This window comes from Bubalus bubalis, chromosome 4, assembly GCF_019923935.1.
Source record: "Bubalus bubalis isolate 160015118507 breed Murrah chromosome 4, NDDB_SH_1, whole genome shotgun sequence".
In the NCBI taxonomy this organism is placed as follows: Eukaryota; Metazoa; Chordata; class Mammalia; order Artiodactyla; family Bovidae; genus Bubalus; species Bubalus bubalis.
The window spans coordinates 44,374,850-44,444,350 of record NC_059160.1 but is presented as its reverse complement, the minus strand read 5'-3'; the positions used below and the strand labels follow the sequence as shown (position 1 = coordinate 44,444,350).

General features: G+C 47.3%; 3 protein-coding genes and 1 long non-coding RNA gene across 9 annotated transcripts; 2 read left to right on the top strand and 2 right to left on the bottom strand.

Annotated features, from left to right (window-relative positions):
- The first annotated feature begins 21,141 nt into the window (after positions 1-21,141).
- LOC102415448 lies at positions 21,142-22,901 on the top strand. The gene is made up of 3 exons (XR_006550430.2): positions 21,142-21,783; positions 21,892-21,997; positions 22,847-22,901. It is a non-coding gene; the product is annotated as an uncharacterized LOC102415448 (long non-coding RNA).
- TEX33 (testis expressed 33) lies at positions 21,788-40,507 on the bottom strand. 3 transcript variants are annotated; one of them, XM_006056980.4, is made up of 7 exons: positions 39,594-40,503; positions 39,434-39,520; positions 37,290-37,349; positions 33,772-34,223; positions 31,606-31,750; positions 22,133-22,243; positions 21,788-21,938 (listed from the first exon to the last, which is right to left on the bottom strand). In XM_006056980.4, exons 3-7 carry the CDS (start codon positions 37,309-37,311, stop codon positions 21,850-21,852), a joined length of 819 nt encoding a protein of 272 aa, XP_006057042.2. In that variant the 5' UTR covers positions 37,312-37,349; positions 39,434-39,520; positions 39,594-40,503; the 3' UTR covers positions 21,788-21,849. The 3 variants fall into 3 exon arrangements, with proteins under 3 accessions (XP_006057042.2, XP_025139296.2, XP_025139295.2); XM_025283511.3 differs by lacking the exon at positions 22,133-22,243 and having other exon boundaries at positions 39,594-40,507; XM_025283510.3 differs by lacking the exons at positions 39,434-39,520; positions 39,594-40,503 and adding an exon at positions 38,879-39,414.
- A 951-nt stretch (positions 40,508-41,458) lies between these two features.
- On the bottom strand, positions 41,459-48,775 carry TST (thiosulfate sulfurtransferase). Of its 2 annotated transcripts, none has more exons than XM_006056985.4 (3): positions 48,568-48,775; positions 47,288-47,903; positions 41,459-41,929 (listed from the first exon to the last, which is right to left on the bottom strand). In XM_006056985.4, exons 2-3 carry the CDS (start codon positions 47,880-47,882, stop codon positions 41,631-41,633), a joined length of 894 nt encoding a protein of 297 aa, XP_006057047.1. In that variant the 5' UTR covers positions 47,883-47,903; positions 48,568-48,775; the 3' UTR covers positions 41,459-41,630. The 2 variants fall into 2 exon arrangements, with proteins under 2 accessions (XP_006057047.1, XP_006057048.1); XM_006056986.3 differs by lacking the exon at positions 48,568-48,775 and adding an exon at positions 48,350-48,478.
- A 27-nt stretch (positions 48,776-48,802) lies between these two features.
- On the top strand, positions 48,803-58,429 carry MPST (mercaptopyruvate sulfurtransferase). 3 transcript variants are annotated; one of them, XM_006056983.4, is made up of 3 exons: positions 48,803-48,934; positions 54,282-54,903; positions 57,854-58,429. In XM_006056983.4, the coding sequence occupies exons 2-3, from the start codon at positions 54,309-54,311 to the stop codon at positions 58,150-58,152; spliced, it is 894 nt and encodes a 297-aa protein (XP_006057045.2). In that variant the 5' UTR covers positions 48,803-48,934; positions 54,282-54,308; the 3' UTR covers positions 58,153-58,429. The 3 variants fall into 3 exon arrangements, with proteins under 3 accessions (XP_006057045.2, XP_006057044.2, XP_006057046.2); XM_006056982.4 differs by having other exon boundaries at positions 48,896-49,030; XM_006056984.4 differs by lacking the exon at positions 48,803-48,934 and adding an exon at positions 49,270-49,425.
- Positions 58,430-69,501: the final 11,072 nt, after the last annotated feature.

The following is a 69,501-nucleotide window of genomic DNA, read 5'->3' as shown; positions in this document are numbered from 1 at the left end:
CTACTTCCTCTTAGCCTGCACAACCCCTGGACTCCATCAAGCCCCTAAATTCAGGGTACCCATTGCAAAGGTAGCATCTCCCACATCGTTCCTGGTCTGCAAAAAACAACCAGAGACTTTCAAGGAGGTTGCACTCTTCTCACCACTGAAGCAGGGATTAGCGCACTTCCAAAGGTCTCTATGAGCATGTGGTTTGCTTGATAGAAAGTGATGCAAACAGTGGGACTTCCCTGGTGGTCCAGTGGCTAAGACTCTGCGCTTCCAATGCAGGGGGCCCAAGTTGGATCCCTGGTTAGGGAACTAGATCCCACATGCCAAAACTAAGAGTTTGCATGCCACAACTAAAGATTCCTCATGCTGTAATGAAGATGGAAGATTCTCTGTGTACCACAACTAAGACCTGGGGCAGCCAAATAAATAAGTAAATTTTTTAAGGAAAGAGAGAAAGATAGAAAGTGATGCAAAAAGACTAAAGAGAAGGACTTATGGTGATGCTAACAGTCTTTCCTGTTAGCTCAGCTGGTAAAGAACCTGCCTGCAATGCAGGAGGATCCCAGTTCAATTCCTGGGTCAGGAAGATGCCCTGGAGAAGGGATAGGCTACCCACTCCAGTATTCTTGGGCTTCCCTGGTGGCTCAGCTGGTAAAGAATCCTCTTGCAATGCGGGAGACCTGGGTTTGATCCCTGGGTTGGGAAGATCCCCTGGAGGAGGGAATGGCTACCCACTCCAATATTCTGGCCTGGAGAATTCCATGGACTGTATAGTCCATGGGGTCCCAAAGGATCAGACACAGCTAAGCAACTTCCACTTTCACTCTTTCACACAACAGTCCTTCAGTGAAACATCTGGTTTCTCCTATCTTCCAATAGTAAATTACACTTTCCCTTAGTGTCTCCTGCAAAGATTGTGGGGAGATCACACCTGAAAGATCCAGCTAGCTTGATCAGTTGCCAAGTGCTTGCACATCATCACAAGTTATGTCCTGCTATGAGCTTTCCTAACAACCATGTATTCTGAGCAGACGCTCTGCATGTTCATTAGATATTTTTGTCTCATGCTGCTGAACATCTGCACTGCGGTGCAGCTCCGTGTCCCTGGATGACTGATGGGAAAGAGGCTTCCCCATCTCCAGTAGGCTTTGCCGCATCTCATCAGCCCAAAGTATTTCCCCCAGTTTTATTGAGGCATGGTTGGTGAATAAAAACTGTATGTGTTTACATGGTACTGTGTGATTTCTTCACACAACATGATGATTTAATATACTTTTGCAGTGTGAAATGAACATCACAATCAAGTTAATTAATACATCCATCAGCTCATGTGGTAACCATGTTTGAGACTTACTCTCTTAGCAAATTTCAAGCCAACAATAAATATGAGACAGTACAGTCACTATGTTGTAATTTACATCCCCAGAACCTATTCATCTTATAACTGAAATTTTGTACCTTTTGACCAGCATCTCCCCATTTGTCCCACCCCTAGTTCCTGGCAAACACTATTCTACTCTCTGTTTCTCTGAGTCCTGTTTTTTAGATTCCACATATAAGTGAGATGATACAACATCTGTCTTTCTGTGTCTGGCTTACTTTACTTAGCATAATGTCCTCCAGATTCAACCATGTTATCACAAATGGCAGGATTTCTTTCTTTTTTATAGCTGAATAATATTCCACTATGTATATATACTACATTTTCTTTATCCATTCATCCATGAGAAGATCCCCTGGAGGAGGGAATGGCTACCCCCTGCAGTATTCTGGCCTGGAGAATTCCATGGACTGTATAGTCCGTGGGGTCCCACTGATGAACACTTGGGTTGTTTCTGTATCTTGGCCATTGTGAATAGTGCTACTGTGAACACGAAAGGGCAACTCTCTCTTCAAGATGCTGCTTTCATTTCCTTTGAATACATACCCAGAAGTGGACTTGCTAGATCGTATGGTAGTTCTACTTTTAATTTTTGTGAGGAACCACCATACTATTTTCCATAAATGTAAATTTCCATAAATGTAAATTGATTGCACCAATTTACATTCTGACCAACAGTGTGGTCTTCCCTGGTGGTCCAGATGGTAAAGAATCGGCTTGCAATTCAGGAGACTGGGTTCAATCCCTGGGTCAGGAAGAGCCCCTGGAGGAGGGTGTGGCAACCCACTCCAGTATTCTTGCCTGGAGAATCTCTGGACAGAGAAGGCTAGTGGGCTACAGTCCAGAGGGTCACAGAGTCATGACTGAAGCGACCCAGCACACACACACCCACAGAAGAAAAGGTGCTGAAGTAAAGAAAAGTCTTGGAGGAGGGGCACACTGCCACCTTCTGTTCAGTTCAGTTCAGTCGCTCAGTCGTGTCCGACTTTCTGCAACAGGCTTTTAAAAAGTGCCAAGCTATGGATGAGTGGCTCAGATGCTAAAGAATGTGCCTGCAATGTGGGAGACTCAGGTTCGATCCCTGGGTTGGGAAGATCCCCTGCAGAAGGGAAAGGCTACCCACCCCAGTATTCTTGCCTGGAGAATTCTATGGACAGAGGAGCCTGGTGGGCTACAGCCCACGGGATCTCAGAGTCAGATATGACTGAGCAACTAACACTATCACTATCCTGTGTGATTATGACAAAATGTGTTGCATTTGTAATCTGAAAATTGTAAGAAACAAAAAAACTATTAAAAGTAAATGAGAAAAAATGCTGCTGCTGCTAAGTCACTTGAGTCGTGTCCGACTCTGTGTGACCCCATAGACGGCAGCCCACCAGGCTCCCCCGTCCCTGGGATTCTCCAGGAAAGAACACTGGATCTGGTTGCCATTTCCTTCTCCAATGCATGAAAGTGAAAAGTGAAAGTGAAGTCGCTCAGTCGTGTCCGACTGTTAGTGACCCCATGGACTGCAGCCTACCAGGCTCCTCCGTCCATGGGATTTTCCAGGCAAGAGTACCAGAGTGGGTTGCCATTGCCTTCTCCGGAGAAAAAATGAATTGGATAAAAATATAGGCACAGAAGAATGGAATGGGTAAACCTTGAACATTTGTTGCTTTGAGAAATCTCCAAGCTTTCCGGAAAACGGTAGATGCACCTACATTCTCTGCCGGCCCGGCCCTCCTTTCCTTTCCAGCCAGAGATGAGGCTTGACTCAGCTTGGTGCTGCCACCTAGAGGTCATCATCAGACATGACTCCAAATACAATCGGTAGAGACAGCCCCTTCTGCGGCAGTATGCAGTTTTCATTCTAACAAGGCTGACGGCGGAGCTTTGTGGGAACTTCCAGTGTGAAGACAAGAAGGCAGGAAAGAGTGAGACAGAATGAGACAGATAACACATGTGTGTGCATCTGTTCAAAAGTATTAAGCATTTCAAATCATGGCAATAGATCATTGAACTAAGTGGGGGCCCCTCTGACTGTAATGCCCTGTGTGACCACATAGGTTGTACAACGAAGAAGTTGTCCTGGTTTGCACACTTGAGTCTGGATGTGTGCATGTTTTCTATGCTTTTCTATAACTCTCATATGTGTATGTGTGTACAAACACATATATCTGTGTGCAGGCATCATGCTGATGTTCAGCCGTCTGTGAATACACATTTGTTCAGGTAACTGTGTATGCCCATGATGGTGTATTTGTGTGTGGGAGAGAAAGCAGGTTTCTGTATTCCAGGGCATGGGAGCCTCAGGTCTGTGACTTGGGCTGTTGGGGAATGGTAAATGGGCTGGTTGGCTTCCTGGGTAACACTTCCAACAGGTGCACCTGGACCTGCCCACCGAAAACTGCAGAACTCTCAGAGGATAACTTCATACAAACCCCCACATTAAAAGATTTGATCAGACTCTAGTCCAGCTTCTAGCAACCTAAGGCTGTGCCCTTTGGATGACACCAAGCCTCCCACTGAAAGGCCTGCCTGAGAAAACATAGCTGCTGGGAGAATTCACCATCTGTTGCAGCCAACACCCAACCATAGGTCTCTGCCCTCCCTTTCTTAGAGTGTTTGCCAGAAAGAGCTTACATGACAAGTCCCTCCTCTACGCTTTTGAAATGTTTGTGTTTCTCCTCCAACCCAGGAGTAGCTTCCTCAAGGACCCGGATGAAAGACATCCTTTTGAAACACAAAGACCAGGGAGGCCAATCCCATCTCCTAGACTCTGGGAGGGCAGAATCTCAGCCTCCACGACTGCCAGCCTCCAGCACCTGGCCTCATCACATTGATTTGACCCAAACCTCAGGCTCTGCTTACCTTTGACACCACACCACTGCCATCTTCACTGTCCAGGGCACCCAGCCACAGGACAGAGGATGCTCTCTGGCTTTGGGAACAGAGCTCACCAAAGGCTCCAGGGACCAGATACTTGGGGCCCCTGGAGAGCCCTACACCCTGCCCCCACCCTTCAGTGGGGTAACTCTGAGGCCCAGGGTCCAGACGCTTCCCAGACTTCCTTGGGGGAATCAAGTTCTTTCCAGTTGTCCATGTGGTAATTTACTTCATAATGTACATTTTATTTCTCTCTCATTTCCTGAGTAAACCATTCACAAGATCCCTGCCCCAGGGTCTGCTTCTGAGGACCCCAAACTCAGGCTGCCCTCCAAGGCTCGTACCCCCAGGGACTGCTCTAGAAGAGTCTTTGTTTTCTGAGCTTCTCTCTGCTCAGTCAGCTGACCAGGACCCAGGCAGCCTGGCAATGGGTCATGTGTTTATCTGTCTCCTGCAGGCCGAGCTGTGCTCAGACGCCAAGGAGGGGGCCCCTGGCTCTTATTTCTCACCCTGCATCTCCCCTCTCAGCTTTTCTGCTTCCCAAATGAGTTTTTACCTTTTTCTCTTTCTTTGCTTGTTTGCTTTTTAATGATTTCTGGGGAGCAAGACCATGTGGAAGATAAAATGACTGCATAGCATTTATCAAGCACCTACCCTGGGCCAGGCACTGCTACTGACCACTACTTTTAGGGAGCCGTTGACCACCCTCTGTCCATCAAGCTGCCTGAGGAGATTTGTTCTCTGACTTTCCTTACATATGAGGACCCCAGGATTCAGAGCAGCCTTAAGGAACCTGTCCAGGGGCTCATAGATGTTTGTTGGCTGAGTCAGGCATCCCAAGGGAGAATCCTGAGACCCAAGTCCCAGCTCTGCCTGCCAATGTGAGCTGGGTTAGCAAAGATAAGGAGGTCACCAAGAGCTCATCACTTCACTTGATTCCTTGTGCCTCATTTTCCCCATCTATTAATTAAGGGAATGCAAGGGTTTTCTAAAGTCCCTCCAGCCTTTGCTTTCATGCTTCTCTTTAGGGATGGAGTACGTGGTCTGCTTACCTCAGGCCACAGTCCAAGACTCCCTGCATGCCTGGTTGCCTATAAACAATTTACCCAGGTTAATTTTCCTTGTTGACATTATCTGGCTCTCACTCAGATCAAATACTCGAAAGTTTGCCTCCTCCTTCACTCAGCTTTTAAAAGATCACTGGCATTCCACTATCAGAAAGAATTAAAAAAAAAAAGAATTTAAGGATCAGCCAACATGAAAATCCCTGTGTGAACTTCCTCCTCTGGACTCAGATACAAACATTTGAGAAGCCTCGCCCCGTGCCCACACTAATTCCTGAGGAAACCACTGTTTACATTTCTTCAGAGCAATGTAACCTGTGGTTAAGGGCAAGGACTTCAGAGTTAGACCCTCAGAATTCAAATCCCAGCTCCACCACTTACCGACTGTGTGGACCTCTCTGTGCCACCATTTCCAGATCTGTAGAATGGGACCGTTAAAGGAAACGACTCTGAAGGAGCGTTGTGACTGAGTTGATGTATGTAAAGCTCTCAGTGCTATTTTCTAAATGGACTCTGCCTGGGTTTCTAGTCCCTTAAATCCAAGGACACAGAGGCTCTCCACAGTGACTCACCTTTCCTGTGGAGGACCCTTGCGAGGAGGCTGAGGAGTGGGTCTTACCCTGGGCAACAGGGTAAATAGGTAAATAGAATGAAAGGGAAAGCAAGAACCTAGGGAATATCTCTTAAGGATCATAGGTGAAGATCTGTGACTGAAAACTGTTGCTTACCTATCAGCAAACAAAGAATGTTGCATCTGTCGACCACTATAGCCACTCAAACGGTGAGCCCTGAAGGGACTCAGGATGAGAAAGCACAGGATACCAGCCTTAGATATCAAAGGTGCATATCAAAGGAGTGATTTCAGTGAGCCCAGACTCTGGTATCTTCCCATATAGAGAAAAGCTAAATTCCTTAACTTGAGATACCTGGTTTTCTTTAATTAATGGTAATTTTTGATGTTCCAGCTACCTTTAGTCTTTGTTAGAAAACCCCTGTATAGCCAGGACCACCCGCCCCCTTACATCTGGGGAGCAGTTCCTCTGTCTCCTGGGGTTGAAGTTCTCAGAAAATCCACCTAATATAGCACAACTCTCAACTTTTAGGTTGTTTCCCCTCTCCGCCCCGCCCCCCCCACCCCCGCTCCCCCCCCAACCCTGTGGCTACTCTTCATTGTGGTTTCTCATGGCAAAGGCTTCTCTTTTTGTGGAGCACGGGATTAGTTGCTCCAGAGCATGTGAGATCTTTCCAGATCAGGGATCGAACCAGACTGGGATATTCCTAGACCTTGCACTGCATGGCGGCTTTTCAACCACTGGGCCACCAGTGAAGCCCTTGTGATTCTTATTATAATTGCAAGGCCCACTTCAGCAATAACCATCAGGAAACACTGAGAAAATAAAGGCTTATTACTTACAGGACCTGGAAATTACACAGTACAGTGGGGCCGGAGAGCAAGGTCCTGGGGAGGAAGAGAGGGAGAGAGAACAAACTGGGTTTCTACTTTTACTGGGGTCAAAGGTGGGGGGGCTAAGGTTCTGAGTGTTCATTCTTGTCAAACTACAGATTGGCACTTGCCATCCACCTCTACTAGGATTATTAAATCAGTTGCTGCTGCAGCTGCTGACCTTCAATGCCCTCGGAAAGGAGTTCAGGGCAGAGGACAGAAATGAGGCACTCTGAGCTTTGGGAAAACTGGCAGAACAGGTCTTCAGACAGATGTCTTCAGGAGCCAATTTATGAGCCTGATTCTTGTACCTCCTCATGGAGACGTCTTGGTGACATGTATTCTCGTGATTAGCAGTACTGTACTCTACTGTGCTTAGTCCCTCAGTCGTGTCTGACTCTCTGTGACCCTATGGGCTGTAGCCCACCAGGCTCCTCTGTCCACAGGGATTCTCCAGGCAAGAATACCGGAGTGAGTTGCCATCTCCTATTCCAGGGGATCTTCCCAACCCAGGAATCGAACCGGGGTCTCTACATCGCAGGCACGTTCTTTACCAGCTGAGCTACTATGACTAGCAGCAACCTTCTGTAAAAAATGTGTGCTTAGTTGCCTGTATTCCTCCTTTACCAAAATCACATATATACTGACCTTCCCTTACCTCTTTGGAGCAGTTTCTCAGAGCTATCTGAGATGCTATCTCCTGGGCTATAGTCCTCATTTTGTCCCAAATAAAACTTAGCTCACAACTCTCATATTGTGCTTTTTTTTTTTTTTTTAAGTTGACACTGTTTATTGGTGAATTTAAAACATAAGCAGGGAAATTTAAAGTGTGAGAACAAGTGACCCAAATAGTCAGTGATTGAAATCAACCAAGATCTCTAAAACTGAGGAAACTCAGTGGAGGGGTAGGGGCGTGGGGTGGGGGGTGGCATGGCTCTTTTCTTAGTCCTGTGGCTGCTCAATGTGCTTCTTTGTGATCTCCATGTTTCAAGTGGATGCCTCTGTGATGAAAGCTTAAATCAGGCCCTTGCATTGCCAAGAAGAAAAAAGCAAATGTCAGGGCTTACCCTCTACACTCCTTAGCATTCTGCTCATCTCTGTTTTCCATTATTTTTTTAAATATTTATTTAATTTTATTTGGCTACGTCAGGTCTCGTTGCAGCATGCAGAATCTTTGCTGCATTATGCAGGATCTTTCACTGCAGTGCACAGATTCTCAGTTGCACAGGCATGGTTGCTCCATGGCATGTGGGGTCTTATTTCCCTGACGAGGATCAAACTACATCCCCAGCACTGCAAGGCAGAGTCTTAACCACCAGACATCAAGGAATTCCCTCTGTCCTCTGTTAATATCACCGTGTAGCCTGGGAGCCCTCTGAACATAAGGACAACTCATCTCTGTCTCTTCCATGATGCCAAATACCCAATACATACTAGGTTCTTGGTAAATGCAAGTCCACCGAAAGAGACTAGGAATGGGGGAGATCCAGGCCTGCCTTCTGGCCACTACCTGGAGCAAGTCACCCTCTAGCTTGTAATCCAGGGAAGCCAGCAGCACAAGAATGGGAGAAGAGGCTGGGTTATCCCTCACATGGCCTAATTCACACAGGATCACCATGAAACTCACCCCCTTGTCCTAAGGACAGGCTCGTGCCTTCTCTTATTACTTAAAAGCTTCCCAGATGAGATGCCTGCAGGCTTGGCCAGAGGGAGGAAGCCAGGCCCTTTGGCCTTGATACAGAGCATCCTCGTTGACACGTGAGTCCATCCACCACCACTCTCCCCCTGCCAAAAAAAAAAAAAAAAAAACCAAGGCTCTTCTCCCCCAGATGATTCCCCAAGCTTCTGAACCTGCAATTTTAATAAAATCAGTTTTATTGTCACAGCTCTTGGTGGCTTTCTGTGTGCTAGGCACAATGGAAAACAGTGAAGACTAGGCAATAATTTGCAGTGGCACAATGAATCTTTGCATATTCCAGGTCCTAAGAAATCTTGCACAAAAGGAAAATTAAATCAGCATCATCCATTTGACAATGGGACAATTATTTACATCATACCTATTAATATGTCCCAGTGTTTCTTGAAACACAGTTGGGAAACCTAGGCCTGAAAGAAAAGAATAAGCATTTATTACATGCCTGAAAGAGGGCTATATGCTATGCCTGATCCTGGACATGCATTTTCTCAGACAGTTCTGAGACTGGTGTTATTTCCCCTGAGATGAAGGAGAATGAGTCTCTGATAAGCAAGGTGATCTTCTCAGGGACTAGAGCCCAGCTAGAGAGTCACTTATGGCTGCAGAGTCTCTTGTTGCCTCTTGGATTTCCCCTGGACTTACTGCGTGCATGCATGCATGCATGCATGCTCTCCATTCAGTCGTGTCTGACTCTTTGTGACCCCACAGACTGTAGTCTGCCAGGCTCCTCTGTCCATGGGATTCTCCAGGCAAGAATACTGGAGTGGGTTGCCATTCCCTTCTTCTCCAGGGGATTTTCCTGACCCAGGGATCAAACCTAGGTCTCCTGCAGCTCCTGCATTGCACACAGATTCTTTACCACTGAGCCACGGGGGAAGCTGGGACTTATTACAGCTGCTGCTAGCTCCCATTTACCACAGAGACAATGATTCCCAGAGGGAGAAGGCAGAAAGCCTCTTCCAGCCACTCTGGACTGTCACTGACAGTTTGGATTTGCAAAGCTGACCATGTGTACCGTTCACTTTCAGATTAAACAGGAGTTCACTCAATTGGGCCTTAGCTTCCACAGCGATAAAATGGAGCTATGAATGAAGAGCGGGAAATACATGGTTAGAAAGGTGTAATTAAGTGGTCTCTGGGTCCCCTCCTTAGCACATACATGCTGGATTTCTAAGGTCTAAGTACTTTGCTGTAATTTAGAGACACTACCAACAGGGAGTGAGCTGGACTAGGATAACAGCCAGGTAGAGCAGGTCGCCTGAGTCCCAGGATAGAGCATTGGAAGTTGCTTTTATAGGTTTCTCCCTCAGGTGGTACTTGAATATCACAGAATATATGAAGACAGATCTGAATCACTTTGAGTAAATGAAGTCCTGCAAGAATGGAAGGATGAATAACTTTTCCATTCCATGCACTAATGCTACTTAAGACCTGGTCCCTGTACCTCCTAGAAACTTAAGAATCACCATGTCTACCATCTAATGGGCTTCCCTCGTAGCTCAGTCAGTAAAGAATCTGCCTGCAATGCAGGACACCCGGGTTCAATCCCTGAATCAGGGAGATCCCCTGGAGAAGGTAATGGCAATCCACTCCAGTATTCTTGTCTGGAGAATCCCATGGACAAAGGAGCCTGGCAGGCTACAGTCCATGGGGTCGCAAGGTTGGACACAACTTAGCGACTAAACCACCACCACCATCTAATGACCTCAGAAACACAATGAACAAGGAATGCTGTTGGAAACAGCACCAGTGAAATTAAGGTCTCATTTAAGTTTTAAAAGCTGTGCATGTTTTATTTTGCCCAGATTGCAGCTTCTCTCTCTCTCCAGAATATTCAATGTTTAATTAAAAAGGGCTTCTCTTAATGTCCGGAGATAAAATCCTTAACTGAAGCAAAGGCATAAAATGTCTTTGTTCATTTGTTCATTTTGTTCAAATTGAAATTGCTCATTTAACTTAAAATCACCTTCCCCACATTCTGTTACTCAGAGGCTCTTCCTGAGCATCTGAGCTCTCTCAGAGGGCATCTTGCCAGCTCTCGCCAGCAGTTACAGGAAACAAAGCAGTTACAGAAACAAAACAAATGTAATGTGAAGCTGAATTTCTGCAGTATCCTTTCAATCCACCTTCCATACTGTGAAGGTGGAAAATCGCTCAGCTCTGATGAGCAATGAAACTGTTGGGTGTGTGCTTTTTGAAGGTTACATAAATGGCACATTTCATACTGTAAGGCTCATTCTGCAGACTGTCATTTCCACCCACTATGATATATCGCGAGATCTTTCCATGCTGGTGTATGTAGATGTGGTTCGGCCCTTTTCACTGTCATAAATGACCCTCCTTGTCCATTCTCTGCCTAACAGATCTGTGCGTTGTCTTGCTGTTACAAACAATGCTGCAATGAATATCTTTGCATGAGGTTCCTTGTGTGCATGTTTCAGAGTCTCTCTAAGCTGTGCAGAAATTGAAGTGCTAGGTTGTAAAATTTAATTTCAACCTTGCTAAATTCTTCCTTGCTGTTCTGGATTCATGATTCATGGAGTGTATGTGACTTCTCATTTCTCTCCTCACCTATACTTGCATTTTAATGTTTGCCAACTCTATGAATTTATTGTTTTAATTTGCATAATGGTCTCTCTAATTATTGGAGGTATTGAGCATCTTTTCAACTTGGCTATGTGGTTGCTTCTGTCATTATCAGCCCTTTGTGTTCCAGCCAGACTCTAAGCTCCTGGAGGGAGCATTGGATCTCACATCCAAAACCCTCAGAAGGCACAGTCCCATCCAAGTATAGATTCTCTTTCTGTGAACTTTTCCCCCTTGACCTTTGTGCCCCACCTTGGAGTCTTACCCTCCAAGATTAAGAAATAAGCAGCTCCCCAAATAAGCATGCTAGGTTTGTGCTCACACAATACCTTCAGTCTGGAATGCTGTAACTCTTCCAGGCCATCTGAACCTACCTACTCATGTCCCAAGGTTCACCTCAAGATCTTCCTCTTCTATGAGGTCATCTATGAGCCCCCAGCCCTCTCTCCCACCCCAGGTTCATCTCTGTGCTTCCATTGGCCCCATATGACCTTCTCACGGCATGCGTAAAACTTATGAGCGTCTTTGATTGATTCATCTCTCCACCAAACTCTGGACTCCTTGAGGACAGGCGCCATGTTTTATTCATCTCTGAACTTCTGGTTTATTGTTCAGTACTGGACAGAGAGTAGATGCATAGTATGTGTTTGTCAGATGGGTGGATGAGCCTCAAGGCCAGCTCCTTCCACATCAATTCTCTGCAGACTGTGACGTCCTTAAGGATGGAACTGTATTAATTCATACCATTGTGCTCCAAGCCTCAGTTTCCTCATCTTCATAAAGAGGATGATAATAGCATTGAGGATGGCATAAGGATGAAATAAGGCTGTGTGTGTGTAAAGCATCTGGCACACAACCACAAGCATCTGGCATATTATAATTTCTACATCAGAACAGGATGGGGGTCTACTTTAGCTACAATTCTCTAGATGGCTCATTTTTTTTTCAGTTGCCATATGTAATGAGCAGATAGTTCAGTTCAGTTCAGTTCAGTCACTCAGTCCTGTCTGACTCTTTGCAACTCCATGGACTGCAACACGCCAGGCTTCTCTGTCCATCACCAATTCCCGGAGCTTGCTCAAACTTATGACCACCAAATCAGTGATGCCATCCAACCATCTCATCCTCTGTTGTCCCCTTCTCCTCCTGATTTCAATCCTTCCCAGCACCAGGGTCTTTCCCACTGAGTCAGTTCTTCACATCAGGTGGCCAAAGTCATAGCTCAATCAGTAAAGAATCTGCCTACAATTCAAGAGGCACAAGTTCAATTCCTGGGTTGGGAAGATCCCCTGGATAAGGAAATGGCAACCCACTCTAGTATTCTTTTTTTTTTTTAGGAGTTTAATTTAATTTAATTTAATTCTTTAAATTTTATTTTATTTTTAAACTTTACATAATTGTATTAGTTTTGCCAAATATCAAAATGAATCTGCCACAGGTATACATGTGCTCCCCATCCTGAACCCTCCTCCCTCCTCCCTCCCCATTCCATCCCCCAGGGCCGTCCCAGCGCACCAGCCCCAAGCATCCAGCATCGTGCATCGAACCTGGACTGGCAACTCGTTCCATACATGATATTTTACATGTTTCAATGCCATTCTCCCAAATCTTCCCACCCTCTCCCTCTCTCACAGAGTCCATAAGACTGTTCTGTACATCAGTGTCTCTTTTGCTGTCTCGTACACAGGGTTATTGTTACCATCTTTCTAAATTCCATATATATGCGTTAGTATACTGTATTGGTGTTTTTCTTTCTGGCTTACTTCACTCTGTATAATAGGCTCCAGTTTCATCCACCTCATTAGAACTGATTCAAATGTATTCTTTTTAATGGCTGAGTAGTACTCCATTGTGTATATGTACCATGGCTTTCTTATCCATTCATCTGCTGATGGACATCTAGGTTGCTTCCATGTCCTGGCTATTATAAACAGTGCTGCGATGAACATTGGGGTACATGTGTCTCTTTCCCTTCTGGTTTCCTCATTGTGTATGCCCAGCAGTGGGATTGCTGGATCATAAGGCAGTTCTATTTCCAGTTTTTTAAGGAATCTCCACACTGTTCTCCATAGTGGCTGTACTAGTTTGCATTCCCACCAACAGTGTAAGAGGGTTCCCTTTTCTCCACACCCTCTCCAGCATTTATTACTTGTAGACTTTTGGATCGCAGCCATTCTGACTGATGTGAAATGGTACCTCATAGTGGTTTTGATTTGCATTTCTCTGATAATGAGTGATGTTCAGCATCTTTTCATGTGTTTGTTATCCATCTGTATGTCTTCTTTGGAGAAATGTCTATTTAGTTCTTTGGCCCATTTTTTGATTGGGTCATTTATTTTTCTGGAGTTGAGCTGTAGGAGTTGCTTGTATATTCTCGAGATTAGTTGTTTGTCAGTTGCTTCATTTGCTATTATCTTCTCCCATTCTGAAGGCTGTCTTTTCACCTTGCTAATAGTTTCCTTTGATGTGCAGAAGCTTTTAAGGTTAATTAGGTCCCATTTGTTTATTTTTGCTTTTATTTCCAATATTCTGGGAGGTGGGTCATAGAGGATCCTGCTGTGATGTATGTCAGAGAGTGTTTTGCCTATGTTCTCCTCTAGGAGTTTTATAGTTTCTGGTCTTACGTTTAGATCTTTAATCCATTTTGAGTTTATTTTTGTGTATGGTGTTAGAAAGTGTTCTAGTTTCATTCTTTTACAAGTGGTTGACCAGATTTCCCAGCACCACTTGTTAAAGAGATTGTCTTTAATCCATTGTATATTCTTGCCTCCTTTGTCAAAGATAAGGTGTCCATATGTGCATGGATTTATCTCTGGGCTTTCTATTTTGTTCCATTGATCTATATTTCTGTCTTTGTGCCAGTACCATACTGTCTTGATAACTGTGGCTTTGTAGTAGAGCCTGAAGTCAGGTAGGTTGATTCCTCCATTTCCATTCTTCTTTCTCAAGATCGCTTTGGCTATTCGAGGTTTTTTGTATTTCCATACAAATTGTGAAATTATTTGTTCTAGCTCTGTGAAGAATGCTGTTGGTAGCTTGATAGGGATTGCATTGAATCTATAGATTGCTTTGGGTAGTATACTCATTTTCACTATATTGATTCTTCCAATCCATGAACATGGTATATTTCTCCATCTGTTAGTGTCCTCTTTGATTTCTTTCAACAGTGTTTTATAGTTTTCTATATATAGGTCTTTAGTTTCTTTAGGTAGATATATTCCTAAGTATTTTATTCTTTCCATTGCAATGGTGAATGGAATTGTTTCCTTAATTTCTCTTTCTGTTTTCTCATTATTAGTGTATAGGAATGCAAGGGATTTCTGTGTGTTGATTTTATATCCTGCAACTTTACTATAGTCATTGATTAGTTCTAGTAATTTTCTGGTGGAGTCTTTAGGGTTTTCTATGTAGAGGATCATGTCATCTGCAAACAGTGAGAGCTTTACTTCTTCTTTTCCAATTTGGATTCCTTTTATTTCTTTTTCTGCTCTGATTGCTGTGGCTAAAACTTCCAAAACTATGCTGAATAGTCATGGTGAAAGTGGGCACCCTTGTCTTGTTCCTGACTTTAGAGGAAATGCTTTCAATTTTTCACCATTGAGGATAATGTTTGCTGTGGGTTTGTCATATATAGCTTTGATTATGTTGAGGTATGTTCCTTCTATTCCTGCTTTCTGGAGAGTTTTTATCATAAATGGATGTTGAATTTTGTCAAAGGCTTTCTCTGCATCTCTTGAGATAATCATATGGTTTTTATTTTTCAATTTGTTAATGTGGTGTATCACATTGATTGATTTGCGGATATTGAAGAATCCTTGCATCCCTGGGATAAAGCCCACTTGGTCATGGTGTATGATCTTTTTAATGTGTTGTTGGATTCTGACTGCTAGAATTTTGTTAAGGATTTTTGCATCTATGTTCATCAGTGATATTGGCCTGTAGTTTTCTTTTTTTGTGGGATCTTTGTCAGGTTTTGGTATTAGGGTGATGGTGGCCTCATAGAATGAGTTTGGAAGTTTACCATCCTCTGAAATTTTCTGGAAGAGTTTGAGCAGGATAGGTGTTAGCGCTTCTCTAAATTTTTGGTAGAATTCAGCTGTGAAACCGTCTGGACCTGGGCTTTTGTTTGCTGGAAGATTTTTGATTACAGTTTCAATTTCCGTGCTTGTGATGGGTCTGTTAAGATTTTCTATTTCTTCCTGGTCGAGTTTTGAAAAGTTGTACTTTTCTAAGAATTTGCCCATTTCCTCCACGTTGTGCATTTTATTGGCATATAATTGTTGATAGTACTCTCTTATGATCCTTTGTATTTCTGTGTTGTCTGTTGTGATCTCTCCATTTTCATTTCTAATTTTATTGATTTGATTTTTCTCCCTTTGTTTCTTGATGAGTCTGGCTAATGGTTTGTCAATTTTATTTATCCTTTCAAAAAACCAGCTTTTGGTTTTGTTGATTTTTGCTATGATCTCTTTTGTTTCTTTTGCATTTATTTCTGCTCTAAGTTTTAAGATTTCTTTCCTTCTACTAACCCTGGGGTTCTTCATTTCTTCCTTTTCTAGTTGCTTTAGGTGTAGAGTTAGGTTATTTATTTGACTTTTTTCTTGTTTCTTGAGGTGTGCCTGTATTGCTATGAACTTTCCCCTTAGGACTGCTTTTACCGTGTCCCACAGGTTTTGGGTTGTTGTGTTTTCATTTTCATTCGTTTCTATGCAAATTTTGATTTCTTCTGTGATTTGTTGGTTATTCAGCAGCGTGTTGTTCAGCTTCCATATGTTGGAATTTTTAATAGTTTTTCTCTTGTAATTGAGATCTAATCTTACTGCATTGTGGTCAGAAAAGATGCTTGGAATGATTTCTATTTTTTTGAATTTACCAAGGCTAGCTTTATGGCCCAGGATGTGATCTATCTTGGAGAAGGTTCCATGTGCGCTTGAGAAGAAGGTGAAATTCATTGTTTTGGGATGAAATGTCCTATAGATATCAATTAGGTCTAACTGGTCTATTGTATCGTTTAAAGTTTGTGTTTCCTTGTTAATTTTCTGTTTAGTTGATCTATCCATAGGTGTGAGTGGGGTATTAAAGTCTCCCACTATTATTGTGTTATTGTTAATTTCTCCTTTCATACTTGTCAGCATTTGTCTTACATACTGCGGTGCTCCTGTGTTGGGTGCATATATATTTATAATTGTTATATCTTCTTCTTGGGTTGATCCTTTGATCATTATGTAGTGACCATCTTTGTCTCTTTTCACAGTCTTTGTTTTAAAGTCTATTTTATCTGATATGAGTATTGCTACTCCTGCTTTCTTTTGGTCCCTATTTGCATGGAAAATCTTTTTCCAGCCCTTCACTTTCAGCCTGTATGTGTCCCCTGTTTTGAGGTGGGTCTCTTGTAGACAACATATATAGGGGTCTTGTTTTTGTATCCATTCAGCCAGTCTTTGTCTTTTGGTTGGGGCATTCAACCCATTTACATTTAAGGTAATTACTGATAAGTATGACCCTGTTGCCATTTCCTTTATTGTTTTGGGTTTGAATTTATACACCGTTTTTGTGTTTCCTGTCTAGAGAATATCCTTTAGTATTTGTTGGAGAGCTGGTTTGGTGGTGCAGAATTCTCTCAGCTTTTGCTTGTCTGAAAAGCTTTTGATTTCTCCTTCATACTTGAATGAGATCCTTGCTGGGTACAATAATCTGGGCTGTAGGTTATTTTCTTTCATCATTTTAAGTATGTCTTGCCATTCCCTCCTGGCTTGAAGAGTTTCTATTGAAAGATCAGCTGTTATCCTTATGGGTATTCCCTTGTGTGTTATTTGTTGTTTTTCCCTTGCTGCTTTTAATATTTGTTATTTGTGTTTGATCTTTGTTAATTTGATTAATATGTGTCTTGGGGTGTTTCGCCTTGGGTTTATCCTGTTTGGGACTCTCTGGGTTTCTTGGATTTGGGTGATTATTTCCTTCCCCATTTTAGGGAAGTTTTCAACTATTATCTCCTCAAGTATTTTCTCATGGTCTTTCTTTTTGTCTTCTTCTTCTGGGACCCCTATGATTCAAATGTTGTAGCATTTAATATTGTCCTGGAGATCTCTGAGATTGTCCTCATTTCTTTTAATTCATTTTTCTTTTATCTTCTCTGATTCATTTATTTCTACCATTCTATCTTCTAATTCACTAATCCTATCTTCTGCCTCTGTTATTCTACTATTTGTTGCCTCCAGAGTGTTTTTAATTTCACTTATTGCATTATTCATTATATATTGACTCTTTTTTATTTCTTCTAAGTCCTTGTTAAACCTTTCTTGCATCTTCTCAATCCTTGCCTCCAGGCTATTTATCTGTGATTCCATTTTAATTTCAAGATTTTGGATCAATTTCACTATCATTATTTGGAATTCTTTATCAGGTAGATTCCCTATCTCTTCCTCTTTTGTTTGGTTTGGTGGGCATTTATCCTGTTCCTTTATCTGCTGGGTATTCCTCTGTCTCTTCATCTTGTTTAAATTGCTGAGTTTGGGGTGTCCTTTCTGTATTCTGGCAGTTTGTGGAGTTCTCTTTATTGTGGTGTTTCCTCACTGTGTGTGGGTTTGTACAGGTGGCTTGTCAAGGTTTCCTGGTTAGGGAAGCTTGTGTCGATGTTCTGGTGGATGGAGCTGTATTTCTTCTCTCTGGAGTGTAATGAAATGTCCAGTAATGAGTTATGAGATGTCTGTGGTTTTGGGGTGACTTTGGGCAGCCTGTATCGTGAAGCTCAGGGCTGTGTTCCTTTGTTGCTGGAGAATTTGCTTGGTATGTCTTGCCCTGGAACTTGTTGGCCCTTGTCTGGTGCTTGGTTTCAGTGTCGGTATGGAGGCGTTTGATGAGCTCCTGTCAATTAATGTTCCTTGGAGTCAGGAGTTCCCTGGAGTCAGGGTTTGGACTTAAGCCTCCTACTTCCAGTTATCGGTCTTATTTTTACAGTAGTTTCAAAACTTCTCCTTCTATACAGCACCATTGATAAAACATCTACTTTAAAGATGAAAAGTTTCTCTACTGTGAGGGTCACTCAGAGAGGTTCACAGCGTTACATGGAGAAGAGAAGAGGGAGGAGGGAGAGGTGACCCAAATGAGATGAGGTGGAATCAATAGTGGAGAGAGTGGGCTAGCCAGTAGTCACTTCCTTATGTGCACTCCACAACTGGACCGCTCAGAGATGTTCACAGAGTTATACAGAGAAGAGAAGAAGGAGGCAGGAGACAGAGGTGGCCAGAAGGATAAAAGGGGGAAATGAAAAGGAGGGAGACAGATCCAGCCAGTAATCAGTTCCCTAAGTGTTCTCCACCGTCTGGAACACACAGAAATTCACAGAGTTGGGTAGAGTAGAGAGGGGTTAGGGAGGAGATACAGGCGACCTGGTGGAGAAAACGGAGAGTCCAAAGGGAGAGAGAGCAGTCAAGCCAGTAATCTCGTTCCCTAGTGAAAAACGGGTCCTGAAGATTGGGTTTTTAAAGGTACAAAATTGGTAAAAAATACATAAAAGCAAAAATTAAAAATCTAGAGTAGAGTTTGGAATTTCAAAAATGCGATGTTAATGAAAAGAAGAAGGAAAAGAAAGAGAGAAAAAACGAACAAAGAAAAACAAACAAGGTTGCGAAAATTATAAAAAAACTACAGGTACAAAATTGATAACTAATACCAAAAAGCAAAAATTAAAAATCTAATCACTCTAGTATTCTTGCCTGGAGAATCCCAAGGACGAAGGAGCCTAGCAGGCCACAGTCCATGGGCTCGTAAGAGTCGGACATGACTTAGCAACTAAACCACCACCAGACTTAATTGATAAAACAGTGGCAGGCTCTGAGAAGACAGAACAGATAGTAGCTACTCAATAGCTACTATTGAATCCAGATGTTTAAGCTGGATTTAGAAAAGGCAGAGGAACCAGAGATCAAATTGCCAACATCTGCTGGATCATCAAAAAAGCAAGAGAGTTCCAGAAAAACATCTACGTCTGCTTTATTGACTACACCAAAGCCTTTGACTATGTGGATCACAACAAACTGTGGAAAATTTTTCAAGAGATGGGAATCCCAGATCACCTGACCTGCCTCCTGAAAAATCTGTATGCAGGTCAAGAAGCAACAGTTAGAACTGGACATGGAACAACAGATTGGTTCCAAATCTGTTATTTGGAAAGGAGTATGTCAAGGCTGTATACTGTCACCTTGCTTATTTAACTTCTATGCAGAGTACATCATGCAAAATGCCAGGCTGGATGAAGCACAAGCTGGAATCAAGATTGCCAGGAGAAATATCAATAACCTCAGATATGCAGATGACACCACCGTTATGGCAGAAAACGAAGAAGAATTAAAAAGCCTCATGATAAAAGTGAAGAGGAGAGTGGAAAAATTGGCTTAAAACTCAACATTCAGAAAACTAAGATTATGGCATCTGGTCCCATAACTTCATGGCAAATAGATGGGGAAACAATGGAAACAGTGAGAGACTTTATATTTTGGGGCTCCAAAATCACTGCAGATGGTGACTGCAGCCTTGAAATTAAAAGACACTTGCTCCTTAGAAGTAAATTTATGACCAATCTAAACAGCATATTAAAAAGCAGAGACATTGCTTTGTGAACAAAGGTCCATCTGGCCAAAGCTATGATTTTTCCAGTAGTCACGTATGGATGTGAGAGTTGGACTATAAAGAAACCTGAACACAGAAGAATTGATGCTTTTGAACTGTGGTGTTGGAGAAGACTTTTGAGAGTCCCTTGGACTGCAAGGAGATCCAACCAGTCCATCCTGAAGGAAATCAGTCCTGAACATTCATTGGAAGGACTGATGCTGAAGCTGAAACTCCAATACTTTGGCCACCTGATGCGAAAAACTGACTCCTTGGAAAAAACCCTGATGCTGGGAAAGATTGAAGGTGGGAGGAGAAAGGGACGAGAGAGGATGAGATGGTTGGATGGCATCACCGATTCGATGGACATGAGTTTGAACAAGCTCCTGGAGTTGTTGAAGGACAGGGAAGCCTGGCGTGCTGTAGTCCATGGGGTCACAAAGAGTCGGACATGAATGAGTGACTGAACTGCTCTGAACTGAAAGATGAAATCTAGTTCTTCTCACAGAAGAACAGTGTCTTGCAGAAATTAGGTACCTAATATTAGAAAGCTGAGCTGAACTCAATGTTTTACACAGTAAGGTACCCAGTAAATATTAAATCAAGCCAACTTCACTTCCCTGTACTACATCCAATCCTACCTTAAAGATGTCACTCCTTTTTGTGGAAAAAAGGGGCCCGCCCCCTTTTTCTGCCAAAGATACACTTTTGATTTTTCCAGAGGATGATGGTCACTGTGGTAGACAGTTACTGTGGTGAGTCCCCAGTGAACTGTTTCTGCTGATAGGAATGCTCTTGTTTAGCCACCTCCCACTAGAAGTTTGACTTGACTGTATTTGTCTCTGACCACAGGGACATTAACAAGTCAGTGTTAAGACATGATAAGTTCTAACACATTGAGTCTTGTCTCCTTGAGAGACTCCTTCTTGGAACACAGTCACCATGCCAGGAAGAAGCCCAAACTGCTGCAAGGAGAGGCGGAGCTCCAACAAAGAAAAAGTGATGCCCAACCAGCCTCCAACTGAGGAACAGGGTATGTGAGAGAAGCAGCCATTTTCACAGCAGATGCCCCATGGAGCAGAAATGAGCCATACCGTCTAACCTTGCTCAAACTGCACAATCTAAGTAAATAAATGATTGTGGTCATTTTAAGCTCCTAGGTTTAGGGTTGGTTTAGTGCAAATCAGTGATCTGGGCGTTGGGGAGTGCTATGTCTTGGAGACCCACCAGGTTATAAGCTTCGGGATCAGATGGCAAGCATGACTGTCTAACCTGGAACCCCTTCTCTGGGGATTCTTTCTTGGTGCCTCAATTCCGAGGTCCCTCCTCTCTTGTTACCAGGGGCCCTTATTGGTTCAAGATAAGTTTGACTTAAACAGTGAGAAGATGCCCAGGTTCACATTATAATAAGTTCAGAGGGAGTGGGGGGTGGGTATTGGTTGGGGGCGGGGGGGACTTCTGGCCATGAGGATGGTGTTCCATGAGGTAATGGGGGACCAGATTGTCCTGCAGTGTCTGCAGTTCCTTTAGTCATAGGGTATCTGCCAAGAGCTGTCTGCTCTGCACGTTTCTCTCACCACAAGAGGAGCAAGGAAAGATCCCAAGCTTTCCAAGTAGAGAAAAGAATTTCCCAGAATGCTCCACACACCCACACCTTTTCTTGCATCTCATTGGCCCAAGTTGAATCACATGCCCCTTTCTGAACCAATCACTTTGTGTGTAGAAGGAAGGGTTAGAATTTCTGAAGACCAATCAAAATTACCCCTGGATTGGAGGAGGCGTGGCCAGTTCCTCTGAAGTCCATTGGATCTTAGGGAAGGAACCGATGTTTGGAAAGAATTGGGGTTGTGCTATGGAGTCCGTGCAGTAAGATCCAGCAGGGGTCCCCTATAGGAGCCCTTCGCCCCGGGCGAGGCACCCCGGGCTTGAGCAGAGTTCCACTCTGCTCTCACATTGTTTCCTGGAATTATGAGGGAAACGTGTGTGTGTGTGTGTGTGTGTGTGTCCAGGAGGAAAGGCTGGGGTTGGGTGAGGAGGGAACGGTAGTTTGGACTGCTGGGGCTTCTGTCCTTTCTCAGTAGGTTTCTCCTGCACTATACATTGCCCTCTCCCGCAACCTGAAGAGAGGAGCCAAGCAGAGACAAAGGTTCGGATGTGTGCCTTTCTTTATTAGCACTTTCTCTGAGCGGAGGGCACCTCTCCTGGGTTGCATCTACTTTGAGTTCTTGTTTTTGCTCTTTTCTTTCTCATCCAGTGCTTTCTGCAAGTTCATGTTCATCGCGTTTTTCTGGTGCCACCGTCCTGCAGAGCGGAGAGAAGGAGCCAGCACAAATCACCAAGAGGACCTCTGGAGTGTGCAGGTACCAGTGGCAACCCATATGTCTTCCGGGCCCACCCTAGGGCTCTAGCAGCTGTTGTGGTTTCTCTCAGGACCTTAGGCCAACACACCCTACCCAGGGAGATCCCTCCTCCCCCAATCCCAGCTTCCCACCTACCCAGATCATCCGTCTTCCTGCCATGCCAGTGCTCTAAGTCCCTCACCGATTTCTCAATCACCTCGGGGGTGTAGGAAGCCTTCATGAGGCTTTTCGTCTCCTGTGGGGCCCCTATGGAACCCCATGAAGAAAAGAAGCCCCAAGTCAACAGAGGTCAAGTACTCCAGGGTTCATATTTGGGTGTCAGTTTCCCCTGTGGATCATGGGTTGTGGAAGGGCAGAGGTTAGGAAGGGTTAGGCAGAGGAAGACTGGCCTGTACTCAAACCCGAGGTCCATCATTTATGGACAGTATGGCCTCAGATAAGATTTTAATCTCTCAGAGCTTTGACCTCTTGATCTGTTCAAAAGAACAAAACGTTCTCACAATATTGGGAAGATTACATTCCTTGGAGCAGCTGGCATGTGGCAGTTGGTACCTATATTTTCATTTAGGTCTGTGTGTTAAGTTAAAACACACACGAGGAAATAGTTACCATGATCAAAAGTCAGAAAAATCATCAGAGGACCAAATTCCAAAAGACACAAAGATTTGAATGATCAGTTACAGAATATAAAATTATTGTCATTCAGTGTGTAAAGTTGTGAAAAAGAGAATAAAAACATAAGCAAAGAATAAAAAACTACCCATAAAGAACAGACAGGTTAGTAAAAGAAGCAAATGGAATTTCAGAAATAAAATATAATAGTTGAAAGGTAATGGGTTCAATCCCTAGGTCAGGAAGATCCCCTGAAGGAGGGCATGGCAACCCACTCCAGTATTCTTGCCTGAAGAATCCAACTGGACAGAGAAGCCTGGTGGGCTACAGTTCCTAGGGTCGCAAAGAGTCGGACACAACTGAAGAGACTGAGCATGCACACACAATGGATGGAAAAGAAAATAAAAAGAAAGGTGATGATGGATGGTAAGAGGCCTGGGATTTGCTTCAGAATTATCTGGGGTGGGAATGAATGGGTGGGTGAGGAAAATGATGAAACAAGATTAGTTGTGTATTGATAATTAGTGAAGCTGGATGGTAAGTGCAATATCTGCTTATTAAACTCTTCTCTCTACTTTTCTTTAAGTTTGAAAATTGACATCATAACTTTTAAAAACAAATTCAATGGACAGGTAAAAGAGCTAATTAGATACAGATGAGAAAAAATGGTAACCTAGTAGATAATATCTAAAGAAATTAAGTAGAATGCAGCATAGAGGGGGGAAATAAAGATGTGGAAAATAAAAAACTGTTAAATAAAGAGTAAACGAGAAGGCCTAACATATGTCTAATTGTAGTTCTAAAGGAGAGAGTGGAGAAAACAGGGAGAGACAATATTTGGAAAGATAGTGGCTGGAATTTTTTCAGAATTTATGAAATACATGAATCCTTAGATTCAAGAATCACAATTCCCCAATCAGTTTAAGCAAAAAGAATTCCTTACCTAGGTATAATCAAGTAAAATTTAGAATACCAGAGACAAAGAAATCTTAGAAATAGCCACAGAGAAAAGACGGATTATGAGAATAATAATGAGTTTAAATAACCATCCAAGTGAGAAGGAAATAAATTAGCATCATCAAAGTGCTGACAAAAAGAAATCAACAATTTCGAACTGTTTACAATAACTCTTCCAAGAATAGGATGAAATAAAAATCTTTCTGAGCTTAAAATTTACCAACAACAGGGATTTCCTGGCCAGTCCAGAGGTTAAGACTCTGTGCTCCCAATTCAGGGGACACAGGTTTGATCCCTACTTAGGGAACTGAGATCCCATACGCCACACAGCTTAGCAAAAAAAAAAAAAAAATACCAACGACAGAATCTCACCCCAAAAATCTTCTAAACAACATAATTCAGAAAGAAAAAATAATCCCAGAAGGAAAAAATCTGAGGTAAAAGAAGGGATGGTAGGCAAAGATATTGGAAATCTTGAATAAATCTAAATACACATCAATTATAACAACAGTACCAATGTTGAATATGTGGAGCAAAATAATGACTGTGACAGGTAAGTATTTTTGAAGATTTAGCAGGTGCTAAGCACAGACAGTTTCATTCAAAGCTTTACAGAACTTCCTCACTGAATTTTCCCAACAACCCTAAGAAGTGTGGTTATTACCCCCATTTTGCTGTTGAAGTCACTGAAGCACAGAAAGGTTAAGTCACTTGTTTAAAGTCATGCAGCTGGGAAGTGAAAGATGGAGGACTCAAACGCGGACCCTGTGGCTCCAAAATCCACAGCTTAAACTACTTTGCTTATGTAGAGTAAAAAACCTATAAAATAATCACACATTAGCTGATATTGGAGGGGTGGCAAGAATAAAGGTGAAGCATTCTAACACCTTTATATTGTTCAGAAAAGCTGAAATACCTTGATTAACTTTAGAATTTACTAACTATGCATGTAAAAATGTCAAAGATAGGAAATTCACTGGAGGTCCAGTGGTTAGGACTGAGCTTCCACGGTAAGGGAACTAAGATCCTGCAAGCCACACAGTTCGGCCAGAAAGAAGAAAACTCAAGGATAAGCACTGAGAGAATAGGAAGAATAAGGACAAAAATTAGATTGGGCGAAAAAAAGAAAGCTCACTCAAATCCAAAACAAGGGAAAGAGAAAAAAAGCAGCATAGAAAAATTAGGTCAAACAGAAAGTACAAAATAAGACCATAAAAATAAATCCAAATCTATCAGTAATTAAAATAAATATAAATGGAGTAGACCAGCTGTTTAAAAAACAGATGATCAGGCTATAGGTGTTTTAAGATATATATTATTTAAAGCACATTTAAAGCAAAAGGACACGAAGAGAAGATAAACATGGAAATACAGAAAAGGATTAATAATCACAAAATCACAAAGCAATCTAGTCACATGACATTAATATTGGATAAAATAGACTGTAAAGCAAAAGCACTATAAGAGATAAAAGTAACTGCAGTTCATTCTGGTGACATAATAATTCTAAACTAGCTGCCCTGGAATAATCACGAAATTGGTAAAGCAAATCTGACAGAACTACAAAGAGCAATTGACAAGGCTGCTATCATAGGGCAAGACTTGAAGGTACATCTTTTAGTAATTAATAGATACAGAATCCTGAATTCAAACTATTTTCAAATATATATTGATTATCTATAAAAATTGACCATCTGCCGGATTATAAAGCTCCGCATTTGAAAGGACTGCAATCATTACAGGTCGTGTTCTCTAATGATGATGCTATTGAGAAAGAAATCCACTTTTTTAAAAAGTGATTCTTATGGTGTTTAGTATTTATCGATTTAAATGTTTACAGAACACAATGTTAAGTCAGAGACTTGGACTGAAGCCCTAAGGCTAGTAGAGATCAGATAACAGACTGAGCTGTGAAATAACTCCTGGGGTCACTTGGGGAGCTTGACACATTGCCTGAAAGTTTGGGGTGCCCCAAGGCTTGGAACAAGAGGCATTGGCCCCAGATAAGAATGCACCAGGCATAATAATTCAAGTGCAAGGATGTACATGCATGTGTTTCCGTGAACCAGATGTGAGCTAGTGGAGAGAGGACCAGCCTGGAGCCATTTTCAGTCCTGCCTCTGATCTGGTCCTCCTCACTGGTCCTCCTGCTTCTAGTCCTGCCCTTCTGGGTTCTGTCCTGTAATGCTACAGCCAGATGGATCCTTGGAAACAGAAGTCACTCCTTAGTACAAAATCCTACAGTGGTTCCCAGTAAAAGGGCCAGAAAGAGTCTATGTCCTTAGCATGGCCCCTGTGCCTGACTGCTCTTGCCCTGCAATCCACAGGCTGAGCCCCACTCCTTCTGGTCTGTACTCAAATGTCTCCTACCCAAGAGGTCTGACACTATAGAGAAAAGCAAAGGGATTGTTAACAAGAGTCAAACAGGGACTTCCTTGCCGGTCAAGTGATTAGGACTCAGCACTTTCACAGCCATAAGCCAAAAACATCAAAAAAATGGGTCAAACAAAAGTGAGATGAGGCAGCTGGGAGAAATACAGGAGAGGCTTCCAAGGTCCCTGTAAAGCCACCCACTGACCAGGAGGTGGCACACAACTAGTTATTATTATTCTTTATATTCTACACAAAGACTTTATACACTCTTCTACATGACAGCCTTTACAATTAAAAAAAAAAATAATGCATCTGTTGTTTAATTGCTATGTCCATCTCTTTTGTGATCCACGTGGACTATAGCCCGCCAGCCTCCTCTGTCCTTGGGATTTCCCAGGCAAGGAGTGGGTAGCCATGCCCTTCTCCAAGGGATCTTCCTAACCCAGGGATTGAACCCTCAACTCCTGTGTTGGCAGGTGGATTCTTTACCCCTGAGCCACCCAGGAAGCCTGATAATGCATCTATACTAATTTAAATGTAGGTATACAAGTTTGGTTTAATATTTAAAAATCAGTTAATATTATTTACCACATCAACAGATCAAAGGAAAAAATCATATGATCATCTAAGTAACAGCTGTATGACTTCCCTGGTGGTCCAGAGGTTAAGACTCTGTGCTCCCACTGTGGGGGTCATGGGTTCCAACCCTGGTCGGGGAACTAAGATGTTGTGAGATGCAGCCAAAAATAGAAAAACTTTATGGGGCTTCCCTGGTGGTTCAGTGGTTAGGACTCCACCCTGCCGAGGGTCTGGGTGGGGAACTCATCCATGCAAGCCAAGCAGTACAGTCAAAAAAACTAAACAAAAACAGCTGTAGAAATAGTTCATACAACTCAGCACTCATGCACGACTTTTTAAAAAATTAAAGTGCTAGCTAACTAGGAATAAATGGAACCCTCAATCTGATAAAAGGTACCTTCAAATTCCTTTTAAAATATTGGATTTAATAGTAAAATGTTAGACTCAAGAAGCAGAGAGGGATACCTGCTTATTTGCACCATTGTCCCAGATAAGCCAGCTGGGACAGATGGTACAAAGATGGAATAGAGCCTCATGGGTAATAATGTGAACTCTGGTCCCAGGCTGCCAGAGTTTAACCCCAACTCTGACTATTCCTAGATGTGTGGCCTTAAGCAAGTTATTTAAGCAAGTGGCCTTAAGCAAGTCATTTTTTCTATCTTAAAAAGGTGGCAGGGGCAGATTATAGCAATACTGCCTAAGGTTCTTATGAAAATTAAAATGTATACAAAGTACTTAGAGCAGTGCCTGGCTCATGTTACATGCTACACATAAATAGAGCCTTTGTTATTATTAAAAATAAGAAGCCCCAAAGAATCTACAAACAAATTATTGGAATTAATAGGTGAATTGAGTAAGCCCTCTGGGTATAAGATTAATGTACAAAAATTAAAATTGCCTCTGTGTATATAAGCAGCCAAAGTTAGAAAAAAAATCACATTTTTAAAAAGATACTATTTGCAATAAGCAGCAAAAAGTAGATAAAAAAAGATTTTTCAAAGCAAGTCTAACAAAAAGTTGTGTAATCTTTGTAGAAAAAAAAAAATTTAAGTGTTACTGACACATTTTGAAGGTAGATTTAAATTAATGGGGTTGTAGACCATACTCATGGATTGGAAAATTCATTGTCAGAAAACTGACAACTGCCCCTAAATTGAGCTGTAGATTCAGTGTATCAATACTTTCAATCAAAATGCCAACAGGATTTTTCATGGATATTGACAAGCTGATTTAGAATTCATATGAAGAGCAAAGAGCCTAGAATAAGCTATGACATTAGCTATTCCTGCTGGTGGTGGTGAAGGAGTAGGGAGTGAAGACAGCCCAATCAGATATCAGGCCACTTATAATACCCTGATAATTAAAAGTGTAATATTCGACCAGTGGACAGAATAGAGAGCCTGGAAACTGATCCATGCACATAAGGAAACTTGATGGAGACCAGTTGTACCACTGCAGGTCACTGGGGGCCAAAGATGAGATAATTCAGTAAAAGGTACTGAGAAAATTGGATTTTCACACCAAGGAGAAATTAACAATGAATCCTTGCTTCACACTGAAAACAGAAATCAACTCCACATGGATTAAAGACTTAGGTGTGAAAACCAAAACTAAATATTTTAGTAGACTATATAAAAGATTATCTTTATGACTCAGCATGGCATAGGATTTCTTCAAGCCACTCCTCCTGGACCCTTCTCTATCTCAGTAAATGACAATCTCATCCTTTAAGTTGTTCAGGTCAAAAACCATGACATCAACCTTTATTCCCTCTCATGCACCCCAAATCCATTGGTTGGTATATTGTGTTTGCCCTGCCTTACACAAATAGCCAGGCTCCTCCTGCATCAGATCACCGTCACCATTACCTCCCTGTGCCACCACATTGCACAATGTGTGTGCGTGATCAGTTGTGTCCGACTCTGTGATCCCATGGACTGAAGCCCATCAGGCTGCTCTGTCCATGGGATTTCCCAGGCAAGAATACTGGAGTGGGTTGCCATTTCCTCCTCCAGGGGATCTTCCCGCCCCAGATATCAAACCGGCATCTCCTAAATCTCCTGCGTTGGTAGGCAGGTTCTTTACCACTTGAGCCACCTGGGAAGCCCATTCTTGCACAATGGTACCTATCAGAGTCATAAAATGCAGCAGCCCTGCTCTCTAGACCAAGCCCCCATCATTTACCCCACCTGGATTTTTGCAGGCACCTCCTCACTGGTCTCCCTGTTTCTATCCCAGCTCCCTGTGTTCTCAACACAGCAACTGGAATGATCCTTTAATCTAAGTCAATGCCATTCTCTGCTTAAGACCCTCCCTTGGCTCCTCATCTCACTAAGAGAAAAGACCCTCCTGCTGCCTTCCCCACCTAGCCTGCTTCTTCCCTCCCACTCCTGTCCAGCCACAGGCGCCTCCTCAGCCTGGAGCAGCAAATGCCAAGACCAACCTGGGCGGATGGAGGGGGATGGATGGGTGAGGCATGCTGCCCGTCTGCTTTCTGCTGGGTGCAGAAAGCAACGCCTTAATTTGTAAGCCCTTGCCAATTTCTGGAGTTGACCCTTGAACAGTATGGGTTTGAAATGCACAGGTCCACCTATATGTGTATTTTTTTTCCCCATAAATATAGTACCTGCATTTTCCTTCTATAGATCTTTGAAAATTAACTAGGTGTAGGGGAAGTTTGTGTTTGGTTATGGGTCGCCATACATGGAAACAAAAGAACTAGGATTTGAGTCCTGATTCTGTTTCAACTATCTCAGCGTCCTCCCTTGGGTGAGTCATTTATCAATTCCTTTGTTTTGGGGGCAGAGATAGTAGTACTTGGATTGTTGATTGTGTGCTGGGGGTATGGGTAGAGCAGTGGTTGACACCCTGACTGATCTGTGTTCAAAGGACAATTGTAGGACTATGGCCAATTGTAAGATAGCTCATGATATCAACAATTTGGTAAAATTTAACCATCACCTCTTAGAAGCTGATGCAAGCTAGTTTGCACTGGCTCCATGGGTTTGTTTGCGCCCTTGGCGCAGTTGTGTTTCTCAGGCTGGCTGAAGTGTGCATGTGCATGTTAGTCGCTCAGTCATGTCTGACTCTTTGTGGCCCCATGGACTGAAGTTGGCCAGGCTCCTCTGTTCATGGAATTTTCCAGACAAGAATACTGTAGTAGGTTGTCATTCATTCCCTTCTCCAAGGGCTCTTCCCAGCCCAGGGTCTCCTGCATTGCAGGCAGATTCCTTTCCATGTGACCACCAGGGAAGCCCTGGGTAAAGTATACACAGATGCTTTTTATATCATTCTTTTAAATGTATGTAGAGAGACTTCCCTGGTTGCTCAGACTGTAAAGCGTCTGCCTGCAATGCGGGAGACCTGGGTTTGATCCCTGGGTCAGGAAGATCTCCTGGAGAAGGAAATAGCAACCCACTCCAGTATTCTTGCTTGGAAAATCCCATGGACAGAGGAGCCTGGTAGGCTACAGTCCATGGGGTTGCAAAGAGTCAGATACGACTGAGTGACTTCACTTCACTTCAGACATCACCATGTAAAGACATACATAAAATTATTGAGTGATAATTGGAATGGAAGGCCGACTCCCAAGACTCAGAAAGGGACAATCTGAGGCTGTATTCTCTCTTTTCTCCCCAAGCACTACCCCTTCTTCAGGCTCAAAGGAAAACTCAGAAAGTTTTACAGTGGTTGTCTGGTTCCTTGGGTGATGAGGATCTGAGCCAGGTAGGAGATTGCCAGGCCCTGAGGACACTGAGAAGGCATAGAGTAAGGAGGGAGGAAAGAAGGGGGCCAGAAAGACTTGATATTTTGCAATGAGGCCAAACTGGAATGTGGGGACAGAGAGACGCTGCTCCTTGCTCACCGAGGACCCCCATCCGAGCAATCAGTCAGTCCCCTGGGAACAGGGTCATATTTTGGGAGGTGACCAAGTACTGGGAAAAGACTCTGGGGCTTTGCAGGCGGAAGGAAAACCTGGATTTGAGTTTCAGATCCACCTTGTATGACCAAGAAGCCCTGGGGAAATTGTTTCCCATCAGCCTGTGAGATGGATCTAGGGGTACTCCTCTGACAAATAGGACCTCAGAGGCCCACAGGACTTGCTGCAGATGTCTTGGCCTCCGACCCACACTTTGCCCTGGAGGTGCCCCTGCTGGGCTCTGGGAAAGAAAAATACTGGCCTGTCAGATAGTAAGCTGGTTCCTCATAAAATCCTGTCATGTTATAAGCCCCATTGTACCAAGAAAGTACATAAAGAAGGACTGTAAAAAAGGCTGAGCGATGAAGAATTGATGCTTTCAAATTGTGGTGCTGGAGAAGACTCTTAAAGAGTCTCTTGAACTGCAAGATGATCAAATCAGTCAATCCTAAAGGAAATCAACCCTGGATAGTCATTGGCAAGATTATTGGTGAAGCTGAATCTCCAATACTTTGGCCACCTAACGGAAAGAACTGATTCATTGGAAAAGACTGTGATTCTGGGAAAGATTGAAGGCAAAAGGAGAAGGGGGAGGCAGAGGATGAGATGAGTAGATAGCATCACTGATGCAATGGATATGAATTTGAGCAAACTCTGAGAGACAGTCTAGGACAGAGGAGCTTGGCATGCTGCAGTCCATGGGGTCGCAAAGAGTTGAACATGACTTAGCAACTGAACAACAACAACCAAGAAAGTTGGCTGAGGCTCAGAGAGGTTAAGGATCCAGCCTGAGGCCATACCCATTGGCTAAGCTGAACTTTGAACCCAGGAAGTCTGATACTGTCCCTGTAATCAAAGTAGGCCAGACCAGAGATGCACTGGCCTCCTTTTGGCAGATTAGGACACCAGAGTTACAGGGGGGAGGTAGGGCTGACTGCCAACTGGGAGGGACCATCTGCTCCATGAGGACAGACTTCCCAGGGGACTGGACATTCCCAGCACTTGGCAGAAAGCCTGGCATACAGGGGGCCCTTGGTGGCTGTGAAATGAGAGTCCCTGGGGATGTATCCTGGGGTCTTAGATTCCTCTGGGGATCCAGGTCCTTCCTGGCCCAATAACTTGAAGGCTGTGGGTTTTCATAGCCCATACCCTTGTCTTTCGGCCTGACCTTGAAACAAGTTTGACCGCATGTTGTAGCCCAGATCATAGTAGTCTGAAAAGATGGAGGTAATTTCCGTGGGGCTCTGGATCCTACTGGGCCATGAGCTTGTCCTCTTCTGGCCCTCCAAGGCTTCCCCGATGGCCTTTCGAGCCTAAGTAGGAAGGGAAGGAGGGAAAGAGAAGACAAAAGGTAGGGAGGCAAAGTGAATCCCACATCTCCCCTCTAATTTCTCCTCCCTTGGAGCCTGCCCTCACCACTCCTCCCCACCCTAAACCTGCAGCCTTCAACCAGCCCCAGTCCTGGGAGCTGGCATAGCTGAACGCCCTCACCCTCCCATACCACCTCAGCTTTCACATGGGCCTCAGGCATCAAGGAAGAAAATGATCATGAAAACTTCTCCCTACACTGAACGTGTGAATGTGTCAGTTGTTCAGTCTTGTCCAACTCTTTGCGATCCCATGGACTATAGCCCACCAGGCTCCTCTATTCATGGGATTTTCCAGGCAACAATACTGGAGTGGGTTGCCATTCCCTTCTCCAAGGGATCTTTCTGACCCAGGAATCGAACCCAGGTCTCCTGCATTGCAGGAGGATTCTTTACCGTGTGAGCTACTAGGGAAGCCCTATGGAACAGCAGCAGGGGACATCTTTATAAGGTGGTATTATTTCCACAATTTATAAAGAAGGAAACTGGGCCTCAGGGCAGGGACTCAATCCAGCATACAGCTAGAGAAGGAAGCCTCCTACAATGGTAGGAGTGGTTGAGCCCAGGCCTAAGAGCCAGGAACCTGGTTTGGGTCCCAACTCTGCCATATACCAGCTGCTAATTTGGGCAAGTTTTTGCTCCCTTCTGGGCCTCAGTTCCCCTACTCTTAAAATGAGGGTGGGGGCAGAACTGGGTGGTCTTTGAAGTAACTTCCAGTTCTAATATTTGCTGGCCTGATGACACTTGTGATCTGGGTCACAGCTGGATTCAAAACAAAACAAAACACAGATCTCTTGGTTTAAGCCCAAGACAACGATGGCCAAAGAGAGAAATGGCACGTTCCCTAGGCTAAGAAGGGCAGAGAGAGATAGAGACCATACTGCCAACCTCAAGATGGGGGCAAGATCCTCCAAGTGGAGTGGGGGGCTTAGGATTTTGACCTCCCAGACTAACAGGAGCAAGGGTCCCCCACCTTAAGATGATAAAGTAGAAAGGGACCCACCCACAGCCTTTCTGACCCTGGCTCTTCTACTTGTTCTGTGTGACCCCAGGCAGATCACTTCACCTCTCTGAGCTCCAGATTTATCATCTGTTAAAAAAGATGGTGAAGAACAGGGGAGCCTGGTGTGCTGCAGTCCATGGGGTCGAAATGAGTTGGACATGACTTAGCCTCTGAACAATAGCAAAAAAAGAAATAATGACTAGTGCCTGGCCTGCTGTACAATGTATCCGTTATGAGGGTTGAGATGATGACTTTAAAAATATGTCTCAAAATGCCTCAAAATATCTGTTTGACTAGAAGTGGCAGGTAGGCAGGTAAGCTTTCTCTCAACTTTCAGTTGATCAGCACTGAGTTCCTGCAATGATGTATCAAGTGGAGGAAAAGGGCCAACATCGATTGATGATGTCTGCCGTGAATTCAGGCTCTGTTATTTGCCAGCCTGATCTAGTCAGCCTCACTTGACAGATGTAGAGACTGGGTTCAGAGAGGAGAAGTAGCTATACAAAGTCTCCCAGGATTCAGGGGCAGAACCAGGATTCAAACCTAAATCTTCTGATTCCCAGTCAATCCTGTCCCCTTGAGGAGACTTAAGTTAAAAGCATCTAATTCTAACATAAATCTTATAAGTGCAAAATCATTACAGACCAGGGCTCCAGAATCTGCCAGACAGTTTGGATCCCGTTTAACTTGGGTTAATTTACTTAAGCCTGCTAAAGCTTGGGCTTCTAATCTGTAAAATGAGGATTATTATAGTACCTCCCTCACTGGTAAAATTGAACGGTTAGATGTGAATACTAAACAGTACACAGTGCCTGGCCCATAGCAAGTGTGCAGTAAACACTACTCTGATGATATTATTACAGGGACTCTGTACTCAAGAGCAACTTCCTTTAGGGGTCCTCATTGCCCATCTCCATGCTTGACCCTCCTGCCAGCCTTAGCTTCCTGTGCCCCGTTCTGACACCTGCTCTTCGGACACCAGCTGGTCCACCACGTTGCTCCCAAACTTGTGACGAATATTGTTGGGAATGCTGCTGCTGCTCTGGCCCTGGGCCCCAGAGTTGGGGTCTTCCTTCGGCGCCTGGCACAGCTGAGCCCCTTCTCGTAAGGAAGCCCTGCTCTCCCTCGAGGAGGGTCTGAAGCTCCCCTTCTTCAGGGATTCCGGGTCTGAGTCCCTCCGGAGGGATCCCCGGCTGACAGCTGAAGGGGGTGGAGGCGGGATCTCCTCCAGGGAGGCCCGCCCCAGGGAGCTGCTTTGGGGGCTGTCTCCTCGGTACAGGGATGGCTTCAGGGAGACCGGGGCCTGGTACTTGAGCTTGGAGGTATCCAAAGGGCTATGGGCAGCTCTCCAGGGGTCCGTGTCCTGCTGGCCTTCCTTGTTGTTGTTCGGATGGGCCCTGGTCAGAGTGGTTGTACCTGAAAAGGGAAGAGACAGGAAAGAAAGGAGAGGAGACAGACAGATGCAGAAAGTGGAGGGTAGGAAAATGATGATGGCAATGGGGAGGGGGAATAGACAGACAACCCAGAGTAGAAAAAAAAGATGGTATGGGGTGTTGGGGGGGTGAGTAGGACGGAAAGAAGTCACGGGAGACAGAAGTATGGGTGAGAAATCAGGAGAGAGACCAAGAGAGAGGGTAGTAGCCTGAAAAGTGTCCCAAGGGACAAGGCAGCCCTCACTGTTTTTGACCACAGGGGCTGCAGCCCCAGCCTGACCAGCCTTGAGGCTAGCTGTGTGACCTTCAGAAAAGGAGGTGACCTCTCTGTGCTTTAGTGAACTGACTCCATTCGGTTAGTTCCCTTCTGTATCTTGAACCCCCTCCATCCACCACCCCCGACCCCCAACAATCCAGTGACCAACTGTGAAAGCTGGCAGAGGGCATCTTTCGGCTTGGCCAAATCACACAGCTAGAAAGTACTAGAGCTGGGTTGTCCGGCTTTTGTCCCCAGTTAGAGCTGCTTCCCAACCCCACTTCTCTCCCCTGTTCTCCAGCTCATGGAATAGTGTCATCCCAGCCACTTCTGGGCTCTCACACCCCATCTCTCCCCTTCCCTGTCGCCATCCCCACTCCTGCCCTGACTTCCAGTTCCCAGGAATTTCCTGCCCCAAGCCCGCAGGTCTGCTCATTCTCTTCCCTGATCCCTGGCTCTAGCCAAACTGCCACTCCTTCCCCACCACACCTCATGATGTCCGACCTCCCAGCCTTTGCTCAGACTGGTTCTGCTACCTGGAAGTCCAGCTCCTCCTTTCCCCTGAGTTAAAATCCTCCAGGTTCTTTCCAACTCAGCCCCACCAGGAAGTCCTCACTGACACCCACCCCAAGCTGGTGGAGCCAATGCCTCCTTTTCAACTCCACAACTCTGTTCCCAGCATGCTCCATGCATCTCTCTGGGTTTTCCCCTCTGACCATCCTCATAAGATTCAAACCCTGTTATTTTCTCTCCCTGATCGGGGAGGGGAGTCATGGTAGTGGGTCCACAGGTGAGTCGGTCCTGGGCCTCCCCTCAGCACCCACCAGAACCCTGTGCATCAGAGATTGCTGGTGGCTCCCATCGGTGAGGGAGTGAATGAGTAGATGGCTGCAGGGGAGTCAGACCCAGGTCACCCTGCAGCTCATCAATTCTGAAATGTCCTTTCTTCTCATGTTAGCATCCTTGACATCCGGCTGCATCTGATGATCAGTGCGCTCTGGTCTAACCAGCAATGTTTTCTTTCTTAATGACCAGTAACTAAGTAACATTTCACCTTACAACCCCCCCGAACAGTGACTTACAACACATTTTATATAGCATTTTACACGTGGTATATAATAAACACCTTCTTCCTGGGCAAAATACAGAAGGCAGGTCTGTCTCTTCCCCCTCCCCACATATAGCCACCCCCACAATCTTCAGTCTCAGGTGGTAGCTGTCCCTCCACAATGTTTTGGATGAATCCTCTAGTACTCCTGAAAGATACACAGCCCTGTGGGCTCAGGAGGAGCCCTGCCCTGAGCTGGGCTTCCATCTCCCCACAAGCACAAGGCAGGGCCATGGTTGATCAGGCCGGTGCTGAGTGCTCTTACTGCTGTCTGCCTGCATTCTCTTGAGAAGGTTCGCTGTCCCCATCCTGGAAGCCTTGTCCCCAGAGGCGCCCTTTTCTTGACTGCCTGTTTGTTGGCCAGAACCACAAGACAGGAGGGAGGGAAGGCAGTCTGGTCTTGGGGAACAGGTTTCTCTTCTTTTGTGAAGACAACAAAAGGGCAAGAACAGGATACTCTGACTTCAGCTCCATGGGGGTAATGATGGTAGGGAGGAGAATAGTGAGAAGGAAGCGGGCAGGTCTCCAGGATCCACACTCCTGTTTCTCCCAGGCTGTGCTACTGCCTGCCTCCTCTAAACACAGTTTATCTTAACTGCCTGCTCACCCTCCACGTGCCCTTTAGGGTTAGGAGAGCTGCAATGGCTGGGAACATATCTCCTGTCCCTGGCTCAGAAAGCCAACGTGTGTGTGTGTGTTCAGTCACTTCAGTCATGTCTGACCCTATGGACAGTAGCCCACCAGGCTCCTTTGTCCATGGGATTCTCCAGGCAAGAATGCTGGAGTGGATTGCCATGCCCTCCTCCAGGGGACCTTCCGGAGCCAGGGATTGAACTTGCATCTCTTGCGTCTCCTGCATTGCAGATGGATTCTTTATGCACAGAGTCACCTGGGAAGCCCAGTCAAATAAATTAATAAATAATTAAAAAAAAATTGCAAAGAATTCCCTGGCACTCCAGTGGTTAGGACTCCACACTCTCACTGCCAAGGGTGCAGGTTCAATCTCTGGTCAGGGAACTAAGACCCCCGCAAGTTGCGTGGTGGAGCCAGGAAAAAAAAAAAAAAAGGAACAATAATGCAGTGATTAAAGCAGGATCCTAGTTTCTCCTCAAGGGATATCTTTGAGTTTTTCTGCAGGAACTAAGGTCGCCACCCTGGTAGAGGATGAAAACTTCAGAATGGAGCATAAGATTCCTAGAGCACCACTCTGTTACCTCACTACTACCCAATCAGAAAGAAGTCACACACCTTACAGCCTTCACCCCAAAGCCTATAAAATCTTCTGCCTGAAAACCATTGAGGAGTTCAGGGGTTTTGAGCATGAGCCACCCATTTTCCTTGCTTGGCCCTGTAAGGAACTTTTTTCTGCTCCAAACTCTGATGTTTTAGTTTATATGGCCTCACTGTGCCATGGGCACATGAACTTGTGTTTGGTTACAAGAGGGGACACTAAGGTGGGGTCATAATCCCCAAGATCAGGCAGATGGGAGGGGATCATCAATCCTCTGTCCCCTTCCTCTTCCTTCTGTCTTCAGATAAAAGCCTCAAGGAAGTCGGGGCCACACAGCAGGTCTAGAGGCCAAAGCAAGACTAAGAGGGGGAGGGGTTGGTCCTTGTTGTCCTCAGGGGGTCCCTCCAGAGGCCCTGCATTGTGCATTCAGCATGTCCCTGCTTGCCCATCCTACCTGGTCGGTGGCCCAGCTCCATTGGCTCTTGCTGTGGAACAGGTAATTCCAAGCTTCGTCCTGCAGACAAAGAAACACACAGGGTCATCTCAAATGACAAGTCTCTGTAAACAAAGATGAATGGAGGGCTGAACAGGGAGGCCTGTGGCCATCTGCCCAACCCCTGACCGGAGGGCTCCCTGTGCTGCCTCCATGGCTCTCTGGCACCAAGGAGCCCCCTGCTCCATCTACCCATCACCCCTGGCACTGGACCTGCTTCCTGGACCCTGGCAGGCTGGATCACCCCATCTCCAGTACCTCTTTCTCAAGGAACCTGGGGTTCCTCTTCCTCCTTTGCAATCTTTTTCTTCTATTTCCTCCCCCATCTGTACCACCCAACCCTCTCTAGGGGCCCCCAGCAGGCCCCTAGCTGGGAGGGGCATTGCCCCAAGCCCCCCATCCTGGAGACTACTTGCCTTCTGCAAATAGGATTTTGTCTATTTTTACTAACTGGTCATTCAAAGAGAGGAACCAGCTTGGCCAACATGGAGGAGAGCCAAGAGCAGGAATCGACTCTGGAATAATCTCTGTCTTTCTTCCAAAGAACAGGCCTTTGGGTCAAATTTGAGGGCCAGCGCTGGCATCTTAAAAGCCTCTGCAGCTTTCAGGTTTATATTCCTTTCTTCTAAGTGAATTTTTTTCTTCATTCATATTCTCTTATTCTTTTGCATGTGTTTTTAAAGGACTTTTGTGAAATTTGTAATATGAATAGGATAAAATGATTTAGGATAAATGATGATTAATAAGATCTGAGTGGTAAGTATCTTTTAATAAGGAAAACATAGAAGCATTAAGTCAGAGCTGGAAAGGGTCTTTGAGATTAGTTAATCCAATCCCTTTATTTTACTGATAAAGAAACAGACTCAGAGGGTGTGATTTGTCAGGTCACCCAGCGAATTGGTCTCTGCCAATAAACTCAGAGAGGTGAAGAACCAGATGAATTGTATTCTCTTGAAAAATCACCCCAAACAAAACACCCTATTAATTTTGACTTAATTGTTTGGTGATTGTGCAGCTTCTGGTATGACTCTTTAACAATCCTTAGCCCCCTGGTATTCATACACTGTGTTTCCCCTCAACTTGTGAGTCTGGGCTGGACCTAGTGACTTGCTTCCTTTAAAGAAAAAAAAAATTATTTCTTTTTTGGCTGTGTCGGGTCTCATTGCATCATGCGAAATCTTGCGTTGTAGCAAATGGACTCTAGTTGTGACTCGCGGGCTTAGTTGCTCTAAGGCATGTGGTATCTTAGTTCCCCAACCAGGGATTGAAGTTATGTCCCCTGTACTGCAAGGCAGATTCTTAACCACTGAACCACCAGGGAAGTCCTGGAAGGGATGCTTGTCATCAGAAGCTAGAGGGTGGGCTGAGGTGGACTGTGACTTCTGTCTTGTTCACAATCTCTCTGACTCTTCTTGTGCTGATGGAAGCAGTTTCTGTGTTATGAGCTGCCTTCTGGAGAGGCCCCCATGGCAAAGAACTGAGGGCCTGTGGCCACCAGCTCAAGAAGAACTGTGACTCTCAGTTCAACAATCTGACATGACGAGTCTTACCTTGGGCATGGTCACGGAAAGAGGTCCTTCACTAACTGTCCTTTGAGATCAGACAGAAGCCCTGGCCGATACTTTGATCACCGTCTGTGAGAGATCCTGAGACAGATGGCCCATTAAAGCTAATGTGTATTCCTGACCCACAGAAACTATGAGGTAATAAATGTTGTCTTAAGTCACTCAGTTTGGGGGTGATTTGTCATACAGCAGGAGATGACAAATGCATCTCATGTGTTAAGCATTCCTCCATCTAGGTGACTAGCCTTTTCACGAGGACTCAGTGAGATGTTTGGAGAAAGTGTTAACTCACCCTCTTTCACAATTGGAGAAACTGAGGCTCAGAAAAGAAACAGGACCTCTTGCAGGTGGTGCTGAAACCAAGCCCCACTTCTGTCTCCTCTGAGTTCTCTTTCTGCTCCTGTCCCTGTTCCCCATCTCCAGCCACCCCCCGCCCCTGATATGCCCGCTGGAACTCCCCATCAGCTCCAGTGACACCCCCAGTCCAGAGTGGCCTGGACTGGTTTGAACAGAAGTATAGGCTCACTGCCAGTTTCTGACCTGGAGAGAAAGATCCCAAGAGACGTTGGTCAAGGAGGGAGGGAAAGTAGATCCCTTGCAGTCTGGGAGCTCCACTCACAAGCAGCTCTGCATAGAGAGAAAGAAGATGAAGCCCCGTGTCCTGGCAGACTCCTGGCCCACTTCAGGGTCCCTGCCTCACCTGTCCACTCTCTCTCATAACGTCAGAAAACATGTGAACTGCCCTGGTGCGTGCCGAGGCCCAGGAGTGCAGATCTGTGCTGCACAACTGCTGCTGGAGACCAGTGGATAGTTGCTGGGGAGCAGCCCACCCCCGTCCATTGGAGTTGCCATGGTGATCACTATACACAGGGCTCTGTTACCTCAGAGGGCTGATAAGCCCACCCTGGGGAACAGAGGCCAAGGAGAGCCAGTACGGAGGGGGCAGCAGGGGCCTTCAGGCATTGCTCACTCTCTCATCCACTCAAAATGTCCCAAGTATTCACCATGGGTTTGGTTGCATGCTAGGCACAGAGGGCTCAGATGCCATAGAGTGTGAAAGACATTCTTGGGACTACAAATTTGTTAAGAAGAGAGGGTAATTAGTTTTATCTAGGGAAAAAGAGGCGGGGCTCACAGAAGGGCCATTTGAGCTGGGTCTTGACGTATGCGTAGGAGTTTAACAGTTAGAAGAGACTAGACTATTAAAGGCCCAGGTGTGATTTTGAGCATAAATTAGGTTAACGGGAGTGGGGAGGGAAAGGAAAGATGTACCTGGAGCTGTCTGAGCTGGTTTCAAAGGGATGAGGGATCAGAGCAAAATGAGAGCAGGGGTGGAACAGCGAGGATCTACTCTCTTCCCCTTAAACCCCAAGGTTACTTTCTTCTCTTGCAGCTTTCTTATTTCCCGCTGCCAGAGCTCTGAGACCTTCTCCCAGGGACTGAATCTGTTTCTCTGGTCCCTCCCCCCAATCACGCCTCTAAAGGTCTTATTCTGAGCCAGGAAAGACACCCAAGGTAGAGACCACCTTCCTTTGGCCCACCTACTTTTTAAAATTTTTTCTTTATACTACGATATAATTTATCATGTGGTGTTAGTTTCAGGTGTACTGCAAAGTGATTCAGTTATACATATATTTATTCTTTTTTCTGATTTCTTTCCCATATAGGTTATTAAAGAATATTGAGTAGAGTTCCCTGTGCTTATAAGTCCTTGTTGATTACCTATTTTATATTAAGAAGTCAGTATATGTTAATTCCAAACTCCTAATTTGTTCCTCCCTCCCCCACCCCCAACCTTTCCCCTTTGGTAACCATAAATTTGTTTTCAAAGACTGTGAGTCTGTTTTTGTTTTATAAGTAAGTTCACTTGTATTATCTTTTCAGATTCCACATGTAAGTGATATCATGCGATGTTTATCTTTCTCTGACTTACCTCACTTAGTATGATAATCTCTAGGCCCTCCATGTTGCTACAAATGGCATTATTTCATTCTTTTTTATGGCTGAGTAATATTCCATTGGATATATAATATGTACCACATCTTTTGTATCCATTCATCTGTTGATGGACATTTAGGTTACTTCAATGTCTTGCTTATTGTAAAGCATGCTGCAGTGAACATGGGGTTCATTGAGCATCATCTGATCATCACCATTTCTGAAAGGCCCCAGGGCCTGTGGGAAACCTCTCTGAACACTCATTTCAAGTGGAAGACCAATTGTCTTCTCTTCTGCCCTCTCTGAACACTCATTTCAAGTGGATGACCAGTTGTCTTCTCTTCTACCCTCTCCTCCCAGAGGGCTGGACCCACAGTACGAAGGGGTGGCCCCAGAAAGCCTGGATCTCACCCTCTTTCTGGCTTACTGATGCCCTTTCCAGGTAAGGGCCTGGTGTGCTCCATCTGACAGGCATCAACAGGCAACTTCTTTTGCCAAAACTAAATAATAAAGTGGTATCCCCAGTGTGGGGGCTGCTGTGAAGTTTCCTTCCTTGGTAGGTTCTAAGGAATTTGAAAGAGAAATACAGGGCAAGGACGGAACCAAAGAGAAAGAGGCAGACACAGCTCCTTGAGAAGGCCAAGTTTATTCCAGTGTTGTTGGGGAAAGGAGCACTCTACACATTAATTCTAAAAACTTGTCCATTTCCTTGGCTGAGGAGGCAAAGATTAGCTGCAGGCCATGCTGGATCACTCTACCAGCAGGAGTAGGGCAGGGCAAGGGGAGAAGAGGCCACCACTCAGGCCTTCCCACCTTTCCCCTGGGACACCCGGGTCTCTGGGGGGGCCCGGTGGAACCACTCAAACCAGGAGCCATCGTAGATGGCCACATCGGGCTTGCCACAGAGGTAAGCAGCCAGGGCAATGTGGCAGGCGCTGACACCCTTCCGGCATGTGGCAATGAGGGGCTTTGCGAGGTCCACCTTCTTGGCCTCGAACATGGCACGGAGCTCCTCCGGGCTCTTTTCAAAGCCATCCTCCGTCAGGAAGTTCATGAAAGGCATGTTGACCGAGCCTCGGATGTGGCCCGAGTCCAGTCCTGGGCAAAGGCAGAGGACAGGACAGGGTTAGGAGCAGCACAGGGGGTGGGGGCGAGTGGGCCTGGAGGTCAGAATCAACCATGGTTATGAGAACAGAGAGCTTTGCAAACAAACAATAACGTCCTTGCCTTTCTCAGAGCTCAGTTTATTCCAGCCCTGGCTACATCCAATGCTCATGACCACCACCCCCACCCCCCATCAAATCTACCTGATATGTTCTACCTGCTTGAGAGGACAGGCTGTACTATCTACTAACCTTTACCTTAGGCAAATTGCTTCACCTCTCTGAACCTCAGTTTTCTCATCTGTCAAATGGGCTCAGTGTTACATTCCTATATTATAGGGCTGTGGAGACGAGTAAATGGGATGAGGAATGCAAATGCTATGGGGAGTACTAATTGCTAAGAACACTGGGTGAAGGGGAGACACAGACCACGCTCTCAGGGAGATTACAGTCTAGCAAGGAAAATAGAGGTTAAATACATAACCAGGATTCACTAAATATAACGTCGCTCTATTTTACAGATGAGTACACTGAGGCTTGACAAAGTGAAAAGACTAGCCTGAGGCAACACAGCGAGGTAAAGGCTGGGCCAGGATTGTGCCGAGTCTCCTGGTTTTCTTGTTAAGCCCACAATGTGTAAAGAGCCTGTGATCCGTTATTAGACGGAAGTTCAAATCCCAGCTCTGCCACTTACGGAGGGGTGACCTTAAGCAGAGGAGAGGCCCCACCTCTGTGAGCCTCAGTGTCCCCATGGGTAATGTGGGAAGGACTGCTGTAAAGGGTAAAGCACCGACTACCTCAGTCAGCCCACCACCCTCAGGTGCTGCTGCTTCTCCATCACTTTCCCACCTACCCTGGGGGGCAGGTGAGAGTGAGGGCCCTGTGGTTCCTTGAGGACCTTCCTAGCAACCCTGAGAGGCTTTGACAGAAGCAGAATGGGGTTTTAGGCTAGCTCCAGGGTCTATTCCAGAAACTTCTCTACACCTAGTTAGGCCCCTCGGCCAAGTCTGGGCTTCAGAATAGCCATGATGTGGGGCAAATGGAACCGGGCCATGGCTGAGCTGGTGCCATGTGCAAGGCCAAGGCCAAGTCCACGGTCCAGCCTCCAGCATGGCCCTGGTCACTCCTCTTCCTCAAGTGCCCCACACCATGGCAGACTAGAGTGCCCACTGGGAGTGGGGCCTCCTTGTCTCCCACAGTCCCTGCTTAACCCAGACTGTGGGGCAGGACCAGGTGGGCAGCAGTGTGAGAGAGAGATCTGATCAGGGTAACCAGGGCACATCCTGGGGCAGTGTGAAGGCAGCTGTGCCCTGTATGTCTGAGCCTCAGTTTTCCACCTGGGAAATGGGGAGATAACCACACCTATCTCACAGGCTTGTGGGGAAGTCAGCTTCAGCAGATAAAAGCCCTTAACCACCTGGGCACCCAGGAGGTGGGCAATCATGCCAACAGTGTCCCATTCTCCTCACCTCAAGGCCAAAGAGAATTTGAAATTCGTTGGCCCAGTCAAGAGTTCCTTTGGTTGACTATAGAGGTCCTGACTTCTTATAGTGATTTATGGGTTGAGTATTCTTGCCTGGGAAATTCCAAGGACAGAGGAGCCTGGAGGGCTACAGTAAATGGGGTTGCAAAGAGTCACGACTGAGCGACTAACACTTTATTCCTGTTGTGATTTCATCCTTTTGTCTGGAAATTTTGATCGGAGATCTGATGTGAACTGACCCTACTGATGAGGAACAATTGGTCTGTTGGCTTCAAGGGTGTTCTTTTCCAAGAAACCAACTTAAAATGTCTCAGAGAGCTCCCTGGTAGCCTAGTGGTTAGGATTCTGGGCTTTAATTGCTGGGGCCCTGGTCAGGGAACTGAACTCCCATGCAGGCACAAAAGAAAAAAGGTTCAGTACCCAGGCAGTGGGCTGGATGAAGTGCATTAAAAAACACCAGCATTTATTGAGTCCTGAACGCTGTTTTGTTTCTTTCCACCCATCCCTGATGAAACAGCTTTATTGTTTTTTTCTAATTACAGAAAAGGCACCTCTTCTGAGTGAAAAAGTGGCGGTAGTATGGGTGGAGGGGGTGTTCTGTAGACTCTGACTCTGCACCCTGGGCAAGCCTCAGGAGTTGGAGGCCCTCCCTTTCGGCCAGCCAGTGCTCAGGGCCTGTCCGAGGAATTTAAATGAGCAGAAACTGGCCGCCTGCGTAGGGGGAGGGCTGGGATGAACTTGGCCGGAGAACCTGGGAGACCAGCCAACTAGGGAAAAGGCACCTTGCACCCAGGGGCAAGAACTCCTGCTGTTCCTCCAAGCCCAGCATCAGCTGCAGGCTTGTGGCTCTCCTCTCCCCAGCCACCATGCCAAACCTCTGGAATTAGGCACCCCGACGGCTTATCTGAAGAACTTTTCCTCTGTCCACACATTACCATACAGATGGGCCTCCTGGCACTAACGGGGGGCCCAGGCTCAGAAAGGTGAGGTAACTTGCCCCATGACACACAGCACAGGTGTGATGTGCACTCAGGTGTGTCTGACCTCAAAGCCTGTGTACTCTGACTACCCTGAGCCTTCCTAGAAAGAGCGGCTGAGGCAGGCTGAGATGACCTCTCGTGATGACCAGTTCAGAGGTCTGGGATTTGGTATTCCAACTTTGGCCAAGAAGATGGTGGTCGAGTTGGCAAGTTAGCATCCCACAGGTCACTGATAGGTGTGGTCTTTCAAGGCCAGGAAAACCTGAGTAACTCTTTCTTGCTTTCCTCCTAAAGATACCAAGGAACCCAGTGCAGGCAGCCCCCAGCCCTGCCTGCTGGGAGTCAACTTGGTACCGCCTACCCCTTCCTACCCCAATCCGCAGCCCTGGGAAGACACACAGGCAGAAATCACATGACCCCATGAAGCAATATGAAGCAACGCTTGGGAGCTGTGACCACCCCATGCTTGTTGACACAGCAGCGGCCTTGGGAAATAACCCCACTTTGATCCTGTGACTGGGATCGAGTTTTGGCCTCAGTGTCTCGCTGCAGAAGTTTCTGCTTCCTTTCCCTACCTGCAAAGGGGGACCACTTGGAACCCCCATCTGCCTCCCTTGCTTGGCTGCTGTAGTTGCCCAGGGGAGAATGTATATAAAGGGTCCTGGAAATAACAGTAAGCATTAAGGGGTCAATATTCTCCCTCTTGACCCTCATGGACCCCACTTCCAAGCAGACGGGAGGAAAAGAGAATAAGGTTTATAAAGATACTGAGCTGGATCAACTCCCACCTCCCACCTTTCCCTAAGGCTCCTCCTATAAGGTGAGCGATGGTGTTCAATAGGAGGGTTCAGAGGTGAAGGGAGAGGCCTGAGGCCACACCTAGGTCCCACACAAAGATGTAAACTCAGGTCTGTCTGACTCACTTTTCTCCTCTTACAAACAGGACCAAAGGCACTGGGAGCACATAACTGAGGCCAGGTGGGAGGTTGCTTGCTTGAAATGGGCAGAAAGTGGCTATGGGGTTTCTAAGGCCCTGCTTCCAGCTCCTCTTGGGGGTCATTCCTTCCAGGGACACCCAGGGCCTGCCACCCATACTCCCCTGGGTATTATATCTGGGTGGCTGAGCCCACGGGGTGCCTTCCTGATCCCATGAGCTCAGCAGAGCCTCATGTGCCTAATGTCTTGTATAGGAGGCCAGCAAACCCTCTTAGGCTTTACAGACAGCTCCAGGCTTTGTACTTTTCTTCATCCTTCTCAAAGTAGCTTTCTAGCCATTGCTGTGTTTAATAAATACATAGCCAGGGGGGTAGGGCTGGCATTACTCTTTTCATTTTATAAGGGAACTCAGAGAGGCTGAGCAATGAACTGATTGAGGTCCCAGTATAAAGGAGGAGCAGGATTCAAACTGGGGCCTGTGCTCCCTGGTCTCCAGATGGGAACTGGAGGGGAGAAGCTGGCTACAAGAGAGGAGCCAGGGACTTTAGAATCAGGGGCTTGCAGGAGGTCCTACCTGCAGCAGCTGGCTTTAACCCCCTCTCTCAGACTTAGTTTCCTCATTTCTAAAATGGGAGAACGGAGGCCGAATCTGGCATCTCTACGCCCTCTGCTCATTTATTCTGTTTGCTTCAGGGCAAGCTGGGGGATAGCTAGAGAAACAATTTCACCTCTCCTCCCTGCAGTGGCATCTCAAGTGCCAAGGAGTGGAAGGTGACTTGAACCAAGGCCAGGAGGGGGCTGCAGGAGCTGGTGCCAGGAGCTAAACAAACTTGAATCTTCAACTTCAGACCTTCATAGAGCAAGCCAATCAGGAAAAACACAGTCCTGGAGAAAGCCACGGCAGGGAGGGCAGAGACCTGTGCCTTTTTAGTTCTGCCTCCAGCTACCCAAGTGGCCTTGACCCACCCCTTCCTCTGTGTACCACAGCCTCCCCTCTGACTGGAGAGGTGACCTTTCATACCCTCCAGTTCTAAGAGTGTTGGAATGGCTTTCACAATGCTCTCCACAGAGGCACAGAAAGGAAGAGACTTTTCAACAAGTTAGTCCAAATGTTGCATAGGAGGTGGATTCCACAGAGGTTTCCTGAGGACAGTGCTGCAGCACCCCCGGGGCCATCCCGCACCCTGAGAGCAGTGAGGTCGCAGCCACCAGAGGTGTCCAGGAGAGGTGATGGCAAGACCTCTGTGGTCCTGTTAGGAGGTTCTAGAATGCAGTTCTGAGATTCCCCCCACCCCAACTTCCACCAGTGTAGAACCCTCCCTCTTTGTCTGCAGAAGGGGACTCATGAGCCATATCCTTGGAGATGCCTAGCGAAGGGGCTCCCTGCTGGCCCCAGGAGTTGAGGGTGGAGCAGGATGGTGGTGCACCCTGGCTTGAAACTAGGCAGCACTGGGTTCAAATCTGGACTCTGCCACTGAGCTGAGCAAGCAACCTAAGGAAGGTCAGGGGGTCTAGGAGAGCTGCAGGAGGGAGGGGGTGCTGGGGAACAGCACTGTTCATGTTGCTAAGAATTTCTGAAGACCTTGAGGGGTCCTGAGGAGACTTCTGTACAGTGATGCTTGTGTGGCTCATGGACGCTGTTGAGCATGTTGGGGAGCTAGTGAGTGGGCATGGATGCGCGTGGATATGTTGTCAGTTACCTACTGATGCCACTCCACACAGATGCTCGGTTGTGCCTTAGCATGTGGCTACGGGAAAGCATGTGTCTGTTCCCGTGCATCATAGCTGGAAAAACCTTTACGTTGGGCTCTCCCTTTTCATTTTACAGATGGAAAGACTGAGGCCCTCCTGGGGGCTGCTGAGGGCAAAACCTGGAGAGGGTCCCAGATATCCTACTCCCCATCTCTCCATAAGCATTGCTCCCCAGGGACCATCCCCCCATGGGGACACCTACCTACTGCATCTGGCTCCGGCTGTGTGCCCAGGTACCGCCCTTGGGCCCGTGAATCCACCAGCTGGAACCTCTTTGATTCGAGGTTCTCCAGCACCTGCTCGTAGGTCTTGAGCAGGGAGCGGTTCAGCGTGGCTTTGAAGATGGCTGGCTCTGGGCGTGAGGGCTCAGATGTCACCGGGTGGCCCTCCTTCAGCCAGTTCCGGAAGCCACCATTGAGCACGGACACGGTGCGGTGGCCAAACACACGGAACATCCACCAGACCCGCGGCGCATAGAAGCTGCCCAGGTCGTCACCATCGTACACCACCACATGCGTGTCGTTGCTGATGCCCAGGCTGCCCACGTAGTCAGCGAAGCCCGCCTCGCTGGGCAGCATCACCTCGTAAGGCGAGGCCTTGTCCCGACACTCCTCTATGTCAAAAAAGGAGGCGCCGGGCACATGGCGCTCCAGGTATTCCTTGCGGGCCTCGCGGGTGCCCGGAGAGTACCAGGACGCATCCAGCACCCGAAGGCCAGGGCCCACCTTACCAGCCCGGACGGACTCCGCCAGCCACATGGTGGAGACCAGCGCCCGGTAGAGCACCTGATGAACCATGGTGTCAGCTCTCCGTGTCACCTGGCGCGGGTGGGAACCAGGAAAGAGATCGGCGTGAGGACCGTTCGTGCAGTGGGCTGGGGCCTGGGAGGAGGAGCTTTTTCCTCACTGCACTTCCCCAGGAGTGTCGTGTTTATGGCAACCCGGCAGGGTTGAGGTGTGCAGTGGGTTAGGTTTGCCGATTCCCTAGGGAAAGCCTGCTTCCGCCGCTCCCTGCACCCCCCGCCCGCGCAGAAGTGGGTGGAGCGAGAGGGCTGGGGATCGTGGAGCTGGCTGAGAGGGTGTCCGGCCTTAGAAGCTACTATCCTCTCCCTCAGGATCCTCCATGAGTAGCGAAAAGATGTCTGGGAGGAGAATGCATCTTGGGCTTAGAGACCCCTTCCTGGGAGCGTAGGGGAGTGGGCACATGGAACACTGTCCGCTGGAGGCCCGCAGCCGCCCTCACCCACGCCTCTCGCCTTGCAAACCTTCCTGCAGTCTCTCAGCAACCTGGGGTCGCCCGCCTCCTAAATGCCCGCGTCCGGCCCAGCCTGGTGTCCTCTGCCCGAGTTGGGTCCAGGGTTCCCGGGGCACCCCCGCCCCGCTCTCGCCACCGGGACCCTCCCCAGGGTCGCAGGTGGTTTGGCCGGCGGCCCAATCCCGAGCGGCCCGGGCGCATACCGCAGCCCCACCCCGCCGCACTCACTCGCCCTCGCCGCCGCCTGCCACTGCCCGCTGGAGAAGTTGGCAGGTTCAAACCCGGAGCCCGCAACTCCTCGGCCGGCCCACACCATCGCGCGGCCTCCCGCGGGGGGGATCGCGCGCCGCCCGCCACTCCATGCGCTCCGGCCCCGCGCCGCGCCCGCCCCGGGCCAGTCCCCGGACTTTCGGCGCCTCTCGAACCCGCGGGGACCAGGTGAGGAAACCGGACGGCAGGCGGGGCTGCGCGGGGCGGGGCTCGGTGGCGCGGGCTTCCCCCCACGGCCCGGCCAGTGGAAGGTGCCGGCAGCCTAGGCTCCCAGTGGCCCGGGCGGTGGGCTGTGCCGGAGTCTCCTCCCTTTCGCCCGAAGCAGGTTAGTGGTGGGAGGAGGGTACTGCTGAGGGCTCGGGGAGGGGGCTCTCTGCGCGAGGTCATGGCCGAACCCGGAAGCCGGGAGCCCGAGACTCCGGTAACTGCTGCTGTGTGGTTCTTGCCTTTCCTTAGGGGGAGCCCGATCGTCGGGGTGCGCAGAGTGGGGCTCCCCCGAGAGGCCTGAGCAGAGCAAGGGGCCGTAGTCTAGGAGGGAAGAAGCACCCCTTCCGTAGTCTAGGAGGGAAGGACGGCTGTCCGCGGCTGCTGGGGGGCGGCCCAGGCTGTCCGCGGCTGCTGGGGGGCGGCCCCCTGGGCGGGGGCGGGGTAAGGGCAGGGGGAGGGGGTTGTCACCTGGTGACAGGGGGGAGGACTAATAAATCCTGACCAAGAGGCCAGGAAGAGGAGGCCAACTGACCCACAGGCTCCAGGAGGACGAACTGGCAAAGAACTTGCTGGAGTGAAACGAAACTAACATTTGTCAAGGCCTGCTTGGTGAGGCACTTTACTGGGGACTCCTATGGCTGTCACTTAACTTCCCATAACAACCCTGGGAGTAGGCCAGAAACTTCTTTAAAGACTTGGAAAAAAGTTGCCCAGGGGCTCGCGGTGACATTGAGGCCAGGCCATTTGTTAATCCTGGGTCTGAAGCCCACATGGCAGAGGCTGCTTTTGTTTACTTGCTCATCCCTGAAGTCACATATTTTTTTAAAAAAACTGCCTTTGTCCTTAACCTATTTCATTATAAGTGTATATAATTTAATTTTTAATAATGGCTGTGTTTAACAACCAGTTGGCTTAATTCCTGAAAATCTAACAATTACTTCTTGCAAGCTATTGGGACACCCCTACCCACCCCTACTCAGTTTTTGTATATGCTATTATGTATGCTTGGAGTGCTTTTTTCATCCCCCTTGGAAAAAAATTCTTTTTATGCTGAAACAATGATAGTCTCACAGAAAGTTGTAAAATTCATACTTTGATAAGCATTTACCCAGGGAATTCTCTGAGCTTTGTGCTTTGCAGTCAAGGGAGAGAGGGGGCCAGGAAGTACAATACCAGGGAAGCCCTTGTAGAAGGTCGAGTCTGACTGGACCCTGCTATTCCAGGGCCCATCCCCGACGGCAGCCTGGTGCTTACACCTCCCCTAGCACAGTGTGTACCTGGGAGACGGGCCTGGGGCTGTCCTGATTGTCTGGGGGTCCTTGACTCCCAGAGCAGCCCCACCTACAGCCATCCAGGCCTGCCCAAGCACATTGGGACCTGGTCCACACCCTTCAGTGACACACATGGCCTGCTCTCCCAAAACCTCCTCTACCTCCTATAGTCCTTAATGGGAACTGCCAATCCAGCATAGGGAGTGTGTGTGTGTGTGTGTGTGTGGCAGGATGACCTCAGACCTCTGAAGTCCCGATTCTAGACTTGCTGATGATGGATCAGAGGCCACCCATGAGAGTAACTTTGAAGAAATTATGGGATTTTTATGAGCTGTCTTTAATGATTATTAAAACCAGCCATATGCAGGGCATTATGGTGGCGCTTTGATGTTCACTGGGGCTTCCCTGCTGGCTCAGTCAATAAAGAATCTGCCTGCAATGCAGGAGACCGGATCCCTGGATCAGGAAGATCCCCTGGAGAAGGAAATGGCAACCCACTCCATTATTCTTGCATGGAGAATTCCATGGACAGAGGAGCCTAATGGCTAAAGTCCATGGGGCCACAAAGAGTCGGACATGACTAACACTTGATGTTCATTATTTAATTTTCACCATTAAGAGGTGAAGATTGGAAGCTCAATTATAAGAAATGGAAATGGTTCTGGGCCCCTCACATGCCTGCTCAGCACATACCTGGTTAAGAGGGGCATGGGACTGGCACTGACTTTGGAGGGGCTCTGGCTCCCAAGTCAGCATTCTTTCCACTCTAAATAGATCCCTGTGGAAAAAACCAAGGAACCTCAAGAATGAGGAGTGGGGAGGGGCTGCTGTGGTTCTCAATGGGGTCTTCAGGTAGTTCAGTTCATTTCAGTTGCTCAGTCATATCTGACTCTTTGCAACCCCATGAACCCCAGCATGCCAGGCCTCCCTGTCCATCACCAACTCCTGGAGTTTACCCAAACTCATGTCCATTAAGTCGGTGATGCCATCTAACCATCTCATCCTCTCTTTTCCCCTTCTCCTCCTGCCTTCAATCTTTCCCAACATCAGGGTCTTTTCAAATGAGTCAGCCCTTCACATCAGGTGGCCAAAATATTGGAGTTTCAGCTTCAACATCAGTCCTTCCACTGAACACGCAGGACTGATTTCCTTTAGGATGGACTGGTTGGATCTCCTTGCAGTCCAAGGAACTCTCAAGAGTCTTCTCCAAGGTAGAGGCCTGCTGAATCCCTCAACATAACCTAGTGCAATGTAACCCACAGGCACTGCGATCACTCCTTAGCCAAAGCCTCTGGCAGCCTCACCCTGAACATGTCAAATCAGCTTGGATTTTCCCTTCCTCCCACCGTCACACCTCTAGTATGCCCCCTCTGCTCCCACTGAACTCCAAACTTTCTGCAATTATGTTGTGTCTCTTTTCTTTTTGGCAGCACTGGGTCTTCGTTGCTGCATGCAGGTTTTCTCCAATTGCAGCAAGCGGGGGCTGTTCTTTGTTGTGCTCAGGCTTCTCACTGTGGTGACTTCTCTTGTTGCCGAGCACCATCTCTGGGGCATGCAGGATTCAGCAGATGCAGCACTCAGGCTCAGGAGTGTGGCTCGTGGGCTCTAGAGCACAGGCTCAGTAGTTGCGGTGCACCGGCTTAGTTGCCCTGCAGCATGAGCATGTGGGATTTCTCTAGACATGGGATTGAACCCGTGTCCCCTGCATCAGCAGGCAGAGTCTTAACCACAGGACTACCAGGGAAGTCCTGCAATTACATTCTCTTGAGCAGGCCTGTGGCCGCTAACTCCCAGGGCCTGGTCACATGGGTAGCATGGTTCCTAAAAGCCAGGCTGCACCGAGACTGAGGGAGGGACTGGGCACCAGCTATCACACTGTGGACACACGAGGCCCTGGTCATCATTGACCTTCAGGCTGGGAAACTTTAGCCTCAGAAGTTACAACCCAATTGTACATCTTGAGGCTGCCCCTGACCAGCTCTGTGACTATGCTATGCTAAGTCACTTCAGTCGTCGACTCTGTGCGACCCCATAGACGGCAGCCCACCAGGCTCCCCGTCCCTGGGATTCTCCAGGCAAGAATGCTGGAGTGGGTTGCCATTTCCTTCTCCAATGCATGAAAGTGAAAAGTGCAAGTGAAGTCTCTCAGTTGTGTCTGATTCTTAGCGACCCCATGGACTGCAGCCCACCAGGCTCCTCTGTCCTTGGGATTTTCCAGGCAAGAGCACTGGAGTGGGGTGCCATTGCCTTCTCCAAGCTCTGTGACTAGGGCAAGGCATTTTTATCTCTAACCACCAGTGGTCTCATTCAGAAACAGGCAGCCCCACCTAGTGACTGCTGAAGGCTGTGTTACTTAGTACATGGCCTGCAGGGGCACTCCACAAAATGCTCCATTCTCTACCCACCCCTTTCCCCTTGGTGGCAGGGCTGCTTGGCATGGATGCAAGGTTGCACCCTGCACTGGGGGGTACACAGCCAAGACGGTGGGTGGGGCTGACCTGTAGCTCGAACTCCACTCACCCAGCCACGTGCTCTGGTGGAGACTGTGCCTCTGCCTGGCAGAAGGGGCACCTTTCTCTAACCTGCCCAAAGGTACCTAGGGTGTCCATGCATTTGGAGCCTGGCCCTGGAAGGCTGTGAGCTGACTTGTCATGGTGGGCTGGTAAACTGCTATACTCAGAACTGCTGGCCTGCAAGGGAGAGAAGAGGGTGAGGAGTGAGGCCCTAATCGCTGTTTCCAGAGAGGAAGAAAGGTAGCCGCTCAGTTGTGTCCAACTCTTTGTGATCCCATGGACCCAGAGGAGCCCACCAGACTCCTCTGTCTGTGGAATTCTCCAGACAAACATATTGGAGTGGGTTGACATTTCCTTCTCCAGAGGATCTTCCCCAGGAGATTGAACCCCAGTCTCCTGCATTGCAGGCCAGGAAAGCCCCAAGAGAGGAGTCTCAAAGAGTGAAATCAGACTTTGCTGAACTGCCTGGCAGTTGCTGTGAAGCCTGGCACCACCACCACTTCTTAGCTGTTGACCCTTGGTCTTTTTTTTTTTTTTAAGTGCAGTCGCTCAGTCGTGTCCGACTCTTTGCTACCCCATGGACTGTAGCCCACCAGGCTCCTCCATCCATGGGGTTCTCCAGGCAAGAATACTGGAGTGACCCTTGGTCTTTAGTGCACTTCTGTGAACTTCAGTGTCCCCTCCAGGAAACAAGGAGAAGAATACAAACCTTCTTGTGGTTACTCATATAACAAATAATTGAGAGCCTACCCTGTGTCCTGTAGTGTTGTAAGGTGTTGTGAAGATTAAAGCACACATAGGGATGAGATGGTTGGATGGTATCACCAACTCAGTGGACATGAGTTTGAGCAAGCTCTGAGAGTTGGTGATGGACAGGGAAGCCTGGCGTGCTGCAGTCCATGGGGTCTCAAAGAGTCGGACAAGACTGAGTGAGCTGAACTGAAGGAGGATTAATTAACTAATTCCAGTTGCTAGACCTCTGAGGCTGTTTATTGTAAATGTTTGATGAATGGGTGAATTTCACCAGGGATCTTGGTTGATTGCAAGCAAAGCTGAGCTGCACCTTAGGGAAGGGCTAAGAATTTGCCCCTACTTGCCTTAAAGTGCCAGGAGCTTGCGTTCTAAGTCACTTCAGTCCTGTCCAACTCTGCGACCCTATGTATGGACTGTAGTCCACCAGGCTTCTCTGTCCATGGGATTCTGCAGGCAAGAGTCCTGGAATGGGTTGCCATGCTCTTCTCCAGGGGATCTTGCCAAACCAGGGATAGAACTCAAGTCTGTTATGTCTCCTGCATTGGCAGGTGGGTTCTTTACCACTAGGGCCACCTGGGAAGCCAGCAGGGCCTTCTCCTAATTGGGCTCTCTCCCTATCCACCCCACCTCAAGCAGTGGTGAGAGCCATCGCCTTGCCCCCTCTAAGGGGTCATGGTCATTCTGAGATTGCTCTGTGTATATATCCCAGGCTTAGCAGGGCAAGGGAGGGGAGGCTCCCGGTGATCTAAGTCTGTATCTTGGGTTTACCACCACTGGTTTTTCGTGTTCCCTGGACTCTGCCCTCCCTAAGCTCCACTGCGCCCTCCGGCCCTGGACCCGGCCCCCGCCCCAGGGGCACAGGCGTTTCCTGCCCCTGGGCCACTGGCCTCTTCCTTAATACCCTCCTGACCTCCTCCTTGTCGCGCAGGCCTGCAGCCCCAGTGTCACCGCCGCCATGGCCTCGAAGCAGCTCTTCCGCGCGCTTGTGTCAGCGCAGTGGGTGGCCGAGGCACTCCGGGCCCCACAGGCCGGGCAGCCCCTGCGGCTGCTCGATGCCTCATGGTACCTGGCCAAGCTGGGCCGCGACGCGCGCCGCGAGTTCGAGGAGCGCCACATCCCGGGCGCCGCCTTCTTTGACATCGACCAGTGCAGCGACCGCACGTCGCCCTATGACCACATGCTGCCCAGCGCGGCACACTTCTCAGAGTATGTGGGCCGCCTGGGCGTGGGCGCCGCCACCCACGTGGTGGTCTACGACGCCAGCGATCAGGGCCTCTACGCGGCGCCGCGAGTCTGGTGGATGTTCCGCGTCTTCGGCCACCGCACGGTATCTCTGCTCGACGGTGGCCTCCGCAACTGGCTGCGCCAGGGCTTCCCGCTGAGCTCAGGCAAGAGCCGTCCCGAGCCCGCCGAGTTCCACGCGGTGCTGGACCCCGCCTACATCAAGACGTACGAGGACATCAAGGAGAACCTTGAATCCCGGCGCTTCCAGGTGGTGGACGCCCGTGCCGCCGGCCGCTTCCGGGGCACGGAGCCTGAGCCCCGAGACGGTAACCAATGAGCGAAGCGCCCAGGAAGTCTCTGCCTGAGCACTTTCCTCGCCTCACTCTTGCCTTAAAGGGTGGGGTGGTGGGGGCCGGCTGAGATCCAGTTTCTAGTCATCTCACTGGGCTTTATTCTAAAGTGGAGGCAATAATATTTGCTCCCCCTCCACCCCCAAACTAGTTGGAAACCCAGAATGCCCTGTATAAATGTGAGAATCCAAACAGCCCCCTCCCAGTACTATGGATGGGGGTCACTGCCAAATGGGAGGAGGGGACAGGTCCAGTTGGGGGAAAGCCCCACATAGATGGTGCTTGATCAGATCTACCACCATCTCTGAGGGTGATGGAGCCAGGAAAGAGGAGAGAAAAAGTGGAGAATGAAAGTCGTCAGAGGGGCCAAAGGCTAGCAGAGAGCAGGACAGAGGAGCCTCAAGTAAGGAGAGAGATTGCTGCCCCAGATTGGAGCAGAAACTGAACAGAGGGTGGTTGCTGGCCTCGGCTGGGGCAGGGCCTCTCCCACATGGGCTGGGTTCCCCACGGAGTTCAACATCTGGCTGCTTCCTGAGATCTGGGGAGAGGCGGCCATTCTAAGGCTTCACATCCCCTTCTGTAAGGAGCAGGGTTGGGAAGGGGTCCCCACAAAGCAGGTGGATCCATAACCACTTTGGTGTGAGCTTTTTAATGATCTCACAAGAGGACTTCCCTGGTGGTGGTTTTTTAGCTGGTGAGTCATGTCTGACTCTCTTGTGACCCCATGGACTGTAGCCTATCAGGCTCCTCTGTCCCTGGGATCCTTCAGGCAAGAATATTGGAGGGGGGTTGCTGTTTCCTTCTTTCCCTGGTGGTCCAGTGGTTAAAAATCTGCCTTCCAATGCAGGGCACATGGGTTCGATCTCTGATAGGGGAACTAAGATCACACATGCTGCAGTGCAACTAAGCCTGAGCCACAACTAGAGAGCCTGTTCTCTTGCAACAAGAGAAGCCTGTGTGCTGCATCGAACACCCAGCACAGCCAAAAAGAAAAAGATCCCACAAGACGGGTGCTCTTCTCATACAGAAGGGGACATGGAGCCTTAGAAGGGCCACCTTTTCCCAGATCTCAGGAGGCAGCCAGGTGTTGAACTCCAGTGCCCACCTTTAACTGCACTGAACAACCAGTAATCCCCCAGTCATTTCTCTCATGTCTGCTTTGAGGAGGGCGCAGGGAACTTGCCTCTTCCTCTGGGAAGCTCTCCCTGAATGGATCCCTCTACCCCTGAATCAGGGCTGGCTGGAGCGTCTGTTTCTAGAGCAGCTTGGGCTCACCCTCTCCTAGCACTGTTAGGGTGATCTGAGGGCAAGGACCATCCATGCTCCCAGTGCGTCCTGAAGACTAACCCAGCAGCTGAATGGTGTCCAGAGAGGTTTTGTGAATTCACAAGGTCCCGACACAGGGAGCCCTGCAGAGCTGTGTAGACATGACTGTGGGAAACTGCTGATGGCCAAACTTTTTTGAACCTAAGTTAGTGGCAGTTTGAGATGGTCCAGCCTAATAGGGATGCCACCTTGAACCTGTGGGACCCTTCAGCTTAGCCCCTGGGTGGGGGTGGGGGTGATGGAGCAATGTAGGGCAGCGAGCCAGAGCCAGACCTGGGTTCAGAGCTCTCCCCAGGTTGCACTAGCCGTGTGACACCTGGCAGGTCACCTCGTCTCTGAACTGCAGCTTCTGCGTGGGTCAAGTCAGAGCAGAACATGGAGCTTAAAGGATGCAGTGAGGGTTAAATGAGAGCAAGTGTGTTAAGCACTTAGCTCTGTGTTTGCACATACAGGATGCACTTGAGAAACGGGAAGTGGGATAATTAACGTGTGCTTCCCTGGCTGTGGGTCTTTACAGGGGTGCTTAATGCTTACCTCCATTGTGCTTGCTCATTCATAAAATGGAAGATAAGGGTAAATGCCCAGCCAGCCTGTTGTCAAGGTGAACGAGCTGATGTGTATACAGGCTCCAGCTAAATCTGTGGAGAATATCAGCATCCCCATTGTCCCCCCTCCACAGCCTGAGACCCGGCCTGCTTGATGCCCTCTGCCTGAGATGCTCTCAACTTCTACTACCCAGTCCCTTCAACCTGGTTAAATCTTATTCAGCCTTCAGGGCTTAATCAGAGAAGCTTTCCCGCCCCTCCGCCTCCCAGGCAGTGGTTCCTGCTTGGCAGCAGAGGCTCTGGGGCCTCTCTGCTCCGACTAGCTTGGGCCAGTCTGTTCCATGTGCCTCTATTTCCTCGTCTGTACAAAAAGGAGAAAAGTAATTGCTTTCCCATAGTATTAGAGCAAGGATCAAAGGGAGAGATACAACTGAGGGGCTCTTAGCACAAAGTAAACCCTCAGTAAGGTCAGCTACAGTGATTCCTGTTACTGTGTATTACTGTTATTTACGATATGCAATATATCCCCATGCTACCCAAGAGGGCCTTTTAGTAACACCCATCATCCCTGGAGAAGGAAATGGCAACCCACTCCAGTATTCTTGCCTGGAGAATCCTATGGACAGAGGAGCCTGGCGGGCTACAGTCCATGGGGTTGCAGAACATTGGACGTGACTGAAGCTACTGAGCATGCACACACGCAAAATAATGAGTACGCCAGCATGCATTTACCTAGAGCTTCCTCTAATTGTCAGCACAGTCAGTCTTCAGGAAGCCTAGGGCAGAGTGTGGCTTCTGTGGAGTCTGAGTCCTGGGTTCAGAGCCCAGGCAGCAATTCACTAGATGTGTGACACTGGACAGTAGCAAACCTCAGCATCTCCTGCAAAACAGATTCCTGTACAGTGGCTGCCTGGGTTTCCTGCTTGTGCGGACTACCTGAGATGATGCTTAGAGGGTAGCGCCGTGGCTGCATGGAAAGTTCTCAGTCCCGCAGGGGCCATTCCTACCGCCCTTGTGCAAACGTTTGTTCCCTGCCTCCTGCTCTCCTGTTGCAGGCATCGAGCCCGGCCACATCCCCGGCACCATCAACATCCCGTTCACGGACTTCCTGACCGAGGACGGACTGGAGAAGAGCCCCGAGGAGATCCGCCACCTCTTCCAGGACAAGAAGGTGGACCTGTCCCTGCCCCTGGTGGCCACGTGTGGCTCCGGCGTCACAGCCTGCCATGTGGCCCTGGGCGCCTACCTCTGCGGCAAGCCGGATGTACCTATCTATGACGGCTCCTGGGTGGAGTGGTACATGCGTGCCCAACCTGAGGACATCATCTCTGAGGGCCGGGGGAAGACCCACTGAGGCATGGCAGGACACAGGAAACTTGGGTGACACCCAGCCAGCGGTACCCAGCCCAGTGGTTCCGACTCTGCTCTGACCAGGATAGTGTTTCTTCCTCCAACTCAGGTGGTACATGGGGCGACACCCCAGAGGCCAGGAACTCTGTGGACTTGTGGGCTCCCAGTGGAGGCAGCAGAGAAGGAGGCAGCGGGCACAGGGGGAGGGGAGTTGCCTTTGTGGGGCTGAACTGGAGCCCCACTTCCCTTCTGTTGAAGAAATAAAACAGTCAAGTGCTAAACCCTTCTGACTGCGGGGCTGCCTCAGCTCTCCTCCGCTCCTGGGCTGACGGCTCCAGCATGCCCAGCTCGGGAGCTCCATGGAGCCAGAGCATCTTGAGAACCGTGTCCCTTCTGCTTTCTGAGTGGTGCTGGGGCCCCAGAGGCCTTCCAGTCCTGAGACCGAATGTCTCCCTGACAGCTGTCTTCTACTTCTTTTGCTGCATGAATGAATGAATATGTTAGGCACTCAGCAGTGTCTGACTCTCTGCAACCTCATGGACTGTAGCCTGCCAGGCTCCTCTATCCATGGAATTCCCCAGGCAAGAATACTGGAGTAGGTAGCCATTCCCCTCTCCAGGGAGTCTTTGCTGGGGTCTCCCTTCTGGCTTCTGGGTTATTTAAGGTGAATCTGCTGTGGTATGTCTGGAGTCCCACCCAAAGCCAGCCCTTCCCCATGGGTAAGTAATACATCTCATTTCAAGACAGATGGTTCCAGAACTTAATAGGAGGCTGTACCACACCGAGGAGGCCCATTCTAGCCCAGGATGTTTTGGAGAAGGGCAGAGTTTAGTCAAATTAGAGGGGAATCTAGTTTTAGACTCTGAGAGCCACCCTTGGAGCCTTGCCTTTGGGGCTACCTGGGGGTGGGCAATATGAGGAGCTTTGATCCTTTCTGCTTAAGGAGAAAGAACCCTTATTCCCCAGGTTTCTCAAGGGTAAGGAATCTATTCTCCTCCTTCCATGTTTGTTCTTTGTGCAAGGATGGACATGGGTGTCAGAAGGCACCAGGTGCCCTCTGTTGGAACCTGGGTCACCCCTCCCTCAGGCATCTTCCAGCCCCCGAGGCATCTCTTGGTAGCAAAGGCCCAGGTGTCAGCCAGTATTGGGGGGACCTCAAGAAGGAAAAAAAGACCGGAAGGGGCAGACTTACCCAAGCTCACACGATGGACTCACGACATAGCTGGAACCAGATCCAGATTTTCTGACTCTGAATTTACTTTTTTTTTTTCACCCAAGACTCTGAGTCGTCTCTCCCAAGTCCACAGGGATGGTGGGGAACCAATGGGACAGAATCTTGGTTTTCTGAGTAAAAGGTCTAAAATAAGTCCCACCTCTCTGAGCCTCAACTTTCTTACCTATAAAATGGGAATAATACGTACTTTTGAGGAAGGGATTTCAGACAAGGACCTGACCAAGAGCCCAGCAGCCCTGAGCTATGAAGATAGCCCTGAGCCCTATCTTCATAGCTCAGGGCTTCTCCACCTTGGGGCAACTGACATTTGGGCTGGATAATCTTTCTTTGTAAGAGCATCCTGGGCATCAGAGAATGTTTAATGGTATTTGTGGCCTCTACCCATGAGATGCCAGCAGCACCAACCAGTTGTGAGAAAAAGAAATGTCTCCAGATAAGGCCAAATGTCCCCAAAGAGGCAAAAAGATCCACCTAGTTGAGCACCAGTGCTGTAGGAGCAATGGCCATACTTGATGACAGCAGTCAGGACCAATACAAACAGGGGTCTCCACATGGAGGGAACCCCCATCTCCCCATCATGAACCCTTTCCCCTGGGGGCTGAATTTAACAGTTTAGGAATCTTCCTTTCCAGCTGATTTCAGACAAACCTCGTTTTCTCCCTTAAAAATGTCCCTGCCTCTTCAAGGAGTTGGGTTTGTTGGCAAACACACGTGAGGTCTGATCTGGCTTCCAGTTCCCTTGCCCCATGCAAGGCTGCCTGATCTTGGACACAAGGCTGAGCCCCTTTGAGCCTCAGTTTCTTCATCTTTTGTTGTTGCTGTTAAAATTTTATTTATTTTTGGCTATGCTGGGTCTTTATTGCTGCACATGTTTTCTCTAGTTGCGGTGCACGGGCTTCTCATCGCGGTGGCTTCTCTTCTTACGGAGCACAGGCTTTAGGGCTTGAAGGCTTCAGTAGTTGCAGCTCCTTGGTTCCAGAGTGCAGGCTCAGTAGTTGTGGCACACTTCCCTGACTAGGGATCGAACTGGTGTCTCCTGCAGTGGCAGGCAGATTCTTTGCCACCAAACCACCAGGGAAGCCCCCATCTTTTTCTTTTTAATTGTCTGTTTATTTTTGTTGTAAACCACACGTGGGATCCCTTCTCCCACAAGGGATTGAACCCACGCCCCCTGCGTTGGAATTGTGGAGTCTTCACCACCAGACCACCAGGGAAGTCCCAGTTTCTTCACTTTCAAAATGAGTGTAATCATACCTTCATTGAGCAACATGGGGATTCAATGAGAAAATCCATAGCAACTGTTTAGGTTGGTGGCAGGCACAGAGTCAATATCGAGTGTTACTGTTATTTTGTAAAGGACTTTTACTTTATCAGCATTTGGAGTGTCTCTTGTACTTCCAGCATTGGGGGAAGGGAACGTGAGTATGAGAATTATGTTCCAGCCCTGGAAAAGCCTCCCAGCCAGGAAGGAGAAACTGGCCCAGGGTATATTTTTAGAGAGAAATGGTGAAATGATCTATTTTACAACAGACTTATTTCACAAGAGCCTTTTGATGAAGGTGAAAGAGGAGAGTGAAAATGCTAGCTTAAAACTCCGTATTCAGAAAACTAAGATCATAGCATTTGGGCCCATCACTTCATGGCAAGTAGATGGGAAAACAATGGAAACAGTGACAGACTTTATTTTCTTGGGCTTCAAAATCACTGCAAACAGTGACCGCAGCCATGAAATTAAAAGACGCTTGCTCTTTGGAAGAAAAGCTATGATAAACCTAGACAAGGTGTTAAAAAGCAAAGACATCTCTTTGCCGACAAAGGTCCATCTAGTCAAAGCTGTGGTTTTTCCAGTAGTCATGTATGGATGTGAGAGTTGGACCATAGAGAAAGCTGAGTGCTGAAGATTTGATGTTTTCAACCTGTGGTGCTGGAGAAGACTCTTGAGGGTCTCTTGGACAGCAAGGAGATCCAACTAGTCAGTCCTAAAGAAAATCAACCCTGAATATTCATTGGAAGGACTGATGCTGAAACCGAAGCTCCAGTACTTTGGCCACCTGATGCGAAGAGCTAACTCATTGGAAAAGACCATGATGCTGGGAAAGATTGAAGGCAGGAGGAGGAGGGGACAACAGAGGATGAGATGATTAGATAGCATCACCAACTCCATGGACATGAATTTGAGCAAACAGGAAACAGTGGAGGACAGAGAAGCTTGGCGTGCTTCAGTCCTTGAAGTCACAGTATCAGACATGACTTAACTACTGAACAATAACATTTCGCAAGTGGAAAGACAGGCTCAGGGATATTGAGTCATTTGCCTAAGGGCACACAGCTGTTTTAAGAGAGGAGCCTAACGGGAGTTAGAATTCTCAGAGTAGGAGCCTCTCTGGTGGATTAGGAAAACCTGAGTTGGTTTTCCCAATTTCAGGATCAAGGGGAGAAGGGAGTAGAACTCAGGGTTTGGATACCCATGTGGCAAGGTTGTGGAAGGTGGCCAAGTATCTTGAGCCAGGCCCTGAGTTTTGAGCAAAGAGATTTGGTCAGGCTCCCACCCCCAACACCAGACACATCACCCTTCCCTCCCCTACCGCTGCCCACAAGCAAGGAACCCGCTAATCTGAGCTGGGTTTTTTTTCCTCCTGGGAAGGTTCTCCATAGATCCAGAAAAGTTCAGAGGCAATATACTCGGGGGTTGGAGAAGGGAGACGGAGACGTGCCTTTCTAGATTTCTCAGAGCTGCAGTTGGTTTAACTTTGGAGGAGTTGGCTAGGAAAGACCCAGGGCCTTCCTGAGCCCTGCCTTGCAAGTCGTGCCTTTCTAGATTTCTCAGAGCTGCAGTTGGTTTAACTTTGGAGGAGTTGGCTAGGAAAGACCCAGGGCCTTCCTGAGCCCTGCCTTGCAAGTCTGAACTCCCAGAATAATTAACTGTTCCCTGCACAGCACCCATCCTACCTTTCCACGTGTGTTCCAGGAACTTGCAACATTGTACAACAGGGATGATGAAAGTTTTGTTCACTTGGTAAATATTTGCAGAGCACCCTCCTCTGAGTCAGGGACAACTGGAAGTTTGCAAGCCTCGTCTCACATGTGCATTGGATTCTGTCCACTCTCTGGCTTGTTGCCTGGAGCAATCATGGCACAAAGGAGCCCCCACCCTGCACAGTGGGCTGAATAATGAAGTGATGTGCTGATTCAGTCCCGGCTCTGCTAGAGGCCCCAGAAGGTCTGCTTTCCAGACCCTTCCCAATTGGGGCCTCAGTCATCTCATCTGGAAAATGGGAGCAAACTGCCCTGCTGCTTACAGGGTGGATGTGATGTCAGATAAGGGAGCTCTCCAAACTATCTAAGACATTTTCTACTGTAGGTCATTCCCACTGAAAATAAATAACCCCAGCTATATAAGAAGGATGGAGCTTTATTATCCTTAACATATGGAGAATGAGTCACTTGGGAGATGAAATTTTCAGATTAACTGAAGCTTTATAATTTTTTAAATTAACTTTTATGGGAGTATAGTTGCTTTACAATGTTGTGTGTCTGCTGTACAGCAAGTGAATCAGCTATATGTATACATGGTGGCGGTTTAGTCACTAAGTCTTGACTCTTTGCGACCCCATGGACTATACCCTGCCAGGCTCCTCTGTCCATGGGATTTCCCAGGCAAGAATACTGGAGTGGGTTGCCATTTCCTTCTCCAATATGTATCCCCTCTTTTTTGGATTTCCTTCCCATTTAGGTCACCACGGAGTACTGAGTAGATTCCCCTGTATTATACAGTAGGTTCTCACTAGTTATCAATTTTACACATAGTATCAATAGTGTATATATGTCAATCCCAATTCATCCCACTCTTTCTTTCCCCCTTGGTGTCCACATGGTTTTTCTTTACTCCTGAAGCTTTATCATTTTCAGTTCAGTTCAGTCACTCAGTCGTGTCCGACTCTGCGACCCCATGAATTGCAGCACACCAGGCCTCCCTGTCCATCACCATCTCCCGGAGTTCAATCAAACTCACGTCCATCAAGTCGGTGATGCCATCCAGCCATCTCATCCTCTGTCGTCCCTTTCTCCTCCTGCCCCCAATCCCTCCCAGCATCAGAGTCTTTTCCAATGAGTCAACTCTTCACACGAGGTGGCCAAAGTACTGGAGTTTCAGCTTTAGCATCATTCCTTGCAAAGAACACCCAGGGTTGATCTCCTTTAGAATGGACTGGTAGATCTCCTTGCAGTCCAAGGGACTCTCAAGACTCTTCTCCAACACCACAGTTCAAAAGCATCAATTCTTTGGTGCTCAGCTTTCTTCACTTTTTAAGCACCCCCAAATTTAACAGTGGGTGGGACACAGTATACTGAGGGTGCCAGAACTCTCTGTGGCTTTGTTTCATCACTTTACTGTGAGCACTGTTTGCCCCTAAAATAAATGGCCCCCATTGCTGTGACTTTCCAGTCCTCAAGTCCTTGCATCTCCAGACCGTCCTTGACCACTGTCCATCCTGGTTAATATCGTGCTCTCCAGAGTCTCCATCTGCTTCTAGGTGGGCCCACTCTCCAGATGATGCCAACTATTCTAGAGCTTAAACCACTGGTGAACCAGTGCCTCCGGCAGCCCACTGGGGTCCACTGCCTGCAGCGCCATCACCCTGCTCCTCTGTCCATGTCCCCTGTCTCAGTGTGTATGGCCACCACACAGGGGTCACCTGTGCCCAGACCTGCCTGACAGCCAGTTCTCCAGAGTTGGCCTCTCTTCCCCATAGCCAATCAACACCCAGGCCCATGATTTCCACCTCTGTTCTCATTGCCTTGGTACAGGTCACCACTCCCACCCCCATGCCAAAGACACACAGATACAACCTGTCCAGTCATTAATTCCAGCACAAACCTTCAGGAACAATCCTTGTACTGGGATCTGGGGCATGGAGGATAAAGACATAAGGGGAACTTGCCTAGTGGAGAGGGGCAGACAGACAGATAGGCCATGATAGGTGTGGCAGGGAGGATCTAAGAGATGAAACAGAACAGGAGAGGGTGGAACAGATGGCTCTGGGTCTGAGAGGCTGGTCTGCACAGGCTAGTAGCCCCTTTCTGAATCCCCTGGCCTGTACCTCCTCACTCCACGTGGAACAACAACAGGGGATGGGGTTCAAAGCCCAGCCTCTGGAGGCATTTGGACCTCCAGCTCACTGGCTATGAGTGTGCTTTGATTTCCTCATCTGTCATGGAATAATCCAGTACCCACCTCACAGGATCAGATTGATACAAGAATTGAGAACAAAGCCTGCACAGTAAGCCTGACATCCATGCATTATAAATTACTAATATTCTGTCCTACTCAGATCACTCCTGCCTCCTTTTACCTGCCTGGATGCCCTTGAGGGTAGCATATCTTATTCATGGTTCTCTTCCTGGGCCCAGCACAGTGACATAGTCAGGGCTTAATGAGTATCTGATGTGTATATAAATATCCTGGCAGGGCTAAGAAAGACCCTAAAAAACCTTCCTTGGCACTTTCCTGGTAGTCCAGTGGCTAAGACTCCAAGCTCCCAATTCAGGGGGCTTGGGTTCAATCCCTGGTAGGGGAACTAGATCCAGCATGCACAGCTAAGAGTTCACATGCCATGGCTAAGATCCTGCAGGCTTCAGTGAAGATGGAAGAGCCTGCGTGCTGCAACTAAAACCCAGTGCAACAAAATAAATACTAAATAAAATAGATATTTTTAAAAACCCCTCCTCTTTACTGAGCACTTTCCATATCCAGGGAGAAAGCTAAGTGTTTTCTACCCACTTATTCCAACAACCGGAGAAGGCAATGGCACCCCACTCCCGTATTCTTGCCTGGAAAATCCCATGGATGGAGGAGCCTGGTAGGCTGCAGTCCATGGGGTCGCGAAGAGTCGGACACGACTGAGTGACTTCACTTTCACTTTTCACTTTCATGCATTGGAGAAGGAAATGGCAACCCACTCCAGTGTTCTTGCCTGGAGAATCCCAGGGACGGGGGAGCCTGCTGGGCTGCCATCTATGGGGTCGCACAGAGTCAGACGCGACTGAAGTGACTTAGCAGTAGCAGTAGCAATCCAACAACCCTGAGAAATAGGTGTTATTACCCCTTCCTCTCATTTTACAGATAAGGAAGATGGTGGCTTAGGTCAGGTGACTCGCCTGAGATCTCGGGAAGGATAGGGCTGGGATTGGAATTCTGGATGGAATGGTTTCATCATGGTGAGACAGAACTGGAGAAGGGGTCGTAGAAGAGGGGTTGGGGTTTCTGTCTGGGTTGGGGGTTTGTAAGCCCCATAGGAATGCACTTACACATGCTCACACCTTTGCTCACAGGTGAGGAATAATGGAACCAGGCTAGACAGTTTGCCAAGTTATGTGTGTACTTTAATGCATATCTCCAGGACTCTTTATAAAAGTTGTACTTCTTCTCTCTAAAGAACATAGTAGCAATCGGCAGAGAAAAACAGGAGGAAAGAGGCAATTATTTAATGCTAACAAGCACACCCAGTATTTAGGTGCAAGCATGTGATAAACTGCAGAATTGTGTGGTCCAGTGTTGAGGTCCTTTAATGGACCAGAACCTGGTGGTCCAGAGTCAACGATAAGAAAGTAAAAAAGAGAGAGAAAGAGTCTGATATTCCTTGGTTTGTGCAGAAAACAATAAAGCCCTTGACACGGGGCTTGCACTGCTTCACGTAGGCACAGGGCACCCTCTCGGGAGGGTCTTGCAAGCCCGGGCAAGAAAGTGAGCTCAGTGGGCTTCTGTGCTCCAAAGAATTAACCTGAGAGACAGAGAAAGAAAGAGAGAGAAAAAGAAAGAAAGACACGGGGACCCAAGATCTGATGGAACAAGGGTGTTTTATTCAACATAGTGTGGGTATATATACTGTCTTACAAGGTAGCTTTGTTCAGCAGAGATAAAGATCAAAAGTCCAGACTTACAAATTATCAAGGAAACATAAGGCAATCCATATCAAAGAGAGAGGGTTGTAAATAATCACTTTTACCTTATGGTTCATAAAAAGAAAGAGGGTCGTAAATAGTTACTTATCACTGTATGGAAAAACTAACGAAGGAAATGCATGCATTTCTCAGCCCTGGGAGAGATTTGCCACTTCTCTTAATTCCTGAATATTCAGGAATTAATAAGGAACAGAGGATTCATGACAGATCCAAAATAGCACACAGGAAGCCTCCTGTTAAATGCTTCTTGACAATTCCCCCTATTTTATTATATTTGTAAAAAAGGTCTTGACCAATTGAGTTTGTTTAGTATTAACCATGGATGGAGGAGCCTGGCAGGCTGCAGTCCATGGGGTCGCTAAGAGTCGGACACAACTGAGCAACTTCACTTTCACGCATTGGAGAAGGAAATGGCACCCCACTCCAGTGTTCTTGCCTGGAGAATCCCAGGGATGGTGGAGCCTGGTGGGCTGCCATCTATGGGGTCGCACAGAGTCAGACACGACTGAAGTGACTTAGCAGCAGCAGCAGCAGTATTAACCAAACTTATAGAGAGGTAACAATAAACAACAAATATAATTACCAAGACAATCACGAAAGTTACAGTTCTAGACCTGATACTGTGGGTAATACTTTGAAACCATCCTTGTGGGTCTAGCCCAGATAATTGATCAGCTAGTTGTTCAGCTAAAGTTTCCAAATTAGTGGAAGAGGGCAGACATTTAGAAAAGGTTTCAAAGATTTCCTTTTGCAGTAATTGTACATCTAGAGAGGCATTATCATGTATGTTTTGTAAATGAAATTTGATTTGTTCCCAGTTGTAGGCTCTATGATTGAATTGAACAGGAGTAATACAAAATTGAGTAGAATTCCAATCACATTTTAGTATCACTTGTTTTTGCAAATCTATTAATTGATCTCTGACCCATTTGATGGCTGTTTTTAGTTCCTGTATTTCCTCTTGAATATCCTCATCTACCTGAGCCTGAGTAGCCCACATATTATGAGCATCTTCAGTCCAATTTTGGATAAAATTATGTGTTTGAATTGAGGTATGTAAAGCAGTGCTAGCAACAGCAGCAGTGGGGCAAATAGCTATTAACCCCAAAATGCCAAGAATCAGCCATCCAATGAATTGTTTAGATTATTGGAGCAGTTTAGTAAGTAATCTGGAAGCAAGTCCAGCCATAGGACCTTCTTCCAAGGATCGTTGGAGATTTATTGGTAACCACAAATTACATCGAGATCGAAGAATCAAAAAGGAATCATTTCTTAAAGAAATAGAGGAGTTAAGACAAGTATATAGTTTGCAATTAATACAAGTAACAGAACGTAAAGTCTAATTAAATTGTAAATTTCCTATGGCTATAACAAAAGGAAGTGGGACACAGGCCTGTATAAAATATGACTGATTATAGTGAAAGAAATAGTTACTATGACCACAACTGGTCCCTGTGAAATGTCCGGTCCAAGTACCAAGTTCTTCAGTGCTCACAGCAAGTTTCCAGATGTCCCATTGTTCAGGCCCACTCTGTTTATCGAGGATGATTCTAGGATGAGGTGGGGCTAATCCACCAAAGAAGTCCTTTGTCATGGTAATGCTCCATCGAAGTGTCAATGACCTTCCATGTCACTTGAGTAGCATAGTCACACACAGTGCTGTTAATATCATCTGAGCAGTTAGATAACCACATACCATGGCATCCGCAATCAACAATTGTATGATTAGCCACAAACATTAATTTTCCTGATTTGGCTTGACATTTGTCCCAACGAACAGGAGCATATGTAAAGTTCTTATAAGTAAACCCTTTGCATGGTGTTTGTTCTTTCCCTAACTCTTTCCCTAAAGTCTCAGTAGTATAAACATGGTTCACAGACAAAGAAAGGGCAGTAAATAATCCAAGCAATATCTGAAAATCCTTTTTGGGAGGCAGGGTGAAAGCCCAAGTTTGTTGGCTAATGTTTATGCATAATTCTGCTGGGCCCATGCACAAAGGAAGGACTTCATAACCTAGAGAAATATTAATTAGTTTTCCTTCTTCTTCAGGATGTGAGGCCCCTTCAGTGCTCCAGGGAGAAGGCATATATATAGAGTCATTAGTTGAAACGATTGGTCCTCTCTCCGTCCATTCGACCACCTGTAGTAGAGGGGGTGGGGTATGTAAGCCCAGTAAGTATGATTAGTTAGAGCTCGAACGGGGGAGGCACAGGCAAGCAGACTGAGCATTGCCAGGAGAATGTATTCAGGATTCCGAGGCATTCCCTGTTGAGAGACCAAATTTTCAGCTCGATTAGTAAGGGTTTTTATTTGTCCCCAAGTGGGGAGATCATAAGATCATAAGGTTGATGCTGCTGAGGGCGGTGATCTTCTCGGAGATCTTTAGAGCCACCATGACCCGTATTGGAATTTCTTCCTACTGGGGTTTTTGTTGTTTTGTCTCTATTTTGAAGGCCGGGGGCTCCCTTGGGTCGAATCTTCCAAAGAGGAAGCCATGAGTGTTTGTTGGATCTATCTGGGGAAATACAAGCATACCCCTTTCCCTGTAAGATTAGTTTCCCAGATTTCCATTGTTTTGTTAACCCATCTTGGTACCAAATGGGCAGAGGAAGAGGTGTTCTTCAATTCTTCAAAATGCTTTTCTGCTCTTGTTAAGATATCTCCCTGTGGTAAGTTTAAAAAATTTAAAACAAATTAAGCTGTATTAACAATAGTTTTAGGTTTAGAAAATATCTTATGTTGGAATCTAGTAAAGTCTGCTTTAGATAAGGAAGACAGTAGTGTTCCTGTGTATTCCCCTTTTTAAATTTTTTTATTTGCAACTTTAGTGTGTGATGTGCTTGTTCGACTATGCCTTGTGCCGTGGATTATAAGGAATACCTGTAATATGTTTAATAGAAAAAGATTGTAAAAATTGTTTCAAGTGTCTAGAAATATAGGCAGGGCCATTGTATGTTTTTATAGAACTAGGAGTTCCCATTACAGCAAAACAAGCTAATAAGTGAGTTATAACGTGTTGTGTAGCCTCACTACAAAGAGGTGTGGCCCAAATAAAAGAAGAATTAGTGTCGATACAGACATGTAAGAAAGAAAATGGAGAAAGTTCAGGGCAATGAGTTACACCCATTTGCCATAGTTCATTAGGTTGCAAACCATGA

What these genes read in the sequence shown, in the direction of transcription:
- TEX33 (XM_006056980.4), bottom strand. Translation starts at nt 37,311, where the DNA reads ATGGAGCTGGGCCACCGACCAG. An exon ending in GGAGCTGGGCCACCGACCAG is followed by an intron (nt 34,224 to 37,289) that starts GTAGGATGGGCA and finishes TTCCCTTTTCAG; the next exon opens with GTACAACCACTCTGACCAGG. An exon ending in GCGGTCAAACTTGTTTCAAG is followed by an intron (nt 22,244 to 31,605) that starts GTCAGGCCGAAA and finishes GGGGTTCCATAG; the next exon opens with GGGCCCCACAGGAGACGAAA.
- TST (XM_006056985.4), bottom strand. Translation starts at nt 47,882, where the DNA reads ATGGTTCATCAGGTGCTCTACCGGGCGCTGGTCTCCACCATGTGGCTG. An exon ending in GCCGGAGCCAGATGCAGTAG is followed by an intron (nt 41,930 to 47,287) that starts GTAGGTGTCCCC and finishes GCCTTTGCCCAG; the next exon opens with GACTGGACTCGGGCCACATC.
- MPST (XM_006056982.4), top strand. Translation starts at nt 48,995, where the DNA reads ATGGCCGAACCCGGAAGCCGGGAGCCCGAGACTCCG. An exon ending in GCCGGGAGCCCGAGACTCCG is followed by an intron (nt 49,031 to 54,281) that starts GTAACTGCTGCT and finishes CTTGTCGCGCAG; the next exon opens with GCCTGCAGCCCCAGTGTCAC. An exon ending in GGAGCCTGAGCCCCGAGACG is followed by an intron (nt 54,904 to 57,853) that starts GTAACCAATGAG and finishes CTCCTGTTGCAG; the next exon opens with GCATCGAGCCCGGCCACATC.